At 39.0% G+C, this 71340-nt stretch overlaps 4 protein-coding genes across 16 annotated transcripts in view; 3 read left to right on the forward strand and 1 right to left on the reverse strand.

Annotated features, from left to right (window-relative positions):
• Nucleotides 1–34921: 34921 nt before the first annotated feature.
• On the reverse strand, nt 34922–45347 carry LOC134624498 (low affinity immunoglobulin gamma Fc region receptor II-c-like). Of its 4 annotated transcripts, none has more exons than XM_063469479.1 (7): nt 44704–45347; nt 43735–43834; nt 42435–42698; nt 40897–41145; nt 40578–40706; nt 38483–38554; nt 34922–36023 (listed from the first exon to the last, which is right to left on the reverse strand). In XM_063469479.1, exons 2-7 carry the CDS (start codon nt 43763–43765, stop codon nt 35968–35970), a joined length of 801 nt encoding a protein of 266 aa, XP_063325549.1. In that variant the 5' UTR covers nt 43766–43834; nt 44704–45347; the 3' UTR covers nt 34922–35967. The 4 variants fall into 4 exon arrangements, with proteins under 4 accessions (XP_063325549.1, XP_063325548.1, XP_063325550.1 ...); XM_063469478.1 differs by having other exon boundaries at nt 44674–45346; XM_063469480.1 differs by lacking the exon at nt 44704–45347 and having other exon boundaries at nt 34922–36020; nt 43735–43978.
• A 1631-nt stretch (nt 45348–46978) lies between these two features.
• On the forward strand, nt 46979–53277 carry LOC134624499 (myelin-oligodendrocyte glycoprotein-like). Its single transcript, XM_063469481.1, has 5 exons — nt 46979–47136; nt 48457–48834; nt 48984–49076; nt 49960–50075; nt 50184–53277. Exons 1-5 carry the CDS (start codon nt 47049–47051, stop codon nt 50202–50204), a joined length of 696 nt encoding a protein of 231 aa, XP_063325551.1. The 5' UTR covers nt 46979–47048; the 3' UTR covers nt 50205–53277.
• A 5854-nt stretch (nt 53278–59131) lies between these two features.
• Nucleotides 59132–67150, forward strand: LOC134624500 (myelin-oligodendrocyte glycoprotein-like). Of its 9 annotated transcripts, none has more exons than XR_010093573.1 (5): nt 59132–59245; nt 60580–60957; nt 61129–61209; nt 61663–61778; nt 61881–63036. XR_010093573.1 is itself a non-coding variant. In XM_063469486.1 (5 exons), the coding sequence occupies exons 1-4, from the start codon at nt 59590–59592 to the stop codon at nt 61767–61769; spliced, it is 648 nt and encodes a 215-aa protein (XP_063325556.1). In that variant the 5' UTR covers nt 59557–59589; the 3' UTR covers nt 61770–61784; nt 66254–67150. The 9 variants fall into 9 exon arrangements, 8 of the variants coding, with proteins under 8 accessions (XP_063325556.1, XP_063325559.1, XP_063325555.1 ...); XM_063469486.1 differs by lacking the exons at nt 59132–59245; nt 61881–63036 and adding exons at nt 59557–59671; nt 66254–67150 and having other exon boundaries at nt 61663–61784; XM_063469489.1 differs by lacking the exons at nt 59132–59245; nt 61881–63036 and adding exons at nt 59557–59671; nt 66406–67150 and having other exon boundaries at nt 61663–61784.
• A 1631-nt stretch (nt 67151–68781) lies between these two features.
• LOC134616615 (myelin-oligodendrocyte glycoprotein-like) overlaps nt 68782–71340 on the forward strand; it is a 2730-nt gene continuing 171 nt past the window's right edge. The window contains exons 1-5 of one of the 2 annotated variants that reach the window (XM_063461522.1): nt 68782–68882; nt 69678–70055; nt 70350–70430; nt 70867–70982; nt 71076–71340. The exon at nt 71076–71340 is cut by the window's right edge and continues 171 nt beyond it. In XM_063461522.1, coding sequence (XP_063317592.1) covers nt 68795–68882; nt 69678–70055; nt 70350–70430; nt 70867–70982; nt 71076–71099 — 687 coding nt within the window. In that variant the 5' untranslated portion in view covers nt 68782–68794 and the 3' untranslated portion in view covers nt 71100–71340. The remainder of the gene's footprint in view (nt 68883–69677; nt 70056–70349; nt 70431–70866; nt 70983–71075) is intronic. The other variant, XM_063461534.1, reaches the window with a different exon arrangement.

The following is a 71340-nucleotide window of genomic DNA, read 5'->3' on the forward strand; positions in this document are numbered from 1 at the left end:
GGAGGTTTTTTTTATATAAAATTACATTAGATAGAGTGCAGTGTTCAGAGTACTTGAAAGTTTTTTGATATTTCTTTGTCTGATTTTTAACCAATACTATCTTCCTGTATTCAGATTAGTGGAGCTTGTGCTGTTTTGTAATCCCGGATTGCGTAAGGGCGATGAATAATGTCAAAAAGCTCTACGTAAAATTTTGATATCCATTCATGTAAATGTGGTTTGCATATACTCAGACAACAACACAGTTTTTCTACTGTTGCTTCTATGCACCACCACAGTTGATTTTAATACATTAAAAAAACAACAAAACAAAACAAAACAAAACAGCATTAACATCCTTAGTGTGTGACTCCATTTACATGAAACAAATTGAAGTCTATCAGATAGATATGGAGGGCTGTTGCTCAGGACATAGAGTAGGTCACTTACTAATCAGTGGGTTGGTGGTTTATAGGTTGGTGGTTTGATACTTGTCTGCATGCCAAATATCCTAGGTCAAGATAATAACTGCAAGTTCCTCTCCGATGCATCTATTGGAATTTGAATGTGTGTGTGAATGTTAGACAGAAAGAGCATAGAAAAAAGTGATGGTGTGAATCGGTGAATAAAGCAAAAGTGCTTTGAGTGCTGACAGTAGAAAAGCACTTTAACCCTCTCAGGCTCAAATTAAGTTTTAGTTGCAAATCGGCAACGCCTGCCTCGAGAGGTGGCAGGCGTTGCCGATTGAGCTCTGAAGCCTGACTGAAACTCTTCAAATAAACTTTTCCATTGAAGATGATCAGTTAGCTTTCTTACAATTACTAATTCAAGTAATTCAACCTTCATTTTTTGACAAAAAAGAAGGTTGCAGATTCACCTATTAGCTAAGACACCTGGGCCAAGTGATGGCTTTTTAAGTAATGTGTGAAACTCAATCTGTGTCTTGTCAACTAAAACCCCCTGTTATCATACACCCAAGGCCTAGCAGCCTGTCCTGTCTGAAACTCTTTCTATCCCTCTTTGTTAACCCTTCACACTGTGGGGTTAATCAACTCTTTTATGAGCATACATTTCAAATAACATTAAATAATAAATAGATTTGATCTTAGAGAAGTGCTTGCCTTCTGCTGCCCTTACAGGCTTGTGATGATTTAACAAATATTCACCAAGTATATCAAAAGACACCTGAAGTCTACCTTTTTTCCATTTTTGCTCAGGTTTTCTACCCACCTGTCTTAGTTATCAGGTAGCATTGTTCAACCAAGACTGGGTTTTAGGTTTTAGAATCCTGGTTGTGAAAGGAGAAATGTAATCCAGGATTTCCAAGCAGGTTGAAGTGAACGGAGAAAGCAAGTCGTCAGGGGTCAAGCTGATGGACCTATTTAAAAGTAAGGCATAATTACAATTTTGATAAAACAATCAAAACGATCAGCTGTATCTGAGGCAATGATGCGAGATCGGTATTTGGGCACATCAGGTCTGACAGAGTGGCGTGAAAGGGGTATCTCAAATATTACAGGCAAGCAACTAGAGACCACAAGATCCAAAATATTTCCAAGTTCATGTGTTGGACTTTTAATTGACTGAACAATATTAAAAGAGTTGATACAATTTAAAAAGGTGTTAATCAGCGGTGTATTTAAGCAGCAAATGTGGATTTTAACATAAAAATTATATGAAATTATAAAAAGTATGTGACATTCCTGACGTCCTGGGGCTGGTCGGGACTGCTTTTCAACAGTGGCTTGGATATTTAGGAGTGATTAGAAGTCATAAACCAGAAGAGTAGAGACATTTTTGAAGAAAAAAAGATGTAAACAAAGTGACCACAAACAACACACACAGGTGCCATCTTCACTCAGTTTCAGTAAAGCACCTTGAAATTAAGTGAGAGGGTGGAGTGCCCACTCCGGGTCAGGAGTTGGTGGAGGAGTTGTTCATGAGTGATGGGAGAAGGGAGCAGGAGATCGACAGACGGATTGGTGCAGCGGCTGCAGTGATGCGGATGCTGTACCGGTCTGTTGTGGTGAAGAGAGAGCTGAGTGTAAAAGCGAAGCTCTCAATATACTGGTCGATCTACGTCCCTACCCTCACCTATGGTCATGAGCTGTAGGTGGTGACCAAAAGAACGAGATCGCGAATACAAGCAGCGGAAATGGGCTTTCTTTGAAGGGTGGCTGGGCTCTCCCTTAGAGATAGGGTGAGAAGTTCGGCCATTCGGGAGGGGCTCAGAGTAGAGCCGCTGCTCCTCCACATCGAAAGGAGCCAGTTGAGGTGGTTCGGGGACCTGACAAGGATGCCTCCTGGGTGAGGTGTTCCGGGCATGTCCCACTGGGAGGAGGCCCCAGGGCAGACCCAGGACATGCTGGAGAGATTATATCTCTCGGCTGGCCTGGGAACGCCTTGGTGTTCCCCCGGATAAGCTAGAGGAGGTGGCTGGGGAGAGGGAGGTCTGGGCCTGTCTTTTTAGGTTGCTGCCCCCGCGACACAGCCCCGAATAAAGCGGAAGAAGATGGATGGATGGATGGACCTTGAAATTAGATTTACAGTGTAATTACACTCTTAGTTGTAGGGCAAATAATACAGTCTTGCCAGGTTTTTCATGGTTTTCTTTGGACACTGGGTGCTTTTTCACTTACTTTCAGTCCGGTTCTTGTATGTGAACATTTTTACAGGAATGCTTATGTCTCTTAAGCAACTTAACGCTGACCTATGAATCGTTCAAGCATGAAAAGGGGCTCTTACTCAAGGGATGAACCAGTATTGTGTCTACACATGACAAACAACTTAACTAAGAACCAGCTATTTTTAAACCAACAAGGTGATTTCCCAAAAGACTATTTAAAGTAACTCCCGGCATATTTTAGCATGGTGTGCAGTGTGTAATTAAAAAATATCTAAAGCAGATGGAAAGTATCTGAAAGTAATATTCTCTGCCACATCAATATGAGCCACTGCCAGAATGTTTCAACAGTCTCATAAGTATGGAGGAAATTCCAGGAGACAGATCCTCTAGGACTCTAGGAGAACTGGACATTGCTATGTGGTTATTTACCCATCAGCACGACCAGTATCTGCTCCTTAGTGCAAGCTTGAACAGCATGAGCACTGCCAGAGCTACAAAATGACCCTTAAGGAGGACACTGGTGTGAATTTCGCTGACCAAATAATCAGAAGCAGACTTTATGAGTTCAGCTTGAGGGGCTGATGCCCTCTAGTGGGCATGTGCTCACTGCCCACTGCCATATTGAGCCTGATTAGAATTTGGAAGAATATCATATTGCCAGATTTAGCAGATCCACCAGTTTTACTTTGATTTTCAGGTGGTGTTTGAATTCAGCCCACAGTAGGGTCATCATTTTCTTTTCCATTAACCAATCCTTTAGTTCCCAACACATTACCCAGTCCACATGAGTGTGGATATCCAGCATGAATTTTCCACCTACTGAAATCTGACATGTTTTCAAAGTGTTGCTTTAACCTTTGAGCTGTGTACAATCACAGTTGGTTTTAGACCAGTAAAATCAGACTGAGACAATAAAGGTAAGAAACAGTCAACACCATACATAAATGAAGTAAAAAGAATTGAACATTTACATAATTTATACAAAATATACGATACTCTCTAACTTTCTCTCCTACCAGAGCTGTTCCTCTGATGTACTCATTTCTGGTGAGTCCTGATGGTCACTCCTAAAAGAGTTTTTGCAGAACTCTTTCTAGCGTCAATAAGTTTTTGACAAAAACAAAACAAAAACAAACAAAAAAATGCCAAAAATAACATTTTGATGACTCAGTCTTTAAAGTGTGGTGAAAGGTTTTTATTCATTCGTCACATGGTTGAATTGACTGACTGACTGACTGACTATTCGTTTATTGACAATTGTGAAAAAGGTTTATATTTTTTTTCTTTCTTTTTTTTGCACAGGGGAATCTGTGTCATGAAAAATAAAGTAAAATAAGATAGAAATGCACACTAGGGGGCAGAACCGTATTGTATTTGAAAAAGTCCGCACTCAGGAAGCGCTGACTATAGGTGGAGATTTAAGAGATTGTAATTCGACCCTTACAAGTGAAGCCAGTTTGTATATTTGCTCTCATTAAAGTCTCCCGCCGTCTCATCCTTTCATCTTCTACTAGAAAAAATACTTCAGAACAGATTTTAATGTGACACATTTTCTTCTTCAGGTAAACAACGCAATGGAAAAAAGCTTTCTCATAAGGATACTTTTATGATGATGTCATGATGACAAGATAGTTCCAAGACACGTGGATTGTTTCTTCGTATGTGAAGAAGCCTGAGCCAAACACGTGGGGGAGTTGGATTCTTTTTAGGAAAGTACATAGCATTCATTTTGTGTTTTGAAGCTTTTGATGGTAAAATGGAAGAAGAGTTTTAAATGCAGTTTCTGAAAACTGGTTTATCATCACGCTGTTATCTACTGCCAGCACATGCTGAAAAACAAAGACTGAGCACTCTGTCATCCTCTTCTTCAACTGCAAGATTGGAAGTGTTTTCTTTTCTTTTCTTTTTTTTTTTAAAGATTTCTATATATGAGATTAAATGGACTCAGTTTGTCATTTTGACCAGGATATGCACTTCAATGCACATATTAAACAAATATGTAGGATTTATTTCAGGCATTTAGACAATATCTCTAAAACTAGAAACATCCTGTCTCAAAGTGATGCTGAAACTAATCTGTTGTAATTTGTCGCTATATAAATAAAATGGAATTCAATTCAATTCAATGCCCCCTTGATAACCCCAGGCTCTATTATGATATATATGTATATGTTGTTGCCACTCCATTAATGAAATAGCAACAGATGAATAATGACCTGTGCAAATGTGAAAGAAAAAAACACTAAAGCTTACCATAAGTGGAATATCTTACACAAACATCACAGGCTGCTCCACCTGTTTGCACTTTGAAACCTGTTTTCTGGTTCCCCCCTCTTCACTATTATTCTTATCTTACAGGTGTCAAAAGTAAAGTTGATACAGAATGACCTGTCTCCTGATCAGGTGCCAAGAAACAGCACATCACTGAAATTGTCTATCACTGCTTTTGTTGGGTGTCACTTGACCATTCCTTCATCAGAGTGTCTATGAATTCAGATCCAAACAGCTTTTTTTAAGTAATCCATTGGCTGCGATCAGACAAACCACCTGCCAGGAAAAAATCAGAGATGAGACGTACAGTAACATCAGACAGAACATGAAGATTTGGTCTTCAGTTAGATTAAAAAAATAATCAAGATGTCCATAAAGCATTATACCCTGTATCCTTATGATCCTGACCATACATCCATGTAACAGTGCCAGACCTACCTGCTAACAATAATAACCAGAATTTATTTCATTTTTTTAAAAGTGTGAAAAAAATAATAATAACTGAACAAATAAAGTAAAAACTGTGAAAACCTCGCTACTATACAGTTGTTATTTAAAAATAATATCTGAAACATGTTGATCTAAGAGGTGTTGCTTTGTTTTGTTTTTCATTTTCTCACCTTTAGCAACCATCTGTTCAGTCAGAGCAGGACTTTTGACATCTTTGGGATTGAGTGGCATCTCTGTTGTCCTGTGGTTAGCTGAGAAAAGTTCAAGATTTTATAACCCAATAGTCATGGGGCCAAAAAAGTTGTTGCTAAAATTGGAATACCTTTATCAAAATTATTTGAGGCTCTTTGTTCATTTGGGTCTCCAGTGCAAGCAGAGAGAGACACAGCAGAGGAGGAGGTAAGTGACGGAAGTGACGGACAAGGTAAGCGACTCATGTTGTAACTGACGTCAGACGCCGGAGATTTTGGCGGAAAATTAAAGCAAATGGTAGTTTAGATTTGAACAAATTCCTTTAAGCTGCAGTATTACCAAATACACTTATCAATTGTCTTATAACTAACAATATTTGTCTAAATAATCTCCAACACCCTGGAGAACAACGGGGAGAGTTTAGAGGCTCTCCAAGATTACATTGATCAGTGCTTTCAGGATCTCGTGATGAAGAAGGCTCAGAGTGCAGCTTCCCCGGCCAAATCTGAGACGCCATCGTCGAAAAGACTTCGCCCGGCAGATTCCCCTGGCACAACATCGCAAAGATATTGCCGACATACTGGAGTCAATCGACAAACGATTGTCCAGTTTCGACGCAAGGCTGTCCTTGGTGGAGATTCTTCACCGGGAATTTAAATCCTTGCGAGAATCCCTGGAGTTCAGCCAGCAGCAGGTGGAAATGCTCACTGCTGAAAATGCCACGCTAAGGGAGTCGGTGAAATGTCTCACAGACAATGTTACCCAGCTCAATAGAGAAAATAAAAAAATAAAAGAAACAGTTATTGATCTACAAGCTCGTAGCATGCGTGATAATCTGGTATTTTCTGGTATTCCAGAAGCCGCTGGAGAGGACGCGGAGACCACGGTAAAAAGCTTCATCAAAACCCACCTGAAGCTGCCGGAGGACACGGTGAAGAACATCGTCTTTGATAGGGTGCATCGCCTCGGCACCATTCGGGCTGCGGCCGGGAGACCACGTCCTATCGTGGCCAAATTCGGCCACTTCAAACAAAAGGATCATGTGAAAAGCCGCGGCAGGGAATTAAAAGGAACGGACTTCAGCGTGAACGACCCTTCTGGATAAAGCCAGTTCCAACGCGGCTTTATCCAGAAGGGCTCCCGCGCTGTCATCGCTGTGGACGGACAGCTCCACCGCGACCCCGACATCACTCCGTGGCTGTATTAACTTCACACCAGATAAGAATCCGCTACACCCTTTCCCCATCCACTCACACTAACTTGCATTAACATCTGTTTAACTTACTAGTATCAAATCACATCTTAGGTGTGATATCATAGCAGTATTAACACCGTCACTCTCCGTCAATGGTTTGATTGGAATGTTTTTTTCTTCTCGTTCTTTCTTCTCTCCTTTTCCCCCTCTTGTTTTTATGCTGCTCACCCTTGTCCTTGGTTTCTTTCTTTCTTCTTTCTTTCTTTCACTGCTTCGATCACCTGCTTCCACACTCATCCACAAGCAACATCCTTTATTTCGCACATACGCACAGCACGATCACGCACAGCCATGCGCTCAACGGCAGCACATTTACATCAGTCAGACAGCGCACACAGTCGTATAGGATACACACACTTAAGCCAAGCGTACTCATATTAGTAAATATGCACACACATAGTCAGACTCAGGGAGCATCTCACCACACATTTTTTCTCTCTCTCCCTCTCTTTATTTATGAACAAGTGATGTATTCTCTCCACCTGCCTAAGCGACACACACAGCGTACACCCCTAGTTATACACAGACATCTATGGGTGCACTAAGATTCGTTACATGGAATGTAAATGGAGCTGGCTCCAGAGAAAAGAGGTTAAAAATATTTAACCAACTCAAAAAACTACAGGCAGATGTTGTCCTTTTACAAGAGACCCACAGACCTCTTAGAGGTTCGAATGAACTGAAAACACCTGAGTTTCCTAATGTGTTCTCAGCTTGTTATAATTCTAGACAAAGGGGAGTAGCAATTTTAATACATAAAAATATTAATTTCACAGTACTCGATACAGTTATAGATCCAGAGGGCAGATTCTTAATCATTAAGCTATCTATACTTGATAAAAAGCTATGTATTGTAAGTGTATATGGTCCAAATGTTGATGATCCCTCATTCTTTCACAGTTTTTTCAGTGCACTCTCTGAACACTTAGATGGCACACTTGTTCTTGGAGGCGACCTCAACCTTGGACTAAATGAAGTAATGGATAGGCTCAATACAGCAGGAACTCAGGGTAATTGGCAGTCCACAAACATAATCAAACAGTATATGAGCGACTTTGGTCTTTGCGATGCATGGCGCTCCCTTCATCCCACCAGTAAGGAATATACTTTTTTTCTCACATGTTCATCACTCCTGCTCTCGTCTGGATTATTTTTTGGTCAGCAGCTCACTGCTGAGTGACATTTCAGACACTGAGATTCACCCTATAGCTGTCAGTGATCATGCTCCTGTATCTTTAACACTAATGCACAAGAATAATACTACGCCAAGTAAAAACTGGAGATTTAATACATCACTGTTTAAAGATGAAGACTTTATTAAATATTTTAAAAAAGAGTGGACTTCATATTTAGACTTTAATGACACTCCCAGAACATCAGCTTCTGTTTTATGGGAAGCAGGGAAAGCTGTGATGAGAGGTAAAATAATTTCTTTCTCATCACATAAAAAGAAAAAAGAAAACAAAAATATTCAGGAATTAGAAAAAACCATCAAATCACTAGAAGAAGCCTATGCGTCCCACCAAGATCAGGAAACATTGAACAAAATACGCAAAACAAAACTAGAATTAAATGAGATAATTGATAAAAAAAAAAAAAAAATTCTTAGTACAAAGACTACGCTTACAAAATTATGAACATAGTAATAAATCCGGTCAATTTCTAGCAAACCAGCTAAAATAAATAAAGAAAAAACAACTATATGTGCTGTTCAAGATTCATCTGGGAACACAATATATGAACCGAAACAAATAAACAACATTTTCAGGGATTTCTATAAAACGTTGTATTCACCACAAATAAACCCATCTAAAAAGGAAATTGATCAGTTTTTAGACAACATAACTCTCCCAAAATTATTAGACACTCAAGCAATGGCACTGGATTCGCCACTGACATCAGGTGAACTCCAGGAAGCCCTGATAAATATGCCCAATAATAAGGGTCCAGGTCCAGACGGCTTTCCTGCAGAATTCTACAAAGAATTCTAGACGATTCTAGCACCAGTTTTTTACAGAACATTGCTGGAAATCAAAGAAAATGGCAGACTTCCATCAAATATGAATTCCGCAAACATTAATCTCCTGCTAAAACCTGGCAAAGACCCTGTATATCCCTCAAGCTATCGTCCAATATCCCTTATAAATGTAGACCTTAAAATAATCTGCAAAGCTCTCTCGAAGAGCCTAGAGAAAATAACCCCCCTCTTAATTCATCCTGACCAAACTGGTTTCATAAAAGGTAGGCACTTATCAACAAATACACGTAGATTACTTAATTTGATAGACTACTCATACAGTAAAAACCTTGAAACTACAATATTTTCTTTAGATGCAGAAAAAGCGTTTGACAGAGTTAACTGGAAATTTCTATTTGCAACTTTGGTTGCAAATAGAAACAAATTTGGTTTTGGATCTTCTTTCATCAACTGGTTAAAAATATTATATAATTCCCCAACAGCTTGTGTCAGAACAAATGACCAGATATCCTCCAGCTTCTGTCTCCTGAGGGGCACCAGGCAGGGATGCCCACTCTCCCCTTCACTGTTTGCAATTTTTATCGAACCACTAGCAGCAGCAATTAGACGGAATTCAGTAATTAAGGGCATAAAATGCAAGAACGTGGAACATAAAATCAGCCTTTATGCGGATGATGTGTTACTCTTTCTCCAAAATTCACAAACCAATATCTCTGGGGTGATTGAACTGATAAACTCTTTTGCAAGAATATCAGATTACTCAATTAACTGGTCAAAATCTACAGTCCTTCCGATTAATTGCTCCTTCCATAATTCCTCTTCTACTCCACTGCAATCGGGAAATATAAAATATTTAGGTATTAATGTTTCTCCCAAGCTTGCAGATCTAACTAAATTAAACCATATCCCACTTTTAAAGAAAGTAGAAGGTGATCTGGCTAGGTGGAAATGTCTACCCATATCACTCATGGGAAGGGTTGCCGCTATAAAAATGATGGTATTACAAAAAATAAATTATTTATTCTCAATGATCCCAACTAAACCGCCGCAAGATTGGTTCAGATCTCTAGATTCATATATGTCCAAATTCCTTTGGAAAAATAAGCCCCCACGTATAAGCTTAAAAACACTACAAAAGACCAAGGATAAAGGAGGATTAGAACTACCTAACTTTCAGCACTACTTCTTAGCCAACAGGCTTCAGTTTACCTCAGGATGGCAAAAACATACCCTCTTAGATGAACCTTGGCTAGATGTAGAACAAGCACTTTGCAATAATCTAGAGATTTCAGACCTACCGTTTATCAGCTCAAACATCCCAGGACATGAATGCTTCAAAAGCATCAACATCAGCTCCTCTCTGACAGCATGGTGGGAGTTTCTGAAGTTGACAGAGTCTTCATTAATCCCATGCAAACGTACACCTATCTGGAACAACCCTGACATATTACAAAACAATAATATGATAAACTTTTCAGATTGGAGTGGTAAAGGAATCAAATATTTAGAACATATACTAGAAGGAACAGAATTTATTTCATTTGACAGACTAGTTACACAATATGGGATCAACAAGAAAAGATTTTTAGAATATCAACAAATTAAATCCATAGTAAAAAAGAGATTTAAACCGGGTCAAGTTGAACTACAAACACCACCGAGTGTGGTTCAATTTCTTACTCTTAAAACCCCCAAATTACTATCCAAAATATACAGAATGCTTTCTAAAACAGATGAATCAATATCACTTCCTATTGCAAAATGGGAAGTGGATTTATCAGTTAACTTAGACCAAAACTTCTGGTCTCAGATTTGCTTAAAAACCTTTCATCTAATTAGAAATCCCAGTCTTCAATTAATTCAATACAAAATACTACATAGAGTGCACTATACAGGTCATCGGATGGTCAAGATGGGCTTTACGTCTACCAACAACTGCTCACACTGCCAAACCAATTCACCGGACAATTATATCCACGCTCTTTGGTTCTGTCCACCAGTGCAGAAGTTTTGGCGTGAGATATGTGAAGATTTATCAAAGTGTCTGAAATGTAACATTCCAACTTCCCCTTTAGTGTGTTTGTTGGGCAGCTTAGATAATGTCACTACGGAAAAGAATATAGCCCACATGGTTTTCACTGCCCTATGCATAGCCAAGAAAACAGTCCTCATGAACTGGAAAAATAAAAATAATCTTAATTCTAACCAATATAGAAATTATCTATTAGATTACATTAGTCTTGATACAGCCTCTGCCACCACATCAGATCAATTGCTCTGGGCTCCTTTGATCAGCTCCATCACCTAGTGGGGGTGGGGGGTCATAGTTTGGTCCCACCTTCACTGTTGTGATTGGTGTGGGGCTAGGGACAGGCTTAGGGCGTTGGGGGGTTCCCCAGGAGCATCTTCCTTGGGGGGCTCAACCCGGGGTAGCGGTCATGGCCAATTAGGGGCTCTGTTGGCTCTTAGGTGACCGTTTCCTCGTGGCTGCGTGCAGCGGGGCTAGGGGAGGGTCTGTGCTGACGGACGTGGGTTACTGACCTGGTAGCCTGGCTGCCCCTGGGTGGGTCCGGGACGGGCGTGAGGTTCTGGGGTCGCTCCGTCTCTGGGCTGGGGCCCTGGCCGGGCCTCAGGGGCTTGGGTCCTGGTTGGTGTGTTGCCGAGGTTGTGGGCGGGTGGATGTATGGGGGCCCGGCCCTGGCGCAGGGTGCCGCCGGTGCATCGAACCACCTGGGGGGCTCTTCAACTGGTGGGGGAGGTTGTCACATCTTGCAGGAGCTTTCCTCTCTTCAGGAACTCTCTCTGCAGGAGGGGGAGATACAGGAGAGGTGGAGGAAGATCTCAGCCTGGGCGTCTATTGTCTTGTGTAGTCTGGAAGATGAGTGGATGATGGGGTGGGTGCAGTTTTCTCTGTGGTGGGGTCAGGTGGACTGTCCCGGGCTCTGTGGGGCCGGGCGGCGCTGCTGCACTGGGCCCCGGTCCGGATGGGCCTGGGCCCCCTTTCCCTGGCGGGCTGCAGAGTATGGGGGTGCCTACTGGGGTCAGCGGGGGAGCTGGCCCCAGGGAGGGGTCACTTGCCCCTCCCTTCCTTCCCTCCCCATCTCCAGCTGCCTCCCTCTTCCTGCTCCACCACAATCACCCACACACGCAGGGCCTTGGGGTAGGGGTGTGTCACCAGGGTGCAGAGGAGGCATCCCCCCCCCCCCCCCCCCCCCCGTCCCCTTCTGGCTGCCTCTGCCTCAAATTTATCCCACAACTTAGACATTCACATTACTCACACTCTCATTACACATACATATAGGATCTTGGGGGTGGGCACGCTACACGGATTCCAAATTACCATCAGGGTGTACACCGCACCCCTGGCGTCGTTGCCCACCTCTCAATTTTAAATACACGTAGACATTGAGGGCAAGCAGGAGGGGCTATACGCTTACCTGCTGCTCTGGCAGGTAGCTCCATGCCCTCCTGGTTTTTAAATGCACCTTAGAACACACATGCATCAACACTACATATGAGCGGGTGGAGGGAGGTTTGGAGTCTTCCTACACCCCCATTCTCTGCGGCCTGCTGGAGCGGGGCTAGGAGGAGGAGTTGGCCGTCCGACTGGGGTCTGGAATGTGGGGCCTCCCTGCTGCTGCGGAGTCGGGGCGGTCTGCTTCTCCCCACCGCAGGGAAAAGGGTAACACCACCTGGGTCTGGGTGCAGTTTCCCCCTCCAGGGGCAAGGGTACCTACACCCAGTTCTTAGAGTACGCTTGGGGAGTGTGATTGTGTGTACAGCGTCTCTTTATGTCTGTCTCCACGTTGGTTGAGTGTGGAGTAATTGCCTATGAGAGCATGAGGGTGGGAATGGATGTTTGTATCTGTGTGTGCCTGTATGTCTGTGTCTATATGTCAGGTTGGGTATCAGACGCCACCTCTCTGGGGACATCTCAGGCCCTCCAAGGTTTGGAGGCCTATCTCCCCCCACCACTTCCCCTGCCGGTGGCGGACGCCCTCAGACATCGGTGCGTTGGTGGTTCTTTGTGTCCGGGGGTGGGCGCCCAGGTACACACCAGCTCACTCCTTGGCGGCTGCTTATCGGGGCCTGGAGCCTGGGGCTCGCTCGGGCCACTTCGGGGATGGGGTGCCCTCGGCCTCTCGGCCCGGGGCTCGGTCACTCAGGCACAGCTGGCTGCCGGCAAAGCTCCCGGGCACGTCACTGCAACCCCCCCTGGCTTCTGCTCCGCGGCTGCTGAGTGACCCCTCATCTGGGACTCTCCTCAGCTCTTTCTGGGATAGTGGCGTGGCTGCCCCTCTGTTGGTCTTCCTTGGTCTCTTGTGTTCTGGGGGCCTCTGGATGTCTGGAGTTTTGATCTCCTCCATACCTGCTTCATGCCCTGGAGGACGGGGCAGTGGCCCCCCACACCCTCTAGCAGATCATTACATGAAGGAACCTTTTAAAAACAAGGGCGTCCATGCTCACAGGTGTACACACAGGTGATCACACACACAAACTACACCCTTTTTGGCTCCTACCTCAAAGCACACTGTGCGCTGTCGATCTCACGTGCTGCACAATAATGTTTAATATTTAGTATTTACTGTCATATTCCCATATATCATTGTGATGTTGTTTATTACTCTCGTTTTCTTCTGCTTGCTTTCTTTTTTCTTTCTCAACAGGTGATCCAGGTGATCGATATATGTATTTTTTGTCTGCTTATTCTGTTGGTTTTTGTTTTTTGCCCTTTTCCCCGTCCCTCTTCTCAGTTTTTTTTCTTTTCCTCTTTCTTTCTCCCCTTTCTTTCCACCAGTCAAGTCTGTCCCGTATTCAGCAAGTGAAAATAAAATAAACAATAAAAGGTGAATCAAATGGACCATTACGGCAAGGCTGGGATGGTCCATTTGGTAAAGTAAATCCATTGGGCATCTTTCTTCGCCTTTAGACAATAATTCTGATGGCAAAAGAACCAAACGGGACAGGTTAAAAAAAAAAAAAATTTTTTTGAGGCACTGAATTTGCTTACTATTTTTTGGCATTAGGTATAACTCACCAACAATCCGACGGACAATTGAAAACCTTGTTTGACTCTTTAACTTTGGGATGAAACATCTGTATCTTTCTTCATTTCTTCATTTCTGTCACATTAGTGATTCTTAGTGAGATGTTTCCTTCTTTCAGGCCTTCTGTGAACAACGCCGTCCTCCCGATGTATGATGGGATCTTCATGTCTGTCACCTCACAATTGTGCCGGTAAAGATGAACATATTCATTTAGGTTTAGACGATTTTTGGGGTCCGGGTGGAGGTCGGGCCTCGACCACTCCACCATCAGTCTGCCACATTTAACTTTGGCTCCATGTGACACAGCATCATCTGAAGTAGCCTTGACTGGGTGAGGTGCATAAAATAAATGAAACTGTCCTGAGGAGAAGAAAAACTAATTGATTAAAGCAAGTTACATCTGGCATTTTTTAAGAGCAATAGAGAAACACATGCTTTCAAAGTTATTATTTAACTTACTGTGTAGTGTGTGGTTGCAAAGTCTCTGTGTGTTAGCCTTATGTTAGACCGGCAGTCTGTAAAATGATGCAGAAAAATTCTTTTGAAACACCCACAACTTCTCCTTAGTTGTGAGCTTGGTTTTCTAAAGCCCACCCTGCAGGTTCAGACCGGACTTTGTGGTGAATCCACAAACCACATCTGTACACGTTAAGCAAGGGAAATTTGTTTTGGAGTTTTTGTATTCACAGTTGGTAAGGATGGCCACAGGCTAGATGATTTGGTGCTTGAAGATACTTTAAAATAACATTATTATCTTTAGTACATACAAGTTATATACACTGCATCTGCATTTAATCAGCAGCTATTATTCATCTCTGGCTCTCTTCCACAGTGTGTCTGTGTCACGACTTCCTCCCCTAACCCCAACTGCACAGAGCACAGAGAGAACATTTAAAAACTTCACACAGAAACACAGCAGGCTGGATTTAATCCCAGGGGCAACAGTGCTAGCTAATGGATCACCATACCACCCATAAAGGAAGTGTGACTCTAAAATGGCAACCACATCCAAAATGCACCAAAGCTAAAACTTTGAGTTGTGACCACAATCAGTTTGTGTTTGTGACCTTTGTGAACTGTCACTGCAACAAAACGAAAGGACAGAAAGACACCACACAACACACTAAATGCTTTTTGATGTCCGTGTGCAGATGAGCTCAGAAAAGCAACACACCACTTAACACTTTTGAAATGAACTGTCTGTTTTGGTGATGATGATGATGATTGATGCTGTTTCAGCACAACCTGTTGTTACTATTTTGGTCAAACCACTTACAGCGATTAAAGTCCATTTGGGTCCAAAAAAATAATAGAAATCCTCTCAGCGTCTTGCACCAGCATGCATCTGCACTTATATAACTATCATTAGATTAGCTTGAAGTGTTTAAGGTATGCGCTAACTAAAAATTAAGACAAGGGGACAGTTTATTAAACTTTTAATGAAATTTGCAGATTGTCTTACTATCTAAAATATAACAGGAAAACAAAGGCAGTGACGAGCAGTCAAGCTTGCAGACTCCTGTTCATGCTTGCACAGCAGAATCCTTGTGGTCATCGCACACATTTGAAATTTAACGGATAGTTAGTAATAAAGAATAATTGGGTAGTCAGTACTTTTACCTGCTTTTAAGTAGACGTTTTCTAAAAGTGATTCAGGCACAGTAGCTTTGCTTTGTCAAAAGGAAAATACACAGAGCAGCATGAGAGTGACTTCTTGTAAATATCATTTTAAATGGTTGGCTCCCATATTGTTTTTGTAGTTCCTTCCTTCCCTTTAAATTGGAGATTTTAAAATGAACAGGAATTTCAAATCTTAAAACCTCATCCTGGGGCCATGCCTAGGGAGGCAGTTCAAAGAACTCACTGGGCCCAATGGGCTGAGCGCAACCCAGATAGATGTCAGAGTGGAGTCCCTGGTCCAATCCTCAGCTGGCTATCAGCTCTGCTTTTATTTTTGTCTTTTAATGTTCTGTATTGTGTTCTACTCTCTTGCTATAAATGTCTTATATAAATTATTTTGACTCTTTTCCATTTTTTTTTTTTTTTTGTTCTCATGCTCTAACCTGCAGCTTACATCAATATCAGATCAGGAGTTTGGAGAGTTTCAGAGTTGTGTCTGTTGTCATGGTTTTAGCTGAATTTGGTTGTGAAATATCAGAAGACATTTAATTATTTACAAAATAATGTTTAGTAGTTCTTTAAGGAGCAATAAGTTACTACGAAAATGACTCGAAGTGTTTTTTCTTCAGTTTTAAGAAAAACTCTTTTCTTTCTAACTCACCAGCAAGCAACAAGCAGAAACGATGACTGATTTTGAGCCTTTGATGTTGAGATAAAACTTCTATATCTTCCATCTTGCCATCTGTAAACAACGGCGTCCTCCTGACGATGATGATAGGATCTTCACGTCAGTCACCTTCCTGTTGTGCTGAGATGATCATATTCATCTCGATTCAGATTACGGTGGGGTTCAGGCTGGAGGTCGGGCTAGAACACTCAGTTATATCAACTTTTGTTTCCATGTGACAAGGCAAGATGACATCATCAGCTGGAGTAGCCACGGTAGGCTGAAGAGATGGTAAATGGACTGATTCTTATATAGCACTTTTCTACTCGCCCGTTCTCAAAGCGCTCTGTACAACAAGCCTCATTCACCCCATTCACACCCACTCATACAAGCACTTCTAACATCAAGTGCAATCTAACCAACATTCACACATTCACACTCCGATAAACTCATCGGAGGGCAACTTGGGGTTAGTATCTTCCCCAAGAATATTTGGCATGCAGACTGGGGAAGCCAAGTATTGAACCACCAATCTTCCAATAAGTAGTTGATCTGCTCTGCCACCTGAGCCACAGACACCCGCAACCACATAAAACTGACCTGAGTACAGGGGGAAAAAAATGAAAGTAATTTAAATTTGATATTAAAAAAACAAAGAAGAAAATCCTCACTGGTGATGAACTTCTCAGTAAAATTAAACGCTATCCGTGACTTCATATCAACTTTTATATGTAACTTTTATAACTTCACAAAAAGATCAGTCACAATCATGAATGATCTGAGACATATGTTGGAAAGCACCATGACTCACTCTCTCAGTCCCCAAAGATGGAACATAAAAACCACAACGTGGTTTTCATCTTGGTTGGAGAACACTGGACAACCTCTTTGTCCTCTTGAGGATATTTAAAGGTGTGTGGAAGTTTGAATTTGTGGACCTGGAAAAGGCATTTGATCGTCTTGAATATAGGGTGTTTGGACCATTGCTACGAGCCATTTGGTCCCTGTACAACCACTGCAGGAGCGCCAGTGCTTCACAAGTTTGACTCGATCCCTGTCGGTGTTGTACTCCACCAGTGGGGTTCTAAATCACTGATTCTGTTTCTAATTTTTATGGGTAGTTTTACTGCGTAGCAAGGTGATGGAAGGTTTCCACTTTGGGTGACCTCAGAATATCATCTTTGTTTTTTGCAGATGATGGGGTTCACTTCATTAGGTGGTGTCCTAGTGCTAGAGCAGTTCATAGCAGAGTGTGAAGCGGTGGGAATGAAAATCAGCACCTCCAAATCTGAGGCTATGGTCCTAAGCTGGAAAAGCTGGAGCGGTTTAAGAATCTGGGGATGTTGTTCATGCACGTGGAGATGTGGGCATCTCTGTTTAGACTGCTGTCCCTATGACCTACATAATATATTTATATATGAATACTTGGAAAAAAAAAACCTTTTTATGACACATACCCCAAAATTCACCTTTTTTAAAAATAAGTCAATTTAACAGAGAACAGGCATGTTGCACAGTTGGCTGGTAGATTAAAAACCAGAAACTTGTCACTAAAAGGTAAAAGGTTTCTGGTTTTTGAGTGAGGCTACACCCCCACGCTGCCCACTGCAAGCCTCATTCCTAGCAACAGCTAGATTACATCGCTTTGAAAGGTGTAGTGCTCTGTGGTAGAGCCCACAATCACACATGCAGAGTGATATTAGTCAGCAATAACTGCTCACATGATCAAATGTTAAATTAGCTTTATCTGCAGATCTTAAAATCATCTCTGCCTGTTTGAACATCTTCACAAGAAGACAAATCATCTTCTACAGTCAGGTCCTGGGCATACTTGTTTTAATCGTAACGGTGTCAAGTGTGTAAATGAGGACATTACTGGTCATCTTACTGGATACCACGTAATATCACAGGATATGTCATTGTTTCCATGCTGAACCAACCACTGAGAAGAGACACAACTGAAACCCCAAAACACAGCAAACTACATCAGGTCTTTATAAAAATTAAAGTGGCTGCCTGCAATAACCATCGTTACGTGCTTTGCATTGGGACCCTCTTCTTTCTCCTCTTCTTCTTTCTCCCCTCTTCTGTTCTGTTCTTGTAAAGTTGCAGCATTGTTTAGAAGCAGAAAGATGAATGTGAGAGTAATGACTCATGAAAGAGTGGGAGTTGAACACGAAGTTTTGCAGCCTAGAGCCGCCCACGCTGATTAGTCACCAAATACTACCCCACCACCTCTACCATGTCTGTGTGTATATGCATTGTAGTTTACCTTCAAAAAGTACAAGGGCAATAACAAACTAAAAAGCCAGCAATTAAATTTGAGAAATACTCTAACTCCACAATATTCATGTCAATATGAAAAGCAAACATTAAAAATTGTGCTTTCAAGGAACTCAGCCTGCCCACCTGAGGCTTGTAGTTATTTGACAAACGGTAAAACCTGTTGTGTAACTTGATGGTGGCTCTCTCACTTTGTTGACCTACTTCTACTTCAGGCTCTGCACTCTCACATAAAACGGGGGGAAGGTGACATATGTGTTTAAATGGTAGTGAGATTTGTGAAACAAAGAGCTAAGTTTTCACCTTCATCATTATCATGGCTGAAACTGAAATATAAATGTTTAAGAAATATTAGTTGAATGTTACCACACAGAGGAAATCTGACAGTGCTGTTGAAATAACATGGATTTTTTTTAATGTGTTCTTTCACACATGTGACAGGTGAGCTGTTAGATTGTAGTATTTCATTAATGACAAAATCACAGTGTTTTGATCATGTTCTGGAGAGTTTGTGGAAGTGAGTTTTTACATTTTGTTTTATCGAGTTATTTTTTTGTTTGTTTGGTCATTTAAATTCAGAATAAGTCTGGCAATAAAAAAAGAAGAAGAAAGTCCTCATAGGTGCTGAACTTCCCAGTGCAGTTTCCATGAATTCATATCAACCTTTCAGCACCCATAACTTTATTAAAAGAAGATTAAGAACAAATTTTAAAATGTGCAGCATCAATCCATTTTCTTGACAACATAACCAAGAAAAAAAAGTTGTGGTCACTTCAGAGATGTAAATAACAATGACATAACTACTGGTTCTTTGAAAAGAGCAATTAGTCAAAGAGTCACCAATGATCTTCTGATTCTTGCTTTATATTTGTTTTGTGGTGATCCTACTTTATTTTGTGTTTTGTGTATTTTAATCATCTATTTTTGACACGCATTGGAAACAATCTTGACTCAGACATTATTGTGCTTTGCATTAATTCTAAACTTTTCCCCAAACAAATAAACATCACATCAAAATCACACAGGCCATCATCAAAGTTTTCCTGATGATGCTTTCAAAAGTCTTTTTTTTCCAGTAACTTTACCATCTTCAATATGAGAAAGAGACAAGAAACTGAGTCACTGATGAACATGAGTCACCTCTCGTCCCTCTGTGTCCATCTCACCCTGCATGGACACAGCATGTGATATATCTATGGACATGTTATTTTAGAGTACAGCACTTTTCTACTCAGTGTGTGCATGTACAGCACTTTATACAACATGTCCCATTTACACATCCATGCATGCACATTCAACTAAATGCTTTTTCTTCAACATTCACACTGCAGAGTGACAAATGCACAAACTTACATATATACATACGTATATACATGTATGTGTACACACATATATATGTGTACATACATATATATGTGTGTATAAGTGTATATGTATGCGTATGTACACATGTGTATGTATAACTTGTGCATATCTTCCTGGTGTAAATGTAAATGCCTGTGTTATTGGGTAGATACGTTATTGTGTGTTACACACATTCCCTGAGTAGATACTCCTGAAACTTATGTCTATTTTTATCTACTTCTCCTATCCTAAAACAAACAATGTAAAACTACATGATGCCAATGGAGAGATGCCAAACTGTGTTTCATTGTTCTGGTAACAGTGACAATAAAGATCGAATCTATTTTTTTTTCTGTTCCTCCTTTTGATTTACTGAAAACTAATCACAACTGAAAAAAAAAAAAATCAAAATTACAACAAAAACCTGACGTCTTCAGTTGAATCAAGTAGGTCAGCAGCTATGAGTCTCTTCTTTCCTTCTGACACAAAGTGAAAACTGAATCACAGAGAAGCAGCAGGTTCATCTATCCAGTCAGAGTGTAATGCTCTGTGGTTAAGTCCAGGCTCACGCGATGAGTGATATCAGTCAATTATAACTGCTCATATGATCAAACGCTAGTTTCACATGTACAGCTCTTGAAATCATTTCTGCCTTTTTCACCATCTTCACATCCTCTGCTCTCTGCTTGGGTTGTCTTTCTCCCTTTTCCCATTCTTTCCCTGTCATATAGTTCTTCTCCAGCTCTCTCTGTTCCTCACTTATTCTCTTTTAGAGAATATATGAGTCTCTACATTTGTTTCACAATAAAAGCTTCCTCTAAAAGAGCATGTGATTAGAAAAAAATGGTAAATTTTGTGTAAATATAGAATATAATTACAGTTTGATCAATAAACAGAAGGAATATGAAAAAGTCAGGTTTATTCAGCAGATAATGTGACGGTTGTTGACTTTTTGGATTATTTGCAGTGTTTTCAGTGTTTGATGAACTTTTGCACGTTGTGCTGCCCAAAAGTGTCTTATTATTACTCATTATGGTGTAAACCAGGAATCACTGACAGCTTTTGAGATGGATTTTTTTAAAATAAATTAATTCATTGTCAGTTCTTGCTTGAGGTAAGATGCTTTGGTTAATCAATCAACAGCGGGACAAAATAACGTGAAGCCACTTCCAAAAAACAGCAGCTGGGAGCAGAAAGCCTACTGAATAAACTTTAGATCTGTGTATAACTGCTGGATATCTGAACAGATGCATTTGTAGTCACTGTGCCACCTATGCAAATGATCATATTACTGTTTTTATTTTATTTTTATTTACTTGTTGTCTTTGGTTCTGGTTGTTATTTCCTCAAATAAGACACATGACTAAACCATTAAAGAGAAATACTGCAACTGAGCTTTTCACTATCCATGTCAACATGAGAGCCACAATTCAGAACAAGCTGCTTTCAAACTGCTGGTTTGTGTTCGACAAAGGATAAAACCCCCTAAGTGATATATGTTTTTACAGTGGTTACCAACTCTCAAGTAACGCGGGGTCGTAGACGTAACAGGTCGGCTGTTAGTTAGATTTATGTGGTAGAACTGTTTGTAGCAAAAACAAATTAATTCTTTATCACTTATCTCACCTTTCAATTTTATGTGTAACATTTAAATTACTGTAGTTATTATGGCAACTTGTGAGAGGTAATAATGGTTCTTTTTTGGTATTTTGGTGTATATACCAAAAAAAAACCTGAGTAAAAAAGTTGTTGTTGTTAGAAGACATTTTAAGAGAAACCGTAGCCTGTCACACACTCACATCCCAGAGAGACCGGAGAACACTACCACAACCAGAAACCAGGGTCAGGCTTGTGTTTTTGTGTTAGTTTCTAGAGGTAGCTCAGGTTTCAGAGCTTTGGATGGTGAACATCAGCTGTTGATTCAAATAAGCTGGTGGTGAAGCTTCAACTTCTGAACTTTGAATAGCAAGTTTAAAAAGCAGGCTCTCCACTGGCACTGATGGCACTCTTGGGCATTTGAGTTGACCAAAGATACCAGGAGAGTCAGTGCAGCTGAACGATGAGGCTGTGTGGATAGGGAAAACCCACATTTGTCTCACACAAGCCCTGAGTGGTTGTGCCTACACAGGGCCAACAGCACTGTGTAGGCATGGAGATTACTACTTGAGGTCAGTGTTGTAGGTTGAATTCTACTGCTAAATGCTGAGGGCAAGCGTATGACTGGAAACAGGTTTATACAAGCCTGATTTAATTCTAAGAAATTGGCAGAGGTTGGAGAAGTGAATAAACCAGTTAAATAATTTGGAATTCCCCATCTGTGCCATCACTAAACCTGCTGCTAAAGAAGGCGCATCGTTGTTCAGTGCATCAAGGTTTTGTTACATTAAAATGAACTGTAGTTAATTTTTTTTTAAAATTGCAACACATATTGATTTCTGAGCCATAAGAATAAAGAGAGGAAACGTTAAAGTTCATACTTTATAAATCAGAAATAGCAATGTTTGAAAGAGACCCACCTGTATTTTTAAATTAAAAAAAATTTTTTAAACGCAACCTCTTAAAAACAGCATTAACATAAATCAGCTTTGATGACATTGGTTATTATTTTAGTCAAAGACTGACTTTATACCACTACAGCAAAACAAAAAACCACAGAAAAGAACGTCGACCTAAATGCTTCTCTGTGTCCTTGTACAGGTTTCCTCACATGAATCTAACTTGGACAGAAGATTTGCTCAAACAGTCACGAAATTTTTTTTTTAGAGTTCTGCTCTACAGCAGACCACTTCACGCTTTTGAAGTTCGATCCCAGAAGTCAACGTTGGCACCAATGATGGTTGTTGTTTCTGTATTTTAACTGTCTTGTTTAAACCAGAGGTTCAGCGTGACTCCAAATAAATTACAGGACATTGTGAAATCCTCCCGCTGCAAAGCCGCCGTATCCACATGAGGCTGGAAACGTTGTTGCTTTGAATCCTTAAACAAAAAATTAAGTGAAGTGGGTGACGCTTTCACCTCTGTAAATGTTTCCAATTTGTCCAAGAGTAAGGCACCTATGAAGCTGCACTCGCAAGCTGGAGTAAGAAAGAGCAGACACACGGTTTTACTTGATTTCCATCCTTCAGCCATGAGGTAAATGCATAAAATCAAAGATTCAAGTCTTTTACATACTTCTGTTTTTCTACGCTTTGACTCAGTGAACCGGCCTCCTGCGACTGCGACACAGAGCAGAATAAAAACACAGAAAACCACAAGTGGGATCAGTCGGCTCCGACGGGACAAACCACCTGCCAGGAAAAACCAAACACAGATGAGATCTACTGTAAGACACAACATGAATGTCACATTTATTAAACTACCAAGCACATAAGTTACATAATAATGAAATAAAGTTTGAATTACTGAGATATCACTGCTGATGGTCAGGACTGGTAGCTTTATTGCTTCACAGAAAGACAAGAGATCAGAGCCGCTTAAGGAAAGTACACTACACTTCCTGTATGTGCTTCAAATTAAGAGGTGCACGTGTTAAGGACAACACAGAGGCTGCCATCAGTGAGAGAAAACCACACCATAAAGATGATTTTGATCCAGCTGTAAACTGGTTATTTTAAGACTTTTTAACTGTCTTGATTTGTTCCTCATGTTCTCACCTTTACTGTGAAACTCTTCTGCCAGATTAGGAGTTTGGAGAGTTTCAGGATGCAGTGGTGTCTGTGTTGTCACAGTTTTAGCTGAATTTAAGTTTGGCAGAACAGAAGATTTTAAATCATTTACAATATATTCAAATATTCTTTAATGAGCAAAAATAAGTTGTTGGTAAAATAACCCAAGTATGCAGTAAGTTTAAAACCAAACAACAAAAATCTTTTCAGTCTAACTCACCAACAATCAGACTAACAAATGAAGACTTTGTTTGACTCTTTAACTTTGGGATGGAACATCTGTATCTTCCTTCATCTTCTTGTGTCACATTAGTGATTCTTAGTGAGATGTTTCCTTCTCTCAGGCCGTCTGTGAACAACGCCGTCCTCCTGAAGTATGATGGGATTTTCATGTCGGTCATCTCCCTGTTGTGCCTGTATAGATGTACATATTCCATATTACGATCGGGCCTCGACCACTCCACCGTCAGTCCCACCACGTTAAACTTTGGCTCTACGTGACACGGCAGGATGACATCATCACCTGGAGCAGCTACGATAGGCTGAGGAGATCCAACCACGTGTAACTGACCTGAGGAGGAGAAAAATAAAGAAAATAAAGAAATACATCCTGCTGAAAACAAAGTTAAGTATGACAAGTGGAAAAAATGTCTTTATGATGTTAAAACTTTCCAGTGCAAAAATAACAACTTTCCATGAAATTATATCCAACTTTTTAGTACAAAATGTGACTAAGAGCAAACTTTACTTTGTACCACTTGATTCAGGAAAAGAAAAGGCAGAGCTGCAAAGAATAAGACAATAGAATAAATCCAAGACGAACAAAAGATCAAAAGTTTTTTGGGTTTTTTTAAAATCTCTTTTGAGGAACTTGTGGTTTGCTTTGGTTATGGACCCCCGACCAAGTTCCAAAGGCCAATGTTGTCACCACTACACTATCCAGTTATACGTGTGCGAAAGAAATATTTTAAAATAAATAAACGCAAAAGTCATATATACTATACGTTTTCTGCATCATCTGCCAGTATAACAGACTTTCAGACTGGCGCTACATCATCACTGACTTTTATCACAGTTTTAAATCACTTTAAATTATCATTATTTCTATATTTGTGTATAAACTCTCAAGTGTAAACATGGCGACAGCGCATCAGAAGCACAGCCAAAAAACGACGATTACCATGAATTAAAGCTTAAATGTTTTCTAAAGAAATGAAGTAACTAGTATTTCAGAATTATTACTTTTTTAATTGCAGTGAAATCTTACCTTCAATAGACTTGAGAGCAAAACGCAGCATAAAGCTGAGAGAGACACACTGAACCTAAACTCTGCTACATCCATCTACAGTGAGAGTGAGGCAGAAACTGTCTCACGGCAGCTGATAAATGCTGAAAAAGTGCAGCTCTAACAGTGCTAAACATGCATCTCAGTAAAAAGTGCAACATGGACAGGTTTGGGTCTCTGAAATCAGCACAGCTTTAATTTTAGAACCAAAGGCTGTTTTAAAATAGATCCAAAGCTCCACACAGCTGTGGGGCAGGCTTCAGGTCTTTACATCGTATTCTTGCATTGAATGTAAGTTACATTATTCTAAAAGTAAAAAAATAATGGTAAATAACACCAAGAGTTCCACAAAAGAGCACCTGTAACTTCAAAAACAGTGATTAAGAAGATTAAGAAGAGCAAAATCAAATCACTGACAGAAAGATTCCTCTGTTTGGGAAGCATGTGGAGGACAAAGTGGATCCTGACTGTCACTGTTTACACGTCAGTTAACAAAAAGGAATCAGTCGCATGTACTTTGTCCTTGTTTATAACCTGAATGTTTTGTGCTCTTCCTTCTTTATTTACATGTTCCAATTCATGTATTATAGTTGAATGGCTCATTTACAATATACACTGAAAGCTAGCTTGGCTCAGGCTGTAAACACTGTGGAAATGTGGCTTTGGTTAATGCTACATGTGTCTCTATACAAGCGAAACATTAATACAATGAATCATTTTCACAGCTAATTATCACCACCATCCCAGAATAACTGATCATTTCAGAAAGTTTCTATTTGGCTGGTTAGCTACAGGTTTAAAAATAAATGAATAAAGAATAATAAAAATAAATGAATTAACTAGAAACTTCTATAGTGAAATGCTCAAACCTGACTAATAGATTCAGCTCAGTTACTTATGATTTAAACTTCTTTTTTATTTCCGAACACAATATATATATAGGCCTATAAACTAAAAGAAATATCTAAACTCTGATAGCATAATAAAAAAAAATTGAGCTCCCTTTCTAAACCCCCAACATAACTTTACACAGAAGAGTAAGGCACAATTTTTGGTGCAGTATTTTTAGACTAATTTACACTTGAATACAGCGTCTGCTTTTATTTACAGTGTGAAACATCTGCAACATCAGCCAGTATAACAGACTGCTACTACATCATCACTGAGTTTGCCACTGTTTTAAATACTCCCATTAAATTATATTTGTAACTAAAGCAAGTTTAATAATTTGCATCACTGACAGACGTTCAAGGTGCATCGGAAACACTAGAAAAATACGACTAACATGAATTAAAGCTTAAACAAAACTGGACTCATATGGCAGAGCAATCTTACCTTCAACAGGTGTGAGAGCAAAAAGCAGCATAAAGGGGAGCTTTAAAGCTGAGAGAGACACACTGAACCTAAACTCTGCTACATCCATCTACAGTGAGTGTGAGACAGACGCTGACTGACAGCAGCTGATAAATACCAGTCTGTCTACTCTCTCTCCCTCCGCCCACTTCGCACACATTTAAAGCGGTTATTTTTTTGTCCCAGGCAGAGGCGGAGGCAGACATTTGATACACCCGGGGCTTAGCCCTAAAGGGTAGTATGCATGTGGGATTGGGGTGGGTGGTTAGAAATGACTGAAAGATTAATAGGCTCTGTTTTGAGTTTTGTTCAAAAAAGAATGACTTCATATAGGGAAAACATATGCAGGACATCTTAAACTAGTTTTTTAATTAAGCAGTAAGGCAGAACAAAATCAGGGCTGTATCAAGACACGAGGACTAAACCCCAATTCAACCAGACCCAGAACTGATCCGGAATTAAAACAGGACCACAACAGTTCAAAATCAGGACTACTTAGGATTTAACCAAAATAGAACCAGAATCAAAACTAGATGATAGTAGCACTAAAAATCATCATAGACCTGCACTACACTTATTTTTTAATTCTACCAAAGTCCACTATTTAGATTCAGAAAAGTTTATATAATTATTTAGCCTTGTTGTTCAAACAAGCCTGCATAACTTAGTAAATGTAGAATTTGAAAAATAACAAACCTAAAAAGAAACACTAGGTACTAGATACATGAGTACCTATGATACGGTGATACTTTTGGTAAACAACCATTTGACTAACATGTGTGTCTCACCTGCTCTTGTTCCATCTCTGTTCTGTCCTCATTCTCCATCTCCCTCTCTGTTCCTCTCTCTCCCTCTCTCTCCCTCTCTGTTCCTCTCTCTCCCTCTCTGTTCCTCTCTCTCTCTCTTTGTGCTGACAATCAAGCCAAACACCAACATCATCAAATATACAGTTGAAACCAGATATTTACATACTCTTCAGATAAAAACACAAACACTTTTTTAATCGTAACATCAAATCAGACTAAATGTTTATTTTTTTAGATTGATAAATATAAAAAACACATTTGTTAACTTTAAGAGTAAAGAGAGAAACTATCTGTATTTCTTAATTGCAAATGGCACCAAATTGTATTCAAAATTGAGCCACACTTATGGAGCTCTACAATTCTTTTCCTGGTATTTTGGTTGATATCTCTTGATTGTCCCATGTCAAAGAAACAGGCTCTGTGTTTTGTCTTGTACTAACCTGTCAGAAGCTTCTTAAGCTCAGAATGGAATCGTCTGGAGTTTTCTTATTAATTAACAATAAACTTAGTGTATATGTACTCCTAAATTTGATGAAAGTGATAAAAAATAGACAGCTCCCTCTTTTTATTCTGACATTTAACTAATTCAAAAGATATTTCAATATTTATTTATCCAAAACAAAACAAGTTTACTCTAAATTGATGTTGTACAGTAAAAAAATGTTCTTGTGTTTTCCATAAAGTGTATGTAAATATCTGGTTTAAACTGTGAATATACTGCTGTGTATTGAAATTCCTTTTGTTTTGCATAGAAATATGCTGAACAACATACAAAGCATAATATGTACAATAACATCTACCAGAGTTTTTTCTTTGAAAGAAGCTCCTTATGTCCATTCTTGTATATCAGTACATTACTGAAACCGATTTATTTAGCCGTGGAGGGTAACAACTGAAAATATGAAATAAACATACATGTAAGCTAAGACTCTCTGAAGAAACAGCATTGTTGTTGTTCGGCTTTTCATTTCGCCATTTGTTGATTCACTGGAAGAGCAAGTAATGTAATATGGGCCACGTGATCAGTTAGGGGGGATTTACACGCAGTCGTAAATTCCCACAGTGTGCACTATGTGCTTCAAATATTGTGTGTAGTTTTTGTTTTATACAGTTGTCAGCCAGGCATCTAACTATGAAAAAATTACACTCCAAAAGACCTCGGGCATCTGAAAAAACACCCCCCCCCCCCCCCCCCCCCCCCCCGCTCCGCCACTGGTCCCAGGCCCCCACTGCCCCCTGTATTTACCTGTTTCCAGGTGCCATTAATAATAATAATAATAATAATAATAATAATAATAATAATAATAATAATAATAACACAAGATCACATAAATGTTAGCAGGGAATTTTAGTGCCAGAAAAACAGGAGGTTTTCTGTAACAGTAATGGAAGCCTGAAAAACTGCAAGTCAAGTGACGGGAAATTCCTATTAATTACTGTCTGCTTGTTTACAGTAAACAGTAAAAAGTTAACAGCCCACAAAAATCAAAAGCAGCAGTTAGTTCATCTTTATTTCGATTTTTAATTAACCTGCAGTTCAAGAGCGCGGACAAATAAAATGACAAATATTTACAAATCCCACCAAGAGTTGCACAAAAGCTGAATGACAGAGAAGGAGCAGCTCACCTGTTCAGACAGGAGCTTAATTAGCTGATCGTTACCACCATTCTCTTCATGGAGACGAGAAAAAATATTATAAAACAAGCTGTTTTCTTCAGTAACACGTTCAGTAACATGAAGGAAGGAAGAGCTTCATGTGCAGCTCTGAGTCTGAAAGTGAAAGTAAAATAAGAAGCAGAGCAGTGCTTCATGCTGACGTGCGTTTAGTTTCCGTTTTTTCTACTCCCGCTTTTAAAGATGTTTTTAAGTTTTAGTGATTCTAACTGTGTTTCCAGCGTAATAATCTTAATCCACACACATATTAATTCTCTTTACATCTTATCCGGTTCAGGGACCTGGTTCAGGGATATTTAGAGAGAGGGTGGATGGAGTAAAGCCGGAGACACAAGAGTGAAAGGTCTACACACCTACACCTACACTGTAGTGGGTAGGTGTAGATACTCACGGCCAAAAGTCAAAGACACCATTCAGCCTTAAACCAGGGCGATTTTAGCCCATTCAAAATGAATCAAAGCACCCCCAAAAATTTCTTACTTTTTTTTTTTTGACAATATTTGCTGTTTGTGGGACACACTACTACAAATATAAAAAGCATTCAGTACTTGGTTGAGACGTGACATTTTAACAACAAAAGTATAGATAAAAAAAAAAAACGCCCAAAAACAAACAAACAAAAACTGTTTTTTTCCCATTTTTATAGCTAAAGCTGTATTTTTGCACCAACAAGGTATTTTGTAAAAAACTATTAGGAAAAAAAAAATGAATAAGTGCCATTGCCAAATGATGTGTTGCTGTGTCTCCCAGCGCAGTCTGAGGAGCATGGAGCTGATTCCAGCAGACAGACAGTTACTCTAGGAAAGCTGGACAGGGAAATAGAAGGTCCTTAACCCATCAGCAGGATCCTTACCTGCTCCTTTGTGCAAGGAGGAACAGGAGGAGCACTCCCAGAGTTACAGAATGACCTCAGGGAGGACACTAATATGAATGTCTCTGACCAAACAGTCCGAAACAGACTTCATGATGGTGGCCTGAGGGGCTAACGCCCTCTAGTGGGCCTGTGCTTATTAACTGGCACTGTGGAGCTCAACTGGCATTTGCCTTAGGATACCAGAATTGGCATGGTTTAGCGTAGCCATGGAGAACGTTATGCTGCCTGTAACATCATTCAGCATAACCGGTTTTGCGGTTGGTCATCGATGGTCTGTGGAGGCAGGAACATGCCCTGATGCTGTCCAGCATTCATACAAGCACATGGGGGCCATACAAACTACTGAGTACCATTTTTAGATGCTGCAATGAAATGTCAGCCTACCATATATTTTTTCTGCTTTGATTTTTAGGTTGTTCTTTGTAGTTTTATCATTTTCATTTCCATCAAACAATCATTTAGTCCCTAATGCATTACCCAGTCCACATGAGAGTAGATATCCAGCATCATCTTTGGTCAGTCACAACTCTAGGTCTCTCACTTTCCTGAATACTTTCCAGCATTGCATTTCAATCAAATTACTTAAAACTTTTAGTAAATATGTGTGAAAGAACAAATACAGTAACACACTGTCAGAGGTTTACTTGCAAAAAAATAGAAATACATACTTTTCGGTCTTGTGTTACTTTTCCTTTTCAACAACATCCAAAGATGCTCTGCATTCAGATCTGGTTACTGGAGGCCATTGGAGTGTTTTCCAGTCTCCTGTTGTCTAATTTTGGTGAGCCCATGTGAAATGTGGCCTTAGTTTCTTGTTCTTAGCTGAGAGGTTGGGTCCCCAGTGTGGTCTTCTGCTGCTGTAGCCTATCTGCTTCAAGGTCGGGTGTGTTGTGCTTTCAGAGATGCTCTTTTGCATACAGTAGCTTCTTTGTAATGAACGGTCAGGTGAGTTAATTTCCTGCTCACTGGATATTTTCTTGATGTTTGCTGTCTATGTGCCTAAATGCTTTGAGTTGTTGCTGATGTATTTGGCTGATTAGATATTTGGATTACTGTGGCTAGCTGTGGAAGAGGTGTACCTAATAAAGTGTCTGCTGAATATATGTAGCTGACTTTGCTGGACTGTACAGTAGTAGGTCCGATGTTCTCAGGTTGTATATATTTTCCTTGTCTCTTTTCTGATGCATATAGTTTCACACGTTTTGCTTTAATTTTTCATCAGTTTTGTAAAGTTTCAGAAAATCTTTCAGATCTGATTTTTGTTTCTGAAAATATGTTACTCTACATTATGTCTACATTTTTGCAGAACTCTCTCTAAAGTCAGAAAGGTTTTGAGAAAAAAGTGTGGTGAAAGGCTTTTATCTCTTCGTCATAGAGTTGAAGTCATTTACTGAATGTTCATTTGACAATTTGTTTAGTATCTTCTGCACAGGCAAGTCTGTGTTATGAAAAATGCCCTGACTGTTTTGAGAACTGCATAAAGAGTGGTGAGATTAGCAAATCAACTGAGAAAAATTATACAAATATGAACATCTTCAACTCAGCCTTCTGTCGTTCTGTCAGCACCATCGTCTCCAAACTATAAATCATAGCAGGCTTCACTACCACCTCATGAACCTTCCCTTTCACTCTTGCTGCTGTCCTTCTGCCACAACTCAATCCTAAAACTCACCATCCCCAAAAACAACATGAGCAACAATATCATATTTTTATCATGATTATTATGTTTTTTTTTTGTAGTTGTGATTTTAAACAAACAAACATGTCACCACTTAAGTGCTTGAAACTTCAAAAACACAAAGAAATTCAATTTTGGAAATGACCACTAGGGGGCAGAGTCTATCAGCCTTCAGTTAATCCAGACCTTCCCAAAGTGTGGGGCCCGCCCCCCAGGGGGGGCGCAGAGCCATTGCGGGGGGGCGCGGCATGAAAGAGGGGGGGGAAACAAAACGCTCTTGGGTCATGTGAAACCTACCATAAATGATGCATGTGCCTGACACACTGAACCATTCATATTAATCCAACTTAGCTGAATACGTGTGTGGACTACGACACGAGTACATGTATTATGAATGTAAGGCAGCGGTCGCAGATGTTCTGTGAGATAATGAGTGGACCTCTATGCATGCCAAATTTAATGCAGCTCTCATCATTGTAACACTGTCACATAGCTAGATCTAAGGCTGTAACAAAAACCTTTGCTTTCCACATTGTAGTATAGATGCAGGTCTTTTGCAAATCCATGTGCCAAATCTTTATCTCATCATTGTCAAATAATACAGTTTATCTCCACCTTTGCTGACCTCACAGAAAAAATGTCCCAAAAAAGTCAACAAAATGATCTGGTGGACTGAAAAAGAAAGTGATTTTATGATTCTACTACTATAAAGTTCAGTTTCAATATACCAATAAAAGATAATTGTTATCTTATATCGGTACCCATAATATGGGTGGATGAGAATGTGAAGTTAGCACATAGCAGTGCTATGTGTTAGCTTATGGCCAACCCGTTCTCACTCCCAAATCGTAACATTTTACGCTAGGTGACAAATCGTCAACATATTACGTTTTCGGGCACCCAAGGCGTTCCTACGTCATGACATCGGAAAACTGCGGACACATGAGAACCGTTTGGACTCAATCTACACATCTTCGCTTTTTCCCTTAAAATCGCTTTAGAAAACACTATTTCACCTCATTAAAGTGCTGGTTAAGGTTAGGAATAAGGTTATGGTTAGGTTTAGTGATAAGGTTAGGTTTAGGCTTAGGTATACGGTTATGGTTAGGTTTAGGCATAAGGTTATGGTTAGGTTTAGGGATAAGGTTAGGTTTAGGCGTAGGGATACGGTTATGGTTAAGGTTAGGAATAAGGTTATGGTTAGGCATAAGGTTATGGTTAAGGTTAGGCATAAGGTTATGGTTAGGCTTAGTGATAAGGTTAAGTTTAGGGCTGCAGTACAGGGCTGGAAACCGCCGCGTACCATAACAACGTGGAAGGTCACCTTTCGCGTTCCTCAGGAACGCCGCAGGACGTGACAAAACGTCGGGATGTTACGCCTCGGGAGTGAGAACGGGCTCTTATGGCAGACCTTCCCAAAGTGTGGGGCCCGCCCCTAGGGGGGGCGCAGAGCCATTGCAGGGGGGGCGCGGCATGAAAGAGGGGGGGAAACAAAACGCTTGGACACTGCTAGCACGGGGCGGCCACAGAAACGCAAAGCAGGAGATGAAGCATCGCTCAATATGTTTCCTTCATTCTTTACTTCATTCTAAGCCAAAGACTAGAAAATATGGTGAAGCATGTCTTCCCTTTGGCTTCACCTGCACAAGTGCTGAGGTAGGTCTCCCCTGCAGAAACAGTATCCTACAGCTGTTTATGTTTTTGAACCCATTTTGCACAGAGAGACATTTTTTGAAAAATGTATTGATAGCAATGTTGAATATTATTACACAGGGAAAAAACAACTACACGTAAAATAATTACACCGTGATGCCTCTGCCTTTCTAAATGGAGGGACAGTAACTGCGTGTGTGTATGTAAGCGTGTAAAACCTGCAGATTAACAGTATTGTGTCTCTATCTGCCATTCTGCAATTCATCTCATGTAAACAATAACGTGGCGCACAGCGTGACCTGAAAAAAGGCACATACCTTTGACTTTGCGTGATGAACTCTGTATTCCTGGTCCACGTGTAAACGCAAAAAAGGAGTTTTAAAAAATCTCCGTTTTCGGTGATTCGAAACGCCGTTTACGTGTGGACGAAACAGCTGCTTTTCCAAAAATCCCCTTGTAGGGACGCAGCGTGAAAGAGTTAGTAGTTTATTTTTATTACTACCTGTAATTTATTGCAGATTACTTGTATTTGCTTATTTTTTTTACTAAATGTTTGAGGTGTGAAATAAACCGCAATGGAGCAAAATATGGGTGTGTGTGGCTGGAGGATGTGTGCGCGCGTGCGGGGAGGGGGGCATTTTTCTTGTAAACAAAGGGGGCCCCAGCAAAAAAAGTTTGGGAACCACTGAGTTAATCCAAAATGCTGCAGCAAGAGTACTGACAGGGACTAGAAAGAGAGAGCAGATTTCTCCTGTTTTGGCTTCCCTTCATTGGCTTCCTGTTAAATCCAGAATTGAATTCAAAATCCTGCTCCTCACATACAAGGTCTTAAATAATCAGGCCCCATCTTATCTTAATGACCTTGTAGTACCATATCACCCTATTAGAGCACTTCGCTCTCGCTCTGCAGGCTTACTTGTTGTTCCTAGAGTATTTAAAAGTAGAATGGGAGGGAGAGCCTTCAGTTTTCAGGCTCCTCTTCTGTGGAACCAGCTTCCAGTTTGGATTCGGGAGACAGACACTATCTCTACTTTCAAGATTAGGCTTAAAACTTTCCTTTTTGCTAAAGCATATAGTTAGGGCTGGACCAGGTGACCCTGAATCCTCCCTTAGTTATGCTGCAATAGACGTAGGCTGCCGGGGGATTCCCATGATGCTTTGAGTTTTTCCTTTACAGTCACCTTTCTCACTCACTCTGTTTTAATAGACATCTCTGCGCTAAATCATACTTGTTATTAATCTCTGTCTCTCTTCCACAGCATGTCTTTATCCTGTTTTCCTTCTCTCACCCCAACCGGTCGCAGCAGATGGCCCCACCCCTCCCTGAGCCTGGTTCTGCCGGAGGTTTCTTCCTGTTAAAAGGGAGTTTTTCCTTCCCACTGTCGCCAAAGTGCTTGCTCATAGGGGGTCAATATAAAGCGCCTTGAGGCGACTGCTGTTGTGATTTGGCGCTATATAAATAAAACTGAATTGAATTGAATTAGAGTCGTCTTCAATTCAATTCAATTCAATTTTATTTATATAGCGCCAAATCACAACAAAAGTCGCCTCAAGGCGCTTTATATTGTACAGTAGATCGCACAATAATAAATACAGAGAAAAACCCAACAATCATATGACCCCCTATGAGCAAGAATGATGCCACACTGCAAAACGATGATTGTAGATGGAGATTTCACAGATTGTAGTTCCACCTGAAAAGTTTTTTTTTTTTGTATTATTGTAGAGTCTTTACCTTACAGTATAAAGCACATTGAAGCAACTGCTGTTGCTGTGATTTGGATGTAAAAGTAAAATAAAAAAATTAAAATTAAAAAGTGAAGCCAGTTTGTGCCTCATTAAAGTCTCCTGCCATCTCAGTCTTTTATCTTTTACTAGAAAAAATACTTCAGACGTGGGTGAGAAACGTGACTTTATACTGTCAAAATCAGTGCGACTCTTAGAAATGACCTCAATAGATAGTGATGTGAGGTTGCAGAGCTCGCCTTTTAATGTAAATGAATTAACTTATTATTAAATCTTGTGCTGTGTTAGTTTTTAACCACATGACATTAGAGTCAAGCAAGAAATAGTTTTTAAATAGTTGCTTCAGACTGAAACTGTGTGTTTGCACTTTCATTCAGTGAACTGGTTCTTTGCTCTGACAGACCACCAAATTAAAATGGAAGGACAACATTTATGTTTACATATCTTATCTATTTAGACCACAGATTTGCTCTTTTTAAATTAAATATTAAACAACTTTATGACAAAATAATTCATCATCTTTGAGGGCTGCAGCGAGCTACTGGGAAAGTACAAGAAAGTTATATTCACCTGACTATCATATGACACACTCAGGGATAAATAATAAAACAACAGAAACTTGGCACCTGAAAAAAAACTGGAAACAATGCAATAGAAAAAACAGCTTTGTCATGACTTGCTTTCATTAGTATGATGACAAGATAGTTCTAGGACACGTGGATTGAGTTTCTTCTCACATGGAGATGCCTGAGCCAAACAAGTGGATGAGTCAGTGTTTTGGGGAAAGTACAAAGCATAAATTCAGCGATTTAAAGATATAAATGGTAAAATTGAAGACGAGTTTGAAATGCAGTTGAAACAATGATTAAATGAAAACCACATTTCTAAAAACCTGATTAAAATTAGAGCCTGACAGGATCTGTTGATGAGCTCTGAGTATCTGAATGAAAACAGATACAGTGGGAAGAATGAGAGGCAAAGATCAAACAGGAAGTGAGCTAATCATGAGTAAATTAGTGGGAAGTCCCTGTCTGCTCAGTTTCTATAAAACAGATCCACACATAATAAACATATTAAGGAAGTTTCACTTGTACACGTGAAAGCAGAAACTGTAATGAGAAATTGCAAGGGACTGGCTCAGTCGGGTAATTCTGGAGTACATTTTCCAGTTTTCTATTTTCCGAGCTTCATTCATAGCGGTAGAACAGGTTACTCAATACACCGCTGAAAAACAGAAACTGAGCACTCTGTCATCCACTTCTTCAACTGCCAAGCTGGAAGTGTTTGTTTATTATTCACGAGTTATATAAAAAAATTAAATAAAAAAAATCACAAGCAAAAAAATGACAAGTACAACAAACAATAAATAGTTTAAGAACAAAAATCTATGATTTTACAGCAGTGCATGCAAAACAAGCGGGTCTTTAGCTGCAGCAGGACTCGGCTCAGTTTACATTTACAGTTTTTATACATGAAGACAAAACAAAAGTAGATCCCAGCACAGACTCTGATGTCTCCGCTCAGCTGGCTGCTGGTTTGATTGTTGAGTAGAAAGTTTCTTCAGAATCTGTTTCTGCTAAAGACACAAAGATGCAACCTGTTAAACTACTAACAACATGCAGACATTAAAGTTCAACTACACTTCATTACATGCTATACATTTTTAAAACATCTACTTACAGTGACACCAGGCAGGGAACAGATGTGTGGGCTTTCTTTGTTTCACGCTTCATTTTTCTGTGACTCTCACACAGTCTGAAGGGGTTGTCCCCGCCCCCTTAAAATATGACTGCCTCTACCTTCAGCACTGAAGTGTTGCAGTGAATCAGTACTCACTTGCAGTAATGGGCAATTCTTTATAATGAATACTTTTACCGTAAGCACTGCATACATTTTGATGCTAAAACATTTTTAACATTATTATTAAGGAAGATCTTTGCGTACCAATAATAGGAAATGCAGTACATCTTTACATTTAAAACATTTCTGTGATGGTACAGGACACAGCACAGTCATTTACAAGCCACTTTTCTTTGTTTCTGTCATGAAGACAAGTCATGGCCTTGTAGAGGAACCAAATTCAAGACGCTGAGGGAGGCTGAGCAATGACCTGAAAGTAAAGTCAGTACTCCATGTGAAAAATCCCTAAAATGCCTTTAAGGGAGAGAGTTCAGCCTGTCTTACATGGAAAATGGGTGCAATGATGCAGTGAAACGTGCAAACATAAAATCACAGTATATTAAGCAATAACAGCTTGTACAGTTCTTACAATGTTGAAGGTTGTGTTATTCCTCAACACAGCCTGAACTCTCTTAGGCAGCGTTCTTGTTTCTTTAAGTCATCTTCAGGAATAGTTCTCCGGGCTTCTTGAAGGACATTCAAAGCTCTTCTTTAGATGTCGTCTGCCTTTATATGACCCTGTACTTCAACAATGTTGAGGCCCGGGCTCAGGGAGGCCAATCCATGACTGACAGTGTTTCTTTGTGTGTTTTTCTAACACTCTGTTTTTAATGCATTGGCAGTGTTTGGGATCATTGCCATGCTAAAAAATGAAGTCGCTGCCTTTGAGATGATTTTCAGATGTTGTGGATCAAAATCTGATGGTATTTTTTCTGTATTCATAATTTCATCAGTTTTGACAAGATCTCCAAAACACTGGCTGAAGTGAAATGAAAAACCATGAGGAAGCTTTACAGATGGCTGTAGACACTCACTGTACCTCTCTCATGACCTCCTCTGTACATACTGATGACAGTTTGAATCAAATATTTTAATTTGGGATTCACTCCATCACTTCCTGTTTTCCTACCTTAAGAATGCCTTCTTGATAGCAGCCCTACCACTGACACCATTTCTGATGAGGCATCAGTAAATGTGCAGAGATATCCAAGATTTTCGGCTAATGGTTCTTTGGGAAGCATCGTGTTGGTGCAAAAATGCTGTGTTGTGTTTCTCAAACTGTGTAATCTTTGGCATTTTTGTAGAATCTGATGACAAAATGGGAATATTTAGGTGCAACAAAGATGCAATTAAAAATGTGTTCTTTGCTAATCCTTTGTTATGTGTTGACACATCAGTGGGTTAGGTTCCTTTTATACTTCAGTGATTAATAGCTGAGTTAAGTAGCTTAACAAATAAAAAACACATTCCTTTAAAAAAAAATTAAATAAATATAAAATAAAAAAGAGTGAAAAAGCAGCCAGTGTCCAAAAGAAATATTTGAAAGACCTTCAGAAAGCCTGGAGAACTATTGCTCAAGATTGCTTTGAGAAAAAGTACAGGGAAGTCTGACCCCTTGGAAACCAAATATAAAAAAATGAGGTTAGCTCAGGACTTTTGCACAGTACTGTATACTATCTTGCCACACTGTGTCATATTGTGACTTTAAATTGGGGCCCTAAATATCAAACATGAGAGTACTCTCTCCTCATGGTAGGGGGGACTAAGATGCGAGGAGAGGAGCATAGGAGAATGTAATGAGAAATGCCCATAGACCAGGCAGAAGTAAACCTGGAGAAACTAAAAATAGTAACATTTAAATAAAAACCAAAAGTCATTAAACGTAACAATCTGGGAACACGACAGATTTTGATTATATTTTCATTACTCATGGGTGCTCTCTGTCTGGTTTTTATCCCCCCGACCACGAGTGAAACCACATTTTTAAAACTCTCTGAACCCCCTGTGAGTCACCCACCTGTATTTGTTTCTTTCTATGTTTAGTTATCGTTTGTATCTGTTGATACTCCACTAACTCTATAAATCATTAACAAAATGAAACTTTTCCCTTGCTTGTCTGCTTCCTTGATAACGACTGATACTCATGTGTCATTAAACAATGAGGTCGTAGTTACATGCAGGCGCTATGATTACACTTGACTCAAAGATCAAAGAAGTTTCACTCGTGATCAGATAACATAGCACAAATAAAGTCTTTATAACTTTAAATAAAAGGGAAAAACTGAGGTAATATAAACAACAAGAGCTTCAGGCTCTTGTGTACGTGTGGGAAAAGAGCTCTGCATGTGTTTTTACCTTTGTCACTCTTTGGCTGCACTTCCGGTACGATGGTGACATCAGTGTAGGAAACATCAGGGTCAGTTTCACCTGCAGCACAACACTTCTCATTGTTAAACATCTGCTTGGAAATATGATTTTCGACCATAAAACAACCATGTAAAAAGTTAAACATATAGCTCTCTGCTACATGTAATCGATCTCATTTATATAATGTGTCATGTTAAACCACTAAATATAGATTAGCTTAGTAAAGAGAGAACATTACAGAAAACCATTTGTAACGTAAATCCTGCTGTTGATTCATCAAAATTAGATTCTTAAAGCTGTAGCGCTCTCCCAGGTTTTTTGTCTTCACACTTCAGTGACCTGAATGCTTCTACATGACACTCTCTGACTGCTTTACCAGGAAACATCTGCTGCTTTTTTTATGCTGTTTCCCAACAATGAGCTCTCAGCGATGCATAAACTCCTGCAGATACAGACGAGGAAGTTCAGTTAAGGCTTGCAGTGTGAGCAGGAAGCTGGACTACCCGAAAGAAACCCACACAGGGAGAACATGTGCAGTCTTTACATAAACCTGTAAAAGTGTGGGGGAGAGTTTAATAGTTTCATGGTTTAATACTACAAGTATTATTTTTGGTCTTACAGTTATGTCTAAACACACCAGAACCAACAACGACCCGATTACTTTCTGATTGTGTTTTTTCACACAGGCCCTCTGTTTTGACCTAAATCAAACAAATACAACATAAACGGTTTCTGTGCAGTGAGTTTCAACACTTTAATTGTACAAATAGTGACTAAACAGAGATCAGATCTGCAGTGAGCTCATGGAACACAAAGACATACCGAGGAGATCGAACAGCTGATAACACAGAAGAATACGTAAGACATGATGCACTCATACTTTTTACGTTAGTCGCACCACTGTGTTTTAAGTATATCAGATCATGTATGTACCGGGCTGTGTTAAAATCGCATCTGGTGCCAACAATTCACCCAAAATCTTCAATCAGAAGGGGGAAAGATATGAACTAAGCAAAAGTACCTGGCTTTTCCAAAATAACCACAATGAAATGCAGCAAAACACATTTTTTGTGTGTTTTGTGTTTAGATGTGGAAAGTAATAACTAAGAATCATATCAACACTCAGCAAAATCAAAAATAGTCCAATGTCTGGCCCAGTTTCATTACAGTCCTTCTAATAAAGTGTTCATTGAGTGTATATGAACAGTACACATAAGAAATATTTGCAAAAAAGCAAAGATCATTTTAAATTGATTTAATCACATTTTTAAAAAGTGCATTTATATTTATATTGTGAGCAAAAGATGTCTTCTTTTTTTAAGTTCAAAAATACATTTGGGTGGATTTATAACCTGAAAGATTGTTGTTTTATCTATTGAAAGGCAAAGTTAACTGGTCGGCTAGAAATGAATAGAAATGTGCGGGAAATGACGCTCTCAGTCACCTTTGTTTTGACTGTATCATCATTTTTAAAATGTTTTATTGGTTGTTAAGCTTAAGAGTGTAAACACTAGTACCAAGATTTAAAAAAGGCATCAAAGACACTGTTTACGTCCGATCACTTCTTAAGTTTTAATATTCTCATTTTACTAAATAAAGAGCCACAAAGGTTCAGTATGCAGAGACGCGCTGATACTTGTATGCAATGAATACGCACATATAATTTTCTTCTGGAAATTTGCATAATCTGACTCTTTGAGACTGCAGGGTGTTGTCTGATGTGACAAAACCCTCCCAGAAATGTCATTCAGGGGAAAAAAATCTACTAAATCAAGTACGCGGTTCTGCTGTGGTGACAGCCGAAAGAACAACAGATAAACTCTTTTCTGCCATGCTGAAAAACTAACAGTTAATCTCTTTGAAACTTATAATATAATCTTAATATGTATATAGTTTCATAAAGTAAAGTACCCAAATTTGTTGGAAACTCACTTTAACCAGCAGTGCACTTTTGGATTTTAGCGGCGGGATTCTATATGAGAAATTGAACGATATAAAATATACTGTGTGTTTACAGTAACTAAAGAATATGACGGTAAGTGCAAAGCTGTGGCTAACAGATATACTTCAAAAACAGACTGACCTTTGTGGTTCCTCCAGAGGCAGAACAGCAGCACCAGCACAACCAACACCACAGCCAGCGAGAGGCAGACACCCACCACAGGAAGCACAGCATACATAGGAGGGGAGTGAAAAGATTTGGGTCGCCCAGCTTAAACACAATAGAAAACAGAAACCACAGTTTGTTCTTGATGCAAACGCAACAACAAGTTTGGGCTATCGCATTGGTAGACTGTGATCTCTGTGCTACGCTCAAATAAAAGCACCAACAAATGTGGAAACAGAAGTTATATCTACTGTGTGAAAAAGTTTGTTTCCTTTTTACTTTTCAGTCTTCTCACCTGTGACAGACAGCCAGCTGTCCGGTGATTCTCCGCTACCAGAGATGGTACACTTGTAGAAACCTTCATCAGACTTTGAAACTTTGAGGATGGTCATGATTCCTGTAGAGCTGTTCCTGATGAGGAGGCCATCTTTATAAAATTCAGCAGTGAGGTTGATAAAAGAAGTCGGTTTAACCATGCAGCGCAGAGTCGCAGCATCGCCCTCCTGCAGAGGATGGACCGGACTCTCCAGGATCACAGAGCCTCCTGAACAACAGCATGACAGAAATCATCAATTAGTTAGTTTTAAGACGGCTCAAAGCTTCACTTAAAAAAAAAAAAAAAAATGAAATCAAACATAGTCAATCCAAACTATCCGTCTTCCTTAAACCAAGATGTAGTCCAGATCAGATAAGCTCAAAATGGAAAAAAAAACTTCCTCCTCAACATCTGTCATGTTGGAATGAATTCAACTATTTCAGCCATTCAGACAGCATTTTAAGTTACTACTGCATTTAACAACTTTTCATTTCATTACACATAGTGATAAATTTCACTAATGTATCCTTTTTGTTTACCTAGCTAGATTTTTAGTTCTAAATATAAATTTGCATTTTTATCCAAACATTTAAACTGGCAGGGCATACTTTTAGGTCAATAATTTATAACTTTTTGTTTATAATTTTAGCTAGCTCCAGCATTTCATCTAATTATTGATTATGCGAAGCTATGGTATTAACTAAAAGCTTTAACTGTTAGCCATGCTTGGAATAAGCTTTGTCCATGCACTAATATCTAAATGAACCTTATTGCAGTACTTTCAACCATTAGATTTTCTGCTGATTTCTTTAGCTAACTGCAGGTGTTGAGTTACCCTTTACATGTTTCTCCTAGTTACTCCAGAACTACACCCTCTGGTTAGGATGCTTGTGCCTAAATGAACTAAATGATTTATGCTAAGCTAACAGGGTGCAGGTTCTAGCTTCAGTTCATTAGATATTTAAAGAAGTAAAACAATAATAATGCTCTTTTGTGTATTTTAGCAAAAGTCTGTTTTTTGAATCTGCTTTTTTGCTATCAGGAGGCCACAGTCAGTATTAATATCAGACAATGGGTACGAAGTCATTTGGCTGGAAAACACAAATGAGGTTTGTAGCTGTTTCAACAAATCCTCATGTCAGGCTCAATCCTCTCATGGTGCATATTTAATATTTAATATCACGTTATCAGTCTGTAATAACACAACATAACATAAAGTGACCCACTATAACGGTTACTGGTTGGATTTCCCTGAAATTGGATGCATTAGTTTAAATACCCTCAGTCCACTCAGTGGCATTTTCTGTTAGGTCCAAATCTTCAGTCTCCATGTTGATTTGTGCTTAATTCTAATTAGAAAATTTTCACTATTTTAATATGCAAAACTTCATAAACCTGCTGAACATCCCACCAGCATGTTGGTGTCATATTTCAATCAAAACTCTGCAAACAGAACTATCTGTAATCTGGCTTTTAAATCCAAATGACAGCCTCTTCAATTTAATACTTAAACTCACCGGTCACAGTGATGTTGACAGCTTCACTGCAGGCTCCAGCTCCAGAGTCACACCAGTACAACCCACTGTCTGCTGGGTAAGCATCTTGAAGGAAGCAGTTTGATTCATTTTTTGTACCCCAGTGTTTGGGACACTCTTCATTTGTTTTTGTTGACGTGTTTCTCTTTATTGTCCAATCAGAAAAGTTTTTATGCTCTCCACAGCTCAGTGTAACAGACTCGTACCTGAAGAACTGAGATCTGTTGGGAAAGATACTCAAAGTGGCTGAAAGAAACAAAAAACAGAGAGGTGAAAAACAATTAAATACTTTTACAATAACAGATATAAGGTTTGAACTATAAGGTAGCCACCACCACCTAACACTGAGTCTAGCTGCTCTTGAAGCTGCTGTAGCATCTGTTCTGTGAAAATTCTCTACCAAACACTGATGAGAAGGTGCTTCCCTCCATTGTCGTGGGTGAACGGAAACCAAATGAGTGTGGAGTATTTGCAATTAATAATGCAAAATGGTTTCCACCAGTTGCTGTTTCATGAAACAACAATGCACTGTAAAAGCAAAAGAAACACAACTGACACCATTTCTCTCCTCCTCACAGCTTTGCAGCTCTGTTACGTGACATATGTAATGAAAGCTTCACATGTTACCCACAAAACAGATATATCTGCATCTTCTGTTACAAGTTTCATATGAAACACATGTGGGGTTTTTGAACGATGCTCTTTATAGGTGAATATGTGATCTGTATCAGGATGTCAGAGTGCAAATACGGTTTTATACCCTAATTAAATGCTCAGCTGCAATGCTTTTTATTTCATCTATGTCTATTGTATTATTGACCTCATGAGCACAACAATAATTAATTAACATTTGCTTAATTTCACTTCATTATCTAAAAACAACTTCATAGGTAAATTAACTCAAATGAATAAAATATGAACAAAAACTTCTGTAGTTAGAAAATACGTTAAAATACTAAAACCGTAAACTGAACACAGATAGCAATAAAATGTAAGAAGTTTAGCAGAAATGAGGCAACTTTTTTCTTGTAAAAGTTGCTCAGTTTTGCAAGATGATTTAAAGATTATAAAGTAACAAATATTACCTTGTAATCTAAAATAATCACAAAGCTTGCAGTTTATTGTAAAGTATGTTTGAATTCATGTGAACTACAAAAACTTGATTTCTCTTTAATGTTATGAAAAGATCAAAGGCTGAACTATGAATCCATCTGTTCATTAAATCCAAAAGCTAAAGTTCACACACAGACTCACTGGAGACTTGACACATTCTAGTACTCACCCATAATTGTGCACAGAGCTGTGATCTCCATGCTGCTTGGCTGGTGTTCGACTCTCAGACTGAAGAGTTTCGGAGGGGCTGCATCACACCTCAGTGCTGACTTAGTGAAAAAGACAATTATGCAGGATGTATGTCACAGTCTTATTTTTGAAACCACAAATGCAAAATGTTTACGTTCTTCACCCTGAAGACCTGCAGTATATTAATAATGTATTAGACCTGAATCAAAACGGCCCTGAGATTCATGCAGAAAAACCTCAATCTTGCATTACGATCTTCAAACTTTGCATTAATCTCAAAGAAGAAATGTAATTATTTTGATGTTTGGAAGTCCGTTACTGTTATATTAAATTTGCATTTGTTGATTTGTGCAGTTTGCACATGCAGGTTGCAAAAGAAGAAGTTTCATGTCACAAGACTTTGGAAGTGAGTCAGGTTACTGGCAGGATTTTGGTAAGAAGGGCAGATATCCCCTAAAGTTTTTTTTGTTTTTGTTTGGTTTTTCATTAATGGCACAACTAAAAGCATTTCCCTCAGGGCCCCCCAAAAAACTCCAGATTTGATTTGATTAGATAACTGTAACGCAGGGTTTGCCTGCAAAATTCCCAGAGCGCCTGGCTTGATCAGGCTCACTATCACAAGTGATACTTTGGGCACCTTTCCCATCCAATCAAAACTTAAGTCTTTTGTTTTCTCACCAGTACGATTTCAAACTAATCTCTCTCTAACTAACTGAAACCCTCTTGACACAAATGCGTAGAGGTTTGAAAGAACGCCAACCTACTGTGTGGGAGTGTGCAGAGTTGTTTAACTCTATATCCAATTCAAAGCAACAACTGCCAACACACACCAACACAAAGCTGCTTGAAAATATACATACATATATATATATATATATAAAAATTAAAAAAATCACATCTTAAAACATATAACACTTACTGGCCCTACTGTACAAGCCCTGAAATATACCAGGCAAAACACAGCTGCAGCAGTGAAACTTCCATCAGAGGCGGTGTGGTTACTCCATTGCTTCAAAGTGTGCTGAGTCTGTATTTACGGGAACCTTGTTACCAGAGTAAAGTGCAGAGTACAGTCAAGCAGGAACTAAGGGAATCTAATTACTCTTCAATGAAAAGACTCAATGCAGTCCATGGGCCATGTTTCTGAAGCAATTCAGCGACTGCTGTGATACAGAGCAGGTGATGATCAAACAAAATGCTGGAGATGTGACTTTAAAGACACCCGGTGTATTTCAGGAGTTATATTTATGTATGAAGTAGAGGTTGAGAAATTTAGTGAAGACATTACAACATCTGAACTAAATGTTAACCTCACCAGACACAGGTCGCTGGCCCAGATCTATGGAGAGAAATTTGCATTGCACACATGTGTGGGTCCTCAAAAGTTACACACAAATCACTGGGTACATTTGTAAACATCCATTTAAGCTCTAGGATCGTATCATGCAGCTTTCTAACACTTTTGAGACAAATTTCTCTCCAAATCTATCCGTTTTTTTCTAATATTGGTTCACTCAAGTTACTAAGTAAATAACTTGAGTAATCTCTCACAAATATGAGTGATTCCTCATATTTGTGAGAGATTATGGAGAAAAACTCATCTCAGAGATTAAAGACACCAACATCCACAGCTCTTTTCTGTGATTTCATACTTCTCTGTTGTCTTCTTCTTCCCATTGGTATTTTTATTTTTGAATGTGACATACTATTATGTAGCAGTGGGTTACATAATAACATGTGGGATTTGCAGTCATACTTTAGCAGTAATTCAGTTCAATTCAAATTTCTTTATATTTTTCCAAATTGCAAAAACAGTCATCTCAAGACGCTTTTTATTGTAGAGACTCTACAATAGCCCAGAGAAAACCACAACAATCAGCTGACTGCTATGATCAAGCACTTGGCAACAGTGGGAAGAAAAAAAACCTCCTTTTAACAGGAAGACACCTCCAGCAGAATAAGCTCAGGGAGGGGCAGCCATCTGACATGACCAGCTGGGGTTAGCAGAAGAAGCTGAGACACAGACACGCTGTGGAAGAGAGCCAGAGATGAATAATCGCTACTGATGAAATGCAGAATGGTTTATATAACAGATAATAATGTTATTTTAAAATATCTACAAGTATAAACGGTACAATTCCAAATCATCTGGCCTGTGGCCATACTTACCAACTGTGACCACAAAAATTCCAAATCAAATTTCCCTGGCTTAACGTGTACAGATGTGGTTTGTGGTGAATCTGTGTACCAGTTCCTCTGAAGTCCAGTTTGAACCTGCAGGATGGGCTTTAGAAAGTCAAGCTCACAACTAGAAGAAGTTGTGGCTGTTTCAAAGAAATTTTTGGTGAGATTTTGCTGGATGCCAGTCTAACATAAAGCTAACACACAGAGACGTGCAACCGCACACTCTCACATCCCAGCCAGGCTGAAAAAGCAGAGCTTCTATGAAAGTGGAAATCCACTACAACTTCTATTTAACCCCACACAGAAAAGTCCCAGCTGACCAGGATGTTTGAACACAAGGTGAAGGTACCGACAAATAAACACCGTGATGCACTGATGTTTAACTGGCAGCATGTTCGTATTTATCAAATAGACAAGATAAAAGCAAATAAAGTTTAAATGAATGGCCACATCCATGAGAAGAGACAAATTGCACACATATACAGACTCGGTGGAGGCAGAGGAGCTCATTCTGGGACCATGTGAGGCCTTTGCATGCTGATCCTTTCAGCACACTTCATTCAGTTGTTGCCCGCTGTTGTTCACTAAAACTGAGGACCGGAGGTGTTTGAGTTCGTAACCTCCCCCACGCCTGCTGCCGCTCTGATCTTTTTACTTTCATTTCACCAACGAGGCAGCAGCTGCTCCGCGGTCTCTCTCTTTTATTTACCAAATAAAGTAGTTTTCTTATAAACACTGGTCCAAGAATCCGATGGTCACCGTGAGTTTACAAATCTGCTATCCGAACAGGTGAGTCTCTTCTCTGTGATATCACAGCTGCTTAGGAAGTCTGGTTATTATATTCACCCATGTGTCGTTCAATTTTCTCTTTCTCAAACTTCAAGTTCAGTAAAAGTAGAGATGAATATTCTCTACTTTCTCCATTTGATTTGAACAAGTTTGATACCGTACAATTAATCACGTTAAAAGCACGTGTTTCTGGGGAATTCACCTGTTAGGACACGCCCGCTGAGTAATGCGTTTACTCGTGTATTTATAGCTCGTGTTCAGACTTAAATTCAGCTGGTTTCAAGATGCTTTAATTATTTTCTGCATTACTGTCATATTAAAATGGGCGTAGGAGAGTTCAGTTACAGGATTTCTATCTCAACTCTAATAGTCGTCTTTCCGCTCCTTTTCGTCTTCAGGCTTGCTCAAGGTAAGTACACACAAGGTACCCTTGCTTTGCAGCCAAATATTATTACTACTCAATTTTGTAAAACATTTTCTCAAACTTATCTATCTATGTGTTTATACATATATATATATATATATATATATATATATATATATATATATATATATATGTGTGTGTGTGTTATGGAAGTGTTCTCTTCATAGAGACCTGTCAGACTTATGTGGCTGTATTGTTATCGTAGCCAATTAAGTAAACATGACTGAGACAATCCCTTTAATTTTTATGGAGATAAATAAGTAAACATGTCAGCATCTTTGATACTAATGACGTTAGATGCTGTGATGCCTGTGTGTAACGTTTCAGTTTACTTTTATTGATATTTGGTGGCAGTAGGCTGCTTGGATTTGATTGGTCGAAACTTACCCTCTTAATACAAATCACTGAAAAATATTTTGCTGAATTGAACTGATATAAAGCATTGTCCACAAATCTCTGTTGATTTTTTTTTTCATTAAAAATATTTGGTTGGTTTACTTTTTTTCTTTTGAATAACCAATAAATTATTCATCGATCATAATCACTCCCTTAAGAAATGAAAATTGATGAATAAAAAGTGTATTGGAAAATATTTTAAAATCTTAGACAGATTTCTTTTTTTTTTATGAACTTACTTGCATGGTTAGAAGAAGAAATACTTAGACTGCATGTTTGACTCAACCCTTTTCATTAGCGGATTGTTTAGCTGGGATAGGCTCAAAGAATTGGAATCTGTATTACTATAACATGGGTACCACTGGCCTATTTAAATCTTAGGAACACATTATGTTTTCTATACCATATATAAGTATAACTGCATGAGATTTTGTACTGATACCAGAGGTGTGATTTGAACCCTCAAGGTCTTATGTAAATTGCCTCTTGAGTCAGTTAAGTCTGTGAGGATTAAGTGATTAGGCCTTAGTGATTAGACTTTAGGTGGAGATGGGACTGGGCCAGTGTTTGGTTGGAATTTAGGAGCAACTGAGCAACATTGAGATTAAATAAATGCCAAGACAGATTGCACAAAGATTTGTGTGTGTGTTGTTAATGCATGATATGTTCACTTCACTAAGAAGAAAAGTGGACAGTTATAAGCCTGATGTTATCTTAAACATGAATCAGAAACATGGCTGTTGTAGGAGGGCGTCCTAATCACTTGAAAAGCTCTTTCAATAGCATCTGATTTGTCTGAGAAGTGCTATATAAACAAGGCCTAATTGATTGCATGTTGATTTGATTTATATCTGCCACTAGACAGATTTCAATCGAACAGCGTTTAAAATCTCCCTTTTTGTCCCTCAGGTCAGTCACACGTGGTTGGATCCCTTCAGCCTGTTGTAGCAGCTCCAGGTGATGATGTCATCCTGCCCTGTCAAGTGGAACCAGCATTTAATGTGGCAGGGCTGACGGTGGAGTGGTCAAAGCCGGACCTCCGTCCTGACCCCAACGACCGTCTGAGTCGAGTGGAATATGTTCATCTTTACAGAGACGCCCACGAGGTCCCCGACATGAAGCTGCCATCGTACATCGGGAGGACGGCGTTGTTCACAGACGGCCTGAAAGAAGGAAACATCTCACTAAGAATCACTAATGTGACACTAGAAGATGAAGGAAGATACAGATGTTTCATCCCAAAGTTAAAGAGTCAAACAAGGTTTTCAATTATTCGTCTGATTGTTGGTGAGTCAGACTGATAAAATCATTTTTTTCTGTTTATTTTTTCTCAAAAGTATTATAAACCTATAAGACCTATGACTTTAGTTATATCAGCTAATTTACAGATGATAAATACATATTTTTAGATAATTTAATTTCTTTTGTTCTTTTAGACCCAAGTTTAACTGAAACTGGGACAACAGAGACACCACTGGATCCTGAAAATTTCCATGTTCCTGATTTAAATGAAGAGATAGATAATAAAGGTGAGAACATGAGACCATCATACACCCAACACAGAATATGAAAAAGTCTTAAAATCAGCACATTTTTTGCTCTTGGGTCATGTGAAACCTACCATAAATGATGCATGTGCCTGACACACTGAACCATTCATATTAATCCAACTTAGCTGAATACGTGTGTGGACTACGACATGAGTACATGTATTATGAATGTAAGGCAGCGGTCGCAGGTGTTCTGCGAGATAATGAGTGGACCTCTATGCATGCCAAATTTAATGCAGCTCTCATCATTGTAACACTGTCACATAGCTAGATCTAAGGCTGTAACAAAAGCCGTTGCTTTCCACATTGTAGTATAGATGCAGGTCTTTTGCAAATCCATGTGCCAAATCTTTATCTCATCATTGTCAAATAATACAGTTTATCTCCACCTTTGCTGACCTCACAAAAAATGTCCTAAAAAAGTCAACAACATGATCTGGTGGACTGAAAAAGAAAGTGATTTTATGATTCTACTACTATAAAGTTCAGTTTCAATATACCAATATAAGATAATTGTTATCTTATATCGGTACCCATAATATGGGTGGATGAGAATGTGAAGTCAGCACATAGCAGTGCTATGTGTTAGCTTATGGCATCAGTGTTTTATCTAAAAGTGCAGCAGAGGCTGCCTTATACTTTATTTCATTACTGTACTGAATTATGAAGACATCACAGAAACTAACTTATCATCTACCAAAAATTACACTTCACATAATTTCCTTAGGGATTAATAAAGTATTCTGATTCTGATGATTAGACATAAATATTTTATCAATAAAATATTGAAATATAAAAATGTGTAACTTCATGAGTTTGACATTTACAGTTGGTCTCATCTCTGTTTGGTTTTTCCTGGCAGGTGGTTCGTCCGAGCGGTGCCGACTGATTCCAGTTGTGGTTTTCTGTGTGTTTATTCTTCTGTGCTTCACAGTCGGAGGATGTTTGATCACAGAGTCACTGTCTCAAAAAGCAGAAGTATGTTAAAGTCTTAAATCTTTGTTTTTATGCATTTACTTCACGTTTGAAAGATTTGAAACAGGAAAAACTCTGTGCACAAAAGTAATTAAAAAAATCTTTCTCCAGCTCAAGAAACTTCCACTCTAATTGCTTTGTGCAAGGGCGCATTGGAAATGTTAACAGAGAAGAGTGCTGCCTACGTACCTGCGGATGTTTCATATGTGTTTGAAGATTTGAAGCATTAACTCTTCCAGCCTCTTCTGGACACAGTGGATGTGTCCCATAATCTGTTTGGACCCAAATGAACTCCTGTAAATGATGACCGTGCCTTCAGTGATTGAAACAGGATCCATCATCTGAGCCAAAGTTGAACTCTGGCTTCAGAGTGTACGGTTACTTTAAATCTGTTGAAGTGATGTGTTGCAGCACTTTGTGTTTTACATGTCGACACTATAGCTGAATTTGTTTTTGTGACTTTTATGTCAAAGTTATTTTGCTCACAAGGAAAGATTTAGCTCTTTTCACATAACTTTGCACTACATATAACGTGACTTCAATATTTTGCATATATACACACTTGCAGGATATATGAAAAACTGAGGATTTGTGGGAACTGAGGGGAGTTTTGTGTTTGTGTTTTTTTAAAGAGTCAAATCCAGCAGTGATGTATTGAGACAGCCTGGAGCTGTAGGTGCTTTTTCATCTCTTAGTTTTCTAATAATGACACATTGTTTATGGGACAATTTTCTGTATCAGTTTTAGGATTTCAGTATTTGGATGTCATTTTAGAGGTATGTTTCCTTTATAAGGAAGAACTTTTCCATCCTCTGAACTTTAAAGTGCTTTTCAGTTACTTAACACTGACAATTAACAGGCTTTTGAGCCACGCAGCTATATTTATGGAGAAAAGAGCCAATATCATCAAAGTTAAATATTAATTGTTGTGTTTATTTGAGCTTCATCATATTTAAATTCTTAAAAAGTTGGTCTTTTTTTAAAAGATTGTTCTGATTTTTGAAGTTTGAAACTCTTGTCACTCCTGCACTTTCAAATGAATTTATGTGATATTTGAAACAGTGTTTATTCGGTTTCATGCAACAAAAAATAGCCACATAAAGTGCATTTCCAAGTGATTGCAGTGTGTTTGCGTCATATATTCAGTGATTAAAATCTGTTCTGGAGTTCAGCTGTTACATCACATGATAGGCATCTTATGTTGTGTTAGCATCGGGGTATCATGGATGAGTAATGTGGGTGAGAATGTGAAGTCAGCACATTGGTCATAGCAGTGCTATGTATAGCTTATGACATCAGTGTTTATCTAAAAGTGCAACAGAGGCTGCTTTATGCTTTCTTTTATGATGGTACTGAATTATAAAGATATCACAGAAACTAATTTATCATCTACAAAGAATTATACCTTACATCATAATCTGTAGTAGATTTCTTTTTCATTGAAACTGTAAGCGTATCTGTTGGGTGAAATTTCACATCCACCATGCTTCATCATATCCCCTTATTGTTTTCATTTCCTTTCTGTGATTCTGTAAACTTTATGTTTGCAGCCAATCCAGACATAAATACTAACTTCTTTATCAGGTTGTAATGCTTTCTTATTTTGGCCAAAACTGAATAATTTATATGTGTATATGGAGTTTAGGTGGATCTATTTCTCTAAACATGGGCCGGGGTGTTATTAAAAGGGTATATGTTTATGTATGTTTGATTTACTTCATGGTTAAAAAAAGAAATTCACAAAAGTTTTTTGTTTCTTTTTTTTAAACCCCCCCTTTCTCTGGTTCAATAAACTTCCAATCTAGGTGCCTTGCTCAAGGGCAGATTTTAAATATTAACAGAAAAAGTGTCTTACCTGCGGATCTTCCTTAAGTGTTTGAAGATTTAAAGTATCAACCCCTTGAGTTTTTTCTAATCACTTTAGATATACAGAAGGATTGTTTAATGATGTCCTGTAATCTCTGACCAAGTTTTACATCCAAGTTATCCAAGCCAATGTAATTCTTGAGTTTTCTTGAAGACGTTAGAGATGTGTCTCAAAACTGGATTGTAGGTGGCGGACAGTTGGTGTCTATGTTCAAGGATGGCCGTTCACAGTAGACATAGATGGCCTCTTTCACTCCTCCTTCAAACCATCTGTCTTCCCTGATCTTCTTTTCTGTGCATCTTTGATGATTTGATGAAAGCCCAATTAGGATTCCCACATGATTTAAGAGTTTTCTTTACATGTGTGTGTTCCTTTTCTTTCTCATCTGGCTTAGAGGCAACATTTTCTGCTCAGTGCTGTAGGGTCCTGATTACTCCAAGTTTGTGTTCCAGAGGGTGGTGTGTGGGGGCTTCTAGTAAACTTCAATGTTGAGGTTTCCATGCTGCTCAATGTGCAAAGCACATTTGAAGAAACAGCCAACTGTTATCCTTTGTATCTTCCCTGGGGAACTTTATATTTCTATCCACCGAGTTGATGTGAACAGTAAAGGCTTCTACTTCTTGAGTTTTGATTGTGGCCCAGGTGGCATCCACATACCTGTAACAGCAGCTTGATGCTGTCCTTTTGAAAAAGGCTTTACTTTCCACTTCCTCCAAGTAAAGGTTGGCTACAATAGGTGACACGGGGCAGCCCGTGGTAAAATCATGGCCTCATTGTATTTACAATTAATGGTGGTAACACAGAGGTCTAACAGTGTGCATATCTGACTGGGGTTAAAGCTGGTTCTGTTTTCTGGGGAGCTGTCTTGCTGTAGTCACTGCTGCTTGAAATCAGGCCAGTGCAGAATAATATGGAGTTCAGATGATAACTTAAAAGACTTACTCCAAATATAGGCTCAGGAGGGTTATTAAAAGGCTATATTGGAATGAATAATGCATTTAATTCGGATATAGTCTCAACACCTCTTCGTTTTTTCTTTTCTTTTTTTTTAATTCGACAATACTGCAGAAAAAATCCTCTTATGATCCCACAAACTGAGTTTGTTCAAGCAGATCCCAAAGTCAAACAGCTACTGAAGACCGAAGCCTGAGCATACCACTAACCACCCCCAACAAACAAGAGAAAAGCTAATCGGGGATCATTGTTTTCATTTAAACTGCTTATTAATAAATTTTACTAGAAATTTGTAGCTGTATAATTTTATTGTTTATTGTCACAACAAGTCCTGGGTTACACATATGCTCTGCATGATTCAGCTGGTTTGTGTTTATGGCAAGTGGCACAGTGCCCTCTAGTGGACCACCAATGCAACATCAAGACTTGTATTTTAAGAGCGTTCGTCCTGTCTCTTCTTTACTCCTTTATTATATTTTTTGTTTATTCACCATAATAACTGTTGATTCCAGTGTGGATTCTGATTGCAGCCAGGCTCTAGTTATTAATACTAAACGGTTTCTTGCCACCAAACAACTCTGAGTATCATATTTACCCCATAAACCCAGCAATGATTAATTAACATTTACTATATTTAAATGAAAGCTATTCTTTTTCATGTGAGAAGGACAAAGTGAAATTGAAAATAAAACTCCAATTTTCAACATCTATCCATACGTCAGGAAGGAAAAGGCTGAGGGAGGCACAAAGGATGTTACTCAGAATTGCTGTCAGGAGATGAGGTAGAGGAGGCCCAGACATGACAGCTTTAAGGCACCTGAGCAGGAACAAAGTGATCGCACCCAACATCCACACTGGACGTGTAAGGCAGAGCTCTGAATTTTGTGGCATTGCAATGTGTAGGAAGGGAAATAAGAACACTTAGACACACACAAACAGAGTACATAATCAGATAAAAGTTTGATTTCTTTGATTTATATAAATAATATTTTCTAAAATTAATTAAACTTTATCAGTTCAGTTTGGACCCTAAAGAAACAGGGTGACAACAGTTTTTAACATGAAACCTAAAAACTGCCCACAACCACCTCCTAAAGACCTTAAATAGAAAATAGGTAAAGTGGTTTTAAATATGTCAGACCACACAAACCAGAGTCAGGTGCTTGTCGCTGACTGCACTTTAAACTGAAAACAGATTATCTATAACATGTTTGAAGCATAACTCGTATACCCTGGGATCTGGATACACTGGGTCCCAGTGGTAGTAAACTCAACAAGTCGAGACATTATCTTTAGATTTGGCAGTCCATCCACAGGCCTGAATCAGCCAAACCATGACACAGGAAAGCCTTTGTCGATGAGCTGATGAGTCCCTGCACACACTGCAGTTTGTGTCTAAGTTTGTGCTCCAGAGGGTGGTGGGAGTCAAAGAGGAGTTACTGCTCTGTGTGTGGAGGCTTCTGGCTGAGATTTCTATTCTCCTCAATGTGCAACTGTTATCCTTTGTATCTTCCCTGGGAAACTTTATATTTCTATCCACCGAGCTGACGTGGACAGTAAACGCTAAATATGACAACTTTGTGTCATATTTACCCCATAAACCCAGCAATTATTAATTAACATTCACTTCATTTCACATCACATCACTATTAAAGGTAAAGTTAGCATTTGTTACAGGTTATTTATTTTACTTTTATAAATATTTATAAATTATACTCATAGGGGTAAACATAAAAAAAATGTTTAATTGACACATCTGGGGTTTTTTTGTTTTGTTTTTTAAATTTCCTGATTTATTACTATTGCTAATGTTTTTCAAATATAGTCTGTAAAAAAATATAGTTCTTTTTAAATATAAACAGAGGCAGAAACATGGCAACCAATCGCCTACAGCCATTATGGGAACAGTCTGAATTGAAGATTTCTGGCTGATTGATACATATGTGTCCTACAGAGGACAGCATAGCTACAATTATGCGCTTACGTTGGGAGGTGTTTTGGGGATTGTACTGAACTGACAGAAGTCAGTTCAGTACAATCAACTGCCATCCAGCAGTGAGTTTACACACTAACTTAAATCAGCATTTTGTAGGTAAATGTCTAAATGAGCTCAAGTGTATCAAAAATGAACCAAAACTTATTGAGTTAAGGAGAAAAATGAAGACTAATACCATGAGACTGAAACCATAACTATAAAAAAATGATCATAGTAACATAGTAATCACAAAGTAAGCTTCTGTGGTAAACAAACTTGGAATGGTCTTTTATTGTACAACTACTCAAATCATTTACGGGGGTGGCTGTAGCTCAGGAGAGCAGAGCAGGTCAGCCACTAATCAGAAGGTCGGTGGTTCGATCCCAGGCTGCCTTCTGGCTGCATGCCAAATATCCTTGGGCAAGATACTGTTTACCTACTGGTGGTGGTCAGAGGGCCCGGTGGCGCCAGTGTCCGGCAGCCTCGCCTCTGTCAGTGTGCCCCAGGGCAGCTGTGGCTACAACGTAGCCTGCCATCACCAGTGTGTGAATGACTGAATGTAGTGTAAAGCGCTTTGGGGTCCTTAGGGACTGAGTAAAGCGCTATACAAATGCAGGCCATTTATTTTAAAGCATTTAAATTAGTCTCCTGTGAATTCGTATGAAATACAGAGGCGTGCTTCCTCTGATATTCTGAAGTAAAACATCACAGGCTAACTTTGTTGCTACATCTATTTATAAAATGCAAAAACAAATGCTCACACACAGACACATGATTGACTTTTCACACATTTGGCACAATAATGGTGTACAGAGTTGGTGAACTCAGTGTCAGAGCGGCTTTGTGGAAAACCTATTTGTGGAGGATGTATGTCACAGTTTCATCTTTGATACCACAAATTTCAGATGTTTACTGTCTTTACCAAAAAATGTATCACAATGAAGTGAAGTTATGGAATATTTATTAAACTCTGAATTCAAATAGTGCAATGTTATTAGGAGAAAACTTCAATCCTGCATGAAGATCAGTTGACACACTAATGGAAGGTGATTTGTACAACACTTAAAGGAGAACGTCAATGTCTTTTTTCCAGCTATTTATGTGATTTCCCTTAATTTCTGGAGTTTACACACACAGACAGTACTAGAATAAAAAAAAATACAAATTTGGCATCCCTTCAGATGATGATGTAAACTCATAGATTGACTTAAAGACTCATGGAACAACTCTGCTGAGTTTTCTCTTCTGTGACTCCAAATATTATCATCATGTCAAAATTACAATCTAATATATACAATGTATTATTCTGTAAGAGGGGAGCAGGAGAGCTGAAATAAAGTAAATGTTCATCACTCTATGGAGGATGTGCAGTTATATTTTAGCTGATGCTATTTTAAAATATGTATAAATATAAATAGTGTGTTAGTAAACCAACTATCTTATTCTTTGGCCAAATGAAGAAGTTAAGTGAGGTTAAACATCCCCTTTGCCTAATGTTACACAAATGTGCTAAATTTATCCTCCATTTCCTGTAATTGCTGGTTTGTGGTTGCTACATTTGGATGGGCTTGTAGAAAAAAAATAAGTGAGCAGTTAAGCAGAAGCTGTAGATGTTGCAAAGGAATTTCCTGTTGTATTCTACAGTAGTCCATCTATTGCAGGGATGGCAGGTATGAGCAGGATGTCGGTGCACCGTAGGGAAAGACAAACATACAGCGACACACTCAGACATCCACACCTATAAACTTCACACAGAAATGTCCCAGCTGACCAAGAGGTTTGAACAAAGGAACTTCTTGACATGAAGTGACAGTACCAACAACTGCACCACAGTGGTAACATTTTCCTGGACTTTTAACTAATGATTAGCTGGCTGTTGGCATCCTATATTTATAACACCTACACTCCACAAACATTAAGGCAAAGTAAGTAAGCAGGCTTATTTGTGTTATGCAAAGTGAGACATGCATGTTCAGATGAAGTCGAGTTAATCATTCTGGCAGCATGCGAGTATTGATATTTCAAAGCAGCACATTTTCTCTGACTGTTTAGGATCTGCCTCCTTCAAGCTTGCTTTGTGTTGTGGTGATGCCTCCGATTAAATTCTTTAGCAACATTTTCATCGGAAATGAGACACAGAGATAAGGTTTCTGAGCGTTAGCACAATGAACACCTAACACTCCATTCTTTATTAAAGTTGTGGTTCTCAGCATCAGAAAGCTTTTGTACTCCCAGTGTTCTGCACAAACTACCACACTGCATGTGACAGCGATGAACAGCCGGCCCGAATTATACACACACAGTATAAGAGGACATATGGCTGTTTAAATCTACCAAGTTTATGTAATCGTCTAAAGTGAAATTAATGTAGAACGCAATTAAAACAACACTGAAAAAATGTACAATTTACAGCTTGCTTGTTGAAGGAACGCGTTTCAAAACACCAACTAAAGACGCCCTGCTCTGAAGTTATAGCGGCACAAGCTGTTGGTGACATTGTCACAGGGAATTACATGTAGTTTGTGATGATGTACACCTCACAGGAAGTGAGGGTGATCTATGCTTTTTATAGATTAAACTGAAGTGCACAAAGTGAACAGATATCATACAGTATTTACATATTCCGTCATATTCATTCTTATCAGGTAGGCGGGATGAAAGTAAGTCTGTTCAGCAGCAAGTGGTTTGACTCTGATGCTGAAATGGATATTGAAGAGTTCACTTTCAGTATTTCTCTCTCGACTCTAACAGTTACCTTTTTACTGCTTTTTGTCCTCAAACCCATTGGAGGTAAGCTTTCACACACACACTTTTTAAATTCAATTTAACAGGATTTCTGAAATGTACAGTAATTGTACCCCTTTCGAAATAAAATTTAATAAAATTGTAGTGAAAGGAACTCACTAACTCCAATTTTCAACTTTGGTCCATACTTTAGGAAGAAAAGGGCTAACAGAGGCAGGATGGATGTTACTCAGGATTATGGGAGGTGACTCAGACTTATTGTCAGGAGATGAGGTAGAGGAGGCTCAGACATGATAGCTTTAAGACACCTGAGCAGAAATAAAGTGATCGCACCCAACATCCACACTGGATGTGTAAGACAGAGCTCTGAATTTTGTGGCATTGCAATGTGTAGGAAGGGAAATAAGAACACTTAGACACACACAAGTAGAGTACATAATCAGATAAAAGTTTGATTTCTTTGATTTATATAAATAATATTTTCTAAAAACAAATTAAACTGTACCTTTCATTTCTTCATCAGTTCAGTTTGAACCCTTCTGAAACAGGGTGACAACAGTTTTTAACACGAAACCTAAAAACTGCCCACAACCATCTCCCGATGACCTTCAACAGAAAAAAGGCAAAGTGGTTTTTAAATATGTCAGACCACACAAACCAGAGTCAGGTGCTTGTCACTGATTGCAACTTTAAACTGAAAACAGATTATCTAAAACATGTTTGCAGCATGACTCAGATACCCTGGGATCTGGATACACTGGGTCCCAGTGGTAGTAAACTCAACAAGTCGAGACATTATCTTTAGATTTGGCAGTCCATCCACAGGCCTAAATCAGCCAAACCATGACACAGGAAAGCCTTTGTCGATGAGCTGATGAGTCCCTGCACACACTGCAGTTTGTGCCTGGGAACTCAAATCGCACAACTTCAGAGCCCCACCTTACACAGCACTTCTTATAATTGACTTTGGATGTTGGCATTTTGTTCCAGCCCAGACTTCTCAAAAGCCAGTTTGTCCTATTCTAAGGTTTCACCTTTCTGTTCCCTCTCTCTGTTATTACATACACGATTACTGTTGGTGTCATGTCTCAGGTGTTAGTGACCCAACAATGGAGCTTTAGAAATGATGACCATATGTTAAAAGTCCTTACCGCTGTCCAGGAAGCAGAGGACTGGAAGAAAAGTTATTCTCATCACTGTTAGGAGATCAGGTGGAGGAGGACTAGACAGTAGAGTAGGAAGGCATTTAAGTGTGTGTAATTCACCTCTAAGCACTATGATAGTTGCTATAGGCTCCACCACTCCACCCTCCCAAAACCTGAATTGGACAAGCAGACGAAAATGGAGAAAAAAAGACATGAGTATGTATGGAAACATGAAAGTATAATAATAATAATAATAATAATAATAATAATAATAATAATGTATTTTTTAAAAAGAAGTATAACCTGAAAGGGAAACATAAGCCACTCCCTCCTTCTCGTCTTTCTCTCTCCCTTGCACACCGTTGCACACACACGCACCGATGCGTCAGCTTCAGGCGGACCATCACTACTGTTTTTCATAAAGTGCTCTCCCCTCGATAAAGAACCCGATGGTCGCGATCAGCTAATGAAGCTTCTGACTGAAAAGGTGAGCCGCTTCTGCTCTGATCTACAATACTGTTTGATCATTAATGAGAACGAGCGCTTCCTGGATTCAAACCGCTTCTGTCTGAATGCCTAACATCTTCCACGCATTGGCTAAAATATTACAGCACCCCAAACCTCTCTTTAAAAGTAACATTAAAATGACTTTATTCTCACGGAACGGTTATGTTTAACCTGAAAACACGTCGACGTGTGACATAATGTTGGCAGGCAGCTGACTCATTGCCCAAAGACTCAACCTTTGTGAGACGGTGATTAGTTACGACATGCCCACAAACCGGTCATTCACCAGCTGCTCTGCAGTCACGTAGTTTGTTCCTGTCGAAGATGGACACAGAAGAGTCAAGTGTCAGTGTTTCTACTATATTCACGTTCTTGTTGTTGCTTTTCCCCATCGTGTCTCTTGAAGGTAAGCTATAAAGCTATACATATGATGGCTCGCACATGTAGTTGGGTTTGATGATCTAACTAAACGAGATTTATATTCTAATGTGAACCATTCCTGTATGTATGGATACAGTAATATATATGCAACATTTAATTTAACAAAGTAATTTAAAACAATGATGAAACTCAGTGGTAATTTAGTGTGTTGTGTGGTGGATGTTGGCAGTGTTAAGGAGAAACACAGTCAAACTAGTAAAGACTTTAATATGAATAAAATCCAGATGTTAATGTCCTGGTGGTGTTTCTGTTTCTATATAAACTGTTAGATTGTGTTCAACAGTTGTGAACTAAATTATACTGCATGACTTGTGATGGAAGATGATGGAAAAGCAAAACAATCAGTCAACTCATGTAATGGCTTGGTATGCCATTATAACTGAAGCCTTTACAACGGGTGTTGTGTGTGGGAAAAATGGGTTCTTTCAGCCAAGAGGTGACCACAGACAATGTAATCCCAAGCCCCACCAGGCTTTAAATGCATACATGAGCTTGGTTCATTTGTCCTCCCATTCTCAATTAATACACAGTATTTCTGCTGACACTCTACTATTGTACTTATTTGAGGACATGTATTTGTTGGGTTTAAGGCCTTTTTCTGTCAGGGAGAAGGTCAAAAGACTACACTGAGCTCACTGTGTGGTGAGCTCTGTCACTTTTGTCTGAAGCTGTGACGTGGCTACTTTTTTCGTAAATGAAATAAAATTTGCTCTTCATAACCTTTTTATGAAGTTAGAAGTGTTTAAAATTGAGTATAAATTCATAGATATCGTTTTATATTTATTTATTTTTGTAAGGACAACACCAGTAAATTATTATTTGAAAATACTTGAATTTTTAAGCAGGATGTGTTTATTTATTTCTCCTCCTCAGGTCAGTTTAATGTGGTCGGATCACTTCAACCTATCGTGGCCACTCCAGGTGATGATGTCATCCTGCCGTGTCACGTGGAGCCAAAGTTTAACGTGGCGAGGTTGACGGTGGAGTGGTCGAGGCCCGATCGTCGTCCTGACCCCAACGACCGTCTGAGTCGAGTGGAATATGTTCATCTTTACAGAGATGCCCACGAGGTCCCCGACATGAAAATCCCATCGTACTTCGGGAGGACGGCGTTGTTCACAGACGGCCTGAGAGAAGGAAACATCTCACTAAGAATCACTAATGTGGCACAAGAAGATGAAGGAAGATACAGATGTTTCATCCCAAAGTTAAAGAGTCAAACAAGGTTTTCAGTTGTTCGTCTGATTGTTGGTGAGTCAGACTGAAAAGATTTTTATTGTTTGGTTTCAAACTTGCTTTAAAGACCGGTGTGCTTGGGTTATTTTACCAACAACTTATTTTGGTGTTGCTCCTTAAAAACTTCTGGATATTATTTTATTGTAAATAATTTCAAATCTTCTGTTCTTACAATCTTATATTCAGCTGAAACTATGACAACAGAGACACCACTGCATCCTGAAACTCTCCAAACTCCTGAGCCGATGGACGAGTTTCACAGTAAAGGTGAGAACATGAGGAACAAATCAAGACAATTAAAAAGTCTTAAAATGGATCTAAATCACCTTTATGATGTGGTTTTCTCTCACTGATGGCAGCCTCTCTGTGTGGTCCTCAAAATGTTTAACGTGAGCAGCTTTTATTTTGAAGCACATGTAGTGTAATATCCTGGGGGCAGCTCTGTAGATCTCTTTATTTATTTCTGTGAAGCAGTAAATGTATCAGTTATTCTCTTGTGGTTTTTGACAAAGTCATGTTTGCTGCCCTAAGAATTCTGGGACTTGTGGTATTAAAGTGACCATCAGGACTGATATCTCAGTAATTCTAACTTTATTTCACTGTGATGTAACTTCATGTAACTTCTGTGCTTGATAGTTTAATAAATATGACATGTCATGTCAAAACATGTCATGTTGTGTCTTACAGTAGATCTCATCTCTGTTTGGTTTTTCCTGGCAGGTGGTTTGTCCCGTCGGAGCCGACTGATCCCACTTGTGGTTTTCTGTGTTTTTATTCTGCTCTGTGTCGCAGTCGCAGGAGGCCAGTTCACTGAGTTGAAGCATTGAAAAACAGAAGTATGTGTAAGTCTTAAATCGTAAATATTTATGCATTTACCTCATGGCTGAAGGATGGAAATTAAGAAAAACTGTTTGTGTGTCTGTTCTTTGTTACTCCAGCTTGCGAGTGCAGCTTTGTAGGTGCCTTACTATTAGACGCACTGGAAACATTAACAGAGGCATCACCCACTTTACTTGAACGTTAATTAAAAGCATTGATTTTTCCAGCCTCATGTCGACACAGCAGATCTGCAGCAGGAGGATTTCACAATGTCCTGTAATTTGTTTGGAGTCATGCTGAACCCCTGGTTTAAACAAGACAGTTAAAATACTTAAACAACAACCATCATTGGTGCCAAAGTTAACTTCTGGGATCAAACTTCAAAAGCGTGAGGACCTACAATTTTGATGCCTTGCTCATGGGCACATTGGAAACATTAAGAGAGGAGAAAGTGCCAACTTCTTACTTACTTTGAGATGTTTCTTATTTGTTTGAGGAGCCGAAGAACTTTCCCAGCCTCCTGTGGGCACAGTGGGCCTGCAGCAGGTGAATTTCATGATGTCCTGCAGTTTGTTTGGACCTGAATTCTACCTTTAATCCCTGTGATGATGCCTGAGATTGTATGACTGGTCTGGTGACTTCCAAAGGGTTTAACCACAGAAATAACATCCATTATTTGAGTCAAAGTCGACCTCTGGCAAACATAAGAATAATTTGTGTCACAACTGTGAAGTATATGGTTGTACTGCAGCACTAAGACTGAAATTGTTTTGTGAGACTTTGATCAAATCTTAATAACCTCACATATAAATTCTCTTGCATGTGAGGTTATTTACAAAGAAACACTTAAGTCTTATCGGATGTCCTTTCATGAGAACTAGATCTGAAGTGCTTTAAATGTTCTTGCATTTATACCTGCGTTAGTTTGAACTTTGTTTGTAGCTTGTGGGAACATGAAATGCTAGTTTAGATACTAAGAAAATGAACCTGTTTAAGAACCTCTTAAAGTCATCTTGTATTTTGAGGAGATATGAGTGAATATTTGCACTCTGTTTTGTGTTATGGGTGAAGTCTTACCTTATTCTGCCCTTTGGGGAGCGGACTACAGCAGTATTAGATCAGGTTGAACTAATGTAAACATGTTTGCTGTGATGTGATTGTAGGTATTTATTTTGTCTTTCGGGACAGCTTGGAGCTAAAGGTGCTTTCCATGTGTTTGTTTTGTTAAAGTTCCTAACTGTCACTCTGACATACTGATTGTTTTATCAAGCTCAACTTTCTGCTTCATTCTTACAGAAGGAATATATATAGTTCTGTTGTTTTAGGCCTTATTCAATTTAAAAATGGCTCTTAAAGAAAAGCAGGTCTTCTCTTTGAAACACTGATTTTTATAGTTTGAACCCTTTTGTTAACTTGCACTTTCCAACTAATTCAGCCTTAAAATCACATAATAATAGTTGTGTTGTTGTGTTATCATCAGAGGTCAGCAATGTTGTTCAATTCACACAAAGGTCATCCACATGACAACATGCCGACCTGAGCCGTTTTTTTAGATTAGCTCAGCATGACAGCAGTGCTTCATCCAACAGCAGTACACCAGGGGCTGATTTACGCTTTCATTTATGCCTCTACTGAAGTAAAAAACGTATTACAGATTTAAGTTTCACTAAAAGTGAAATCTCAGCTGTTATTGGAGGATACTTTTACTGAAGGACAAGATTTACCTCCCAATGCTCTGTCACCTCACCTTATTATTATTATTTTTTATTATTATTTATTTATATTAATTAATTTATTTTTATTTATTTTTTTACTTAATAAAACTGATGTTTTCTAATTTTGTCTCCCCCCCCAAAAAAAAAAAATTAAAATTAAAATAATGAGACAAATAAACCTAAACCACAATCATAACGGGATAAATCGTGAACTGAAGCTAATAGGCGAGACTCAAGATACTGAAAAATGTAAAACTGAGAACCAAACAGGGCAAATAATAAACAATAACCACAGACCGTGACAGCCACCGCCTTCGACCCAAAGTCTGTTTGAGGTTTTAAGTTTTATTTAAGAATACAAAGAATATCTGGATATATATAATAACTCTCTGTTGTACTAAAAATCACAGCAAATGATTTTCCATTATATTTATAGACAAAGGAAGTACTCTAGCCTATATATAGATTTTGCAGTTTCTGTTTACATGGGTATCCTTCCACTCAAGAAAGGAAAATATTTGGTTTTGTTCAGCCTGTGGGGGGGTGGGGGCAGCACAGAAAACATAAGAAAGCCTACTGTTTGTTAAGGTATGATCGGGTGAGCAGCCCACAGTCTGCCCCGAATTTTTTTTTAAACAAACATTTCTAACACAGCCCGCTGGAAAAACAAAATTCCTGTGGGCACATTGACAAGACTATATAGTCAGAGATGTAGCACAAAGGTTTCACACAGGGTCACATTGGGTTCAAGAGCTCACACGCATTCACCCACACAGTCTCAAACAATACCAGAATACTTTGCCTTACACATGTGACGTATTGATCCTCCTTCAGATTCCTCTCATTGATCTGAAGTGCCTCACAAACACATTGTTCAAACCTGCTCTTACATTGTATGTACTAACTGTATATGGTTGGCACAGATGTCCGCTGCCACAAGCGAATTTTTCCTACATGTGCCGATATTGACTCCCGCAGTGACTGCTGTGCGCTGGAACAAAGGAGTGATTTTAAATATTAGTTTATTCATGAGTAGTTTTTTCTTGTCAGAGATCATGTACAAAAACAGTCATCTCAGAGAGATCTGAACAGGGACTCTAACCAGCAACCTGTAGATTACAAGTGAGCTGCACTAATCTCAAATCTTTGTCTCAACCAAGCTGTGAACTCTAAACTTTTAGCTGCCCACAAAGAAACGAGGCAGGCTGCATCGCCATGTGTGAAGCAGATCAACCTTTCATCTGGTCTCACAGTAAAAAAGGGGAAATCCTGTCAACAACTTACTAGCAACACTAATTACTGCGGCCTTACTGTAAATCACTGTTACAGTAAGGTTACTGAAATTCTGTGAGCACCAACTTTCATTTCAAACAGTTATAAACTTTTCTTTTTGTTAATGATGCCCATGACTGAATTCAATCCAGTACTGAAAGCCGATGAGATCTTTGAAAATCTTTACTCCACCTCTCTTTGATGAGGCTAATTATGACACACAGAAACATCAACATTAACAAAACAACACCTGAAGGTCGACCCAGATACTCAATAATTTTGACCTATTTCTGCTAAAGTGCATACACAGTGGTGTGCAAAGGTCTCATTTGTTTTTGTTTTGCTGGGAAAAATTGGAAAGAGATGCAGTGATTTATTGACATGAGTGCAATAAAATCCTACAAAGTATAAGGTAAATTCTATTCATTTTGGAAGTGAATATTTGGTGTGATTACTTTTTCTTTTCAAAAAAAAAACAACAACAACAAAAAACATAGCCTGGTTTCTCTTAGACAAGAAATGCTGAAATTCCACCACGCTATCTTCAGGAATAGTTTTCCAGGCTTCTTGAAAGAAATTCAAAGCTCTTCATTGGAACTTGGCTGCCTTGTTCCATGATTCTCCGCTGTGTTTTACAGATGGCACTCACTCCATTGGTGTGAGTGCCATCTGTAATCTGTCAGATGAAATGGGTTTTGATGACCCTGTCTTTTATGTAGTACTGTACATATAGATACAGCTGGCTAACTAAGGACATGGTCATGGTTGAGTGCATTACTTGTTTTCTTTGAAACAACTGTACCTGCTGAGTCCAGGTCTTTCTGTAGCTCTCCACAAGTGGTCTTTGGCTCTTGGACAACTCTTCTGATCATTCTTTTCACTCCTCTGTCTGAAATCTTGTGGGGAGCACCGAGTATGGTAAAATGATGTTCTTTCCACTTCTAGATTATGGGCCCGACAGTGCTCACTGGAACCTTCAGTAGTTTAGAAATTCTTCAATAACCAATGCCATCAGTACGTTTCACACATGTTTTGCAATAAGGCTGTAAAGCTCTTCATTGGTTTTACCCATCATGTGATGTTTATTGTGTGGCACCTTGCTAATGATACATTTTTATAGGGATGAAAGCAGCTGATATTAATGTATATTAAGTAGCAGGATTACTTTTTAATTAGTGATACATTTCAGCTGGTGTCATGACTTTCCATGCCCTTTTAGGTGTCCCGGTCTTCATGTGTTCAATACTTTTTCCCTGTGTCACTTCTCATTATTACACATAATAAAATCAGTATTTACATTAAATATGTTAAATATTTCATTAAAGAATACAGTAATGTGACATCCTAAAAAATTTCCATGATGCACTCATTGACAGGAGTGTGGTTCTTTGGACCATGGTGGTGAATGGGTTATAGTAAGGGTTTGAGGTTAGGCGAGTCATCCTCCATCAGGACGAGTGAGTGGGTGGATAAATGTAATCTGTTTTTCATATGTTTTAATTCAGGTCCCACTTTCTCCCCCACCCACATCTGTGACTCTGCCCTCTCTTCACACCACCTGAGGCTGCTCCACACTTTCCACTCCCCCACCTCCCCCGTCACCAATCACTCTATATGTCATTCCTGCATCTAGTCACTTCACTTTTGTCTTCTCCAGTCCCTTCAACACAATCCAACAGGCACTGCTGAGGGAGAAGCTGTAAGGAACAGGACTGGACATCACCTCGACAACCTTGCCAACAGACCACAGTCTGCGAGTAGTTGTCAGATGATAAAGCCATTATTGAATGTGTATCTGAGGGCAACAATCTGGAGGAACTGTCAGAGTTTGGACATTGAGGCGGTCGACACATACATATTCCTGGGTGTTCACCTTAACAATAAACTGGACTGGTCACACAACACTCATGCTCTCTACAAGTTGGACCAAAATCAGCTCCATCTGCTGGGCAGGCTGAGGTCTTTTGGGGTGAGCAGAACACTATGAAGGACTCTCTATTTTATGCAACCCTTGTGTTTTTGGGAATCAACTTGTTGGAGAAAAATATTGTTTAATCTCTATCAAACTGTTATCTGTGGCATTTTTTTTAGATCTACGTAAAGAAACTGGGACTAATGATGTGTTTTGGTGACAGACTGCTGGTAGCAAAATGGCTAAAGACACACTTTAAATGGGTTCTTTACCAATTGTCTGTTATTGGTGTTACAACACCAATTCGTGTCTCTTTTATGCGTGAATAATTCACAGGTTAAAGTGGCTTGAAAAAAAGCAATCCTCTGAAAATGGTAAAAGGACTGGATGGAAAATAAGTGAAAAAACACAGAATGTCCAAATAAATACTCTGAAGGATCCTCAGAAGTCCTGGAAACTCAGGATCAGTCTAAATAAATGTGAAGAAATGTTTGATGACCAAATGCTTTTACTGTGTACATAATACATGTCTGAAGAAATGTCAGGTTTTCTAAATCATTTCTAGATCACATCCATCAGTATAAAAAGACGGGCACCTCAGTGTTGCCTATATATATTTAATTTTGTCTGACACACTGAGATATTTATAATTAGAGCTATCTGTATTTTTTGAGTTTTTTTTTTAATTATATTTTGTAGATATGTTTTTATTATATTTCTGTAACTTTGTAAAAATATTGCATTAATAATTTAATTTTGTTTACTTAGTTACAGTTCAGTCTTGGAGCAACTGTGACCACCTTATTTCCAGGGGGATTAATAAAGTATTTTGGCTAATATTGGCTAATTAGCAATTAGACTCTGACTGTATTGGGATGTCACACGGTGTTTTACAACATTACTTTAATCTTTACTTCTCGCTTATGTGGAAAATCCTCCAATGGAAAGGAGCCTCACATCCAGGCGGCAGTTGACCATGCACTTCTGGTAATTAACCTAAAAATATAATGACATTTAAATGTGCAGAAATATGACATCATGCAAAATGTCCATGATGCAGTCATTGACAGGAATTAGGTTCTTTTAAAGGTGGTCTTTAAGAGTGTTGCATCGCACCAAAAAAGGTCGTTGGTTTGAATCGTTTACACTGAATGGTTTCTTTGACTTTTGGCCGTGAGTATCTACACCTACCCACTACAGTGTAGGTGTAGGTGTGTAGACCTTTCACTCTTGTGTCTCCGGCTTTACTCCATCCACCCTCTCTCTAAATATCCCTGAACCAGGTCCCTGAACCGGATAAGATGTAAAGAGAATTAATACGTGTATGGATTAAGATTATTACGCTGGAAACACAGTTAGAATCACTAAAACTTAAAAACATGTTTAAAAGCGGGAGTAGAAAAAACGGAAACTAAACGCACGTCAGCATGAAGCACTGCTCTGCTTCTTATTTTACTTTCACTTTCAGACTCAGAGCTGCACATGAAGCTCTTCCTTCCTTCATGTTACTGAACGTGTTACTGAAGAAAACAAGCTGTTTTATAATTTTTTCTCGTCTCCATGAAGAGAATGGTGGTAACGATCAGCTAATTAAGCTCCTGTCTGAACAGGTGAGCTGCTCCTTCTCTGTCATTCAGCTTTTGTGCAACTCTTGGTGGGATTTGTAAATATTTGTCATTTTATTTGCCCGCGCTCTTGAACTGCAGGTTAATTAAAAATCGAAATAAAGATGAACTAACTGCTGCTTTTGATTTTTGCGGGCTGTTAAAATTTTACTGTTTACTGTAAACAAGCAGACAGTAATTAATAGGAATTTCCCGTCACTTGACTTGGTGTTTTTCAGGCTTCCTTTACTGTTACAGAAAACCTCCTGTTTTTCTGGCACTAAAATTCCCTGCTAACATTTATGTGATCTTGTGTTATTATTATTATTATTATTATTATTATTATTATTATTATTATTATTATTATTATTAATGGCACCTGGAAACAGGTAAATACAGGGGGCAGTGGGGGCCTGGGACAAAAAAAATTACGACTCTAAATGTGTGCGAAGTGGGCGGAGGGAGAGAGAGTAGACAGACTGGTATTTATCAGCTGCTGTCAGTCAGTGTCTGTCTCACACTCACTGTAGATGGATGTAGCAGAGTTTAGGTTCAGTGTGTCTCTCTCAGCTTTAAAGCTCATCTTTATGCTGCTTTTCGGTCTCACACCCGTTGAAGGTAAGATTGCTCTGCCATATGAGTAGTTTTGTTTAAGCTTTAATTGACGTTATATTTTGTGGCGTTTCCGATGCGCTGTGAATGTGTTTATACACGTCAGCGTGTCAACGATGCAAACTATTAAACTTGATTCAGCTACAAATATCATTTAATGAAAATGATAAACTCAGTGATGATGTAGCAGCAGCCTGTTACTCTGGCAGATGTTTCACCCTGTAAAAAAAAAGCGGACGCTGTACTCAAATGTAAATTAGTCACCTCTATAAATACTGCACCAAGGCAATCCCTATATGGTCCTATGTGCTGTGTATGATGAGTAGTTAATAAAAAATAGTCTCTGATACTCTGTGGTTATTTGGCTCATAGTTTATGTTGAGAAATTAGCCCCAAAGCCCTAAAATAGTCACTGCTATCATTAGAACCAGTTTAAACTGCACAGTTGTCTTGACTAAAGTAGAAACGAGTAATTATTTTTGTTCTGCCCTGACTGAGCATTTCACTAGGGTCTGCGTCGGTTGAAAGATGTTTACTAATTTAATTCAATCATTTATTTTAAAATCTGTAGCTAAAAAAAACTTTCTCACAGTTATTCTGGGATGGTGGTGCCAATTAGCTGTGAAAAGGATTTATTTTATTAATGTTTGTTTTTATAGACACAGGTGTAGAGGTGCTGAAAAGTTGGTATTAACATTTTTTTTTATTGCACTGGGAAGTGTTTGATGAGAAAGGAAGACATTTTTGAAAACGTCAGACTTGGTTTTCAGCAGGAAGTGTTTATTTATTTCTCCTCCTCAGGTCAGTTTCATGTGGTCGGATCACTTCAGGCTATCGTGGCCGCTCCAGGTGATGATGTCATCCTGCCGTGTCACGTGGAGCCAAAGTTTAATGTGGCGAGGTTGACGTTGGAGTGGTCGAGGCCCGATCGTCGTCCTGACCCCAACGACCGTCTGAGTCGAGTGGAATATGTTCATCTTTACAGAGACGCCCGAGAGGTCCCCGACATGAAAATCCCATCGTACATCGGGAGGACGGCGTTGTTCACAGACGGCCTGAGAGAAGGAAACATCTCACTAAGAATCACTAATGTGACACAAGAAGATGAAGGAAGATACAGATGTTTCATCCCAAAGTTAAAGAGTCAAACAAAGTCTTCAATTGTTCATCTGATTGTTGGTGAGTTAGAGTGATAAAATCATTTATTAAAGATTTTTCATCTTAGGCTTACATTTTTTGAATAGGATCATAAACCTATGAGACCACTGACTTTAGATATCTCGGCTAAGTTTTCAATTGTTCATCGTTGGTGAGTTAGACTGAAAAGATTTTTGTTGTTTGGTTTCAAACTTGCTTTAAAGACCGGTGTGCTTGGGTTATTTTATCAACAACTTTTTTTGGTGTTGCTCCTTAAAGACTTCTGGATATTATTTTATTGTAAATAATTAAATGTTCTTACAATCTTATATTCAGCTGAAACTATGACAACAGAGACACCACTGCATCCTGAAACTCTCCAAACTCCTGAGCCGATGGACGAGTTTCACAGTAAAGGTGAGAACACGAGGAACAAATCAAGACAATTAAAAAGTCTTAAAATTGATCTAAATCACCTTTATGATGTGGTTTTCTCTCACTGATGGCAGCCTCTCTGTGTGGTCCTCAAAATGTTTAACGTGAGAAGCTTTTATTTTGAAGCACATGCAGGAAGTGTAGTGTAATATCCTGGGGGCAGCTCTGTAGATTTCTTTATTTATTTCTGTGAAGCAGTAAATGTATCAGTTATTCTCTTGTGGGTTTTGGCAAAGTCATGTTTGCTGCCCTGAGAATTCTGGGACTTGTGGTATTAAAGTGACCATCAGGACTGATATTTCAGTAATTCTAACTTTATTTCACTGTTATGTAACTTCATGCAACTTCTGTGCTTGATAGTTTAATAAATGTGACATTCATGTTGTGTCGTACAGTAGATCTCATCTCTGTTTGGCAGGTGCTTTGTCCCATCGGAGCCGACTGATCCCACTTGTGGTTTTCTGTGTTTTTATTCTGCTCTGTGTCGCAGTCGCAGGACGCTGGTTCACTGAGTCAAAGCATCGAAAAACAGAAGTATGCTGATCTTATGCATTTACCTCATGGCTGAAGGATGGAAGTGAAAGGACATTGTTGTTAAAAAATATTTATTTTCTTTCTTTACTCCAGCTCGAGAAAGGACCTCCTATCTAGGTGCCTTGCTCATGGAACCACCTCTCTACTTTTAAGATTAGGCGTAACACGTTCCCTTTTAATAGCTAGGGCTTGAGACATAGCTTTATGACCTAGCTAGGGCTTGACAGCAAAGCTCTGCTGAGGGTGGTGAGATCAGCACAGCGCATCACCAGGACTGAACTGCCAGCCGTTGCATGAGGAAGACGCAGCGGATCCTCTCTGATCCCAGCCACCCCAGCCACAGACTTTTCAAACTCCT

This window comes from Pelmatolapia mariae, linkage group LG3_W (assembly GCF_036321145.2).
Source record: "Pelmatolapia mariae isolate MD_Pm_ZW linkage group LG3_W, Pm_UMD_F_2, whole genome shotgun sequence".
NCBI lineage: Eukaryota > Metazoa > Chordata > Actinopteri > Cichliformes > Cichlidae > Pelmatolapia > Pelmatolapia mariae.

Bases quoted from the DNA above. Each gene is read 5' to 3' on its own strand.
- LOC134624498 (XM_063469479.1), bottom strand. From the start codon at position 43,765: ATGGAGATCACAGCTCTGTGCACAATTATGG. The intron at 42,699-43,734 runs GTGAGTACTAGA...TGTTTCTTTCAG, and splicing joins AGCTCTGTGCACAATTATGG to CCACTTTGAGTATCTTTCCC. The intron at 38,555-40,577 runs GTCAGTCTGTTT...GTTGTGCTGCAG, and splicing joins CCTCTGGAGGAACCACAAAG to GTGAAACTGACCCTGATGTT.
- LOC134624499 (XM_063469481.1), top strand. From the start codon at position 47,049: ATGGGCGTAGGAGAGTTCAGTTACAGGATTTCTATCTCAACTCTAATA. The intron at 48,835-48,983 runs GTGAGTCAGACT...TTGTTCTTTTAG, and splicing joins AATTATTCGTCTGATTGTTG to ACCCAAGTTTAACTGAAACT. The intron at 50,076-50,183 runs GTATGTTAAAGT...ATCTTTCTCCAG, and splicing joins CACTGTCTCAAAAAGCAGAA to CTCAAGAAACTTCCACTCTA.
- LOC134624500 (XM_063469486.1), top strand. From the start codon at position 59,590: ATGGACACAGAAGAGTCAAGTGTCAGTGTTTCTACTATATTCACGTTC. The intron at 60,958-61,128 runs GTGAGTCAGACT...TCTTATATTCAG, and splicing joins AGTTGTTCGTCTGATTGTTG to CTGAAACTATGACAACAGAG. The intron at 61,210-61,662 runs GTGAGAACATGA...TTTTCCTGGCAG, and splicing joins GGACGAGTTTCACAGTAAAG to GTGGTTTGTCCCGTCGGAGC.